This window comes from Acyrthosiphon pisum, chromosome A1 (assembly GCF_005508785.2).
Source record: "Acyrthosiphon pisum isolate AL4f chromosome A1, pea_aphid_22Mar2018_4r6ur, whole genome shotgun sequence".
NCBI classification, from domain to species: domain Eukaryota; kingdom Metazoa; phylum Arthropoda; class Insecta; order Hemiptera; family Aphididae; genus Acyrthosiphon; species Acyrthosiphon pisum.
This window is the reverse complement of record NC_042494.1, coordinates 72,223,796-72,295,884: the sequence shown is the minus strand read 5'-3', so window position 1 is coordinate 72,295,884 and position 72,089 is coordinate 72,223,796. Positions and strand designations below refer to the sequence as shown.

General features: G+C 37.1%; 1 protein-coding gene across 4 annotated transcripts; it reads right to left on the bottom strand.

The window, feature by feature from the left end:
* Nucleotides 1-24,702: 24,702 nt before the first annotated feature.
* On the bottom strand, nt 24,703-62,681 carry LOC100166941 (ecdysone-induced protein 75). 4 transcript variants are annotated; one of them, XM_016802193.2, is made up of 7 exons: nt 61,632-62,681; nt 37,731-37,819; nt 33,637-33,781; nt 29,640-29,881; nt 28,584-28,802; nt 28,275-28,449; nt 24,703-28,104 (listed from the first exon to the last, which is right to left on the bottom strand). In XM_016802193.2, exons 1-7 carry the CDS (start codon nt 62,191-62,193, stop codon nt 26,456-26,458), a joined length of 3,081 nt encoding a protein of 1,026 aa, XP_016657682.1. In that variant the 5' UTR covers nt 62,194-62,681; the 3' UTR covers nt 24,703-26,455. The 4 variants fall into 4 exon arrangements, with proteins under 4 accessions (XP_016657682.1, XP_008180288.1, XP_008180289.1 ...); XM_008182066.3 differs by lacking the exon at nt 61,632-62,681 and adding an exon at nt 45,388-46,094; XM_008182067.3 differs by lacking the exon at nt 61,632-62,681 and adding an exon at nt 40,907-41,073.
* Nucleotides 62,682-72,089: the final 9,408 nt, after the last annotated feature.

Sequence of the window (72,089 nt, the reverse complement as noted above, 5' to 3'; positions counted from 1 at the left end):
CATGGCGTAATCGTATATAAATATTTTTTGTAAATTAATTGGTAAATCTAATGTTAGAAAACCAATTAAAGTTTATTTGAAGGACACTTTTATAGTTTTATTTCTCGAATTGCTCGCTGCAATTATAAATGCGTACAATACTAAACGTTTGCTTGCACGATATGTAACGTTAAATCAACTGGATCTATAGGTGAAATCAATTTAATATTTAATTAAATTGCATTTGTAGATAGTTATAGAAATTAATTTCATCTAAGCTATTTAACAGCATTCATAATGTTTATATTATAATGTTATATAGGTCATAGGACCTTAAAAAGCTCGATATGTTTATTTCAAGGCTTTGCACCCAAACGATTTATTCGGGTTATGGTTTCGGGTGCTTCAAATAAAAATAGAGTTTGTGGTTTCAGGTTTTCTTCATTTTAAAGAATACCTATGGGTTTTGTTTAGCCAGTTTATTTATTCGGGTTATGGGTTATTTAAAATCGAGTAATATAATATCAATTTTGTTGTGCGTAAAGTGTTAATTTTGATTAAGCAAAGTATAAAGTTATACAAATATACAATCAACTTTTCAATACTAATGTCTAATACTGTAGTGACACACGTAATATAATTTAATTTATTATAATTTAAAATTGTATAATATTAAATATTAAATATTTTAACAACAATAAGTATTAAATATTAATAAAGAAAAAAACATACACAAGACAATTTTCACTACGGACATAATAATATTATATTAAAAATTTAAAAATAACACAATTAAAAACAATCAAAACAATTTATCAGTTGTATCACACTTGTCACATATAACCAGCGTTCCCAATTATGAAAAACTGAATTCTCCATGAAATATACATACAAATTCATGTCACTTGAAAATGTAATATTTTTTTTATACGAGTTATGGGTAAAACCCGAATTTAATTTCGGTTTTGGGTGTTTCGGGTTATACGTCATAAAAATCAATCGGATTATATGGGTTTACGGTTTCGATAATTTTTAAGGGTTTTGGCTATACGGGCTAAACGGGTGCAAAGCCTTGGTTTATTTTCTTCGATTTGTATTTTTACTTTTGTCAACGTTTGTCACGTATTTCATTTCAATAAGAATTGCTTACAAACAAATGTGAAATTAATTTGAAAATATAAGTGTATTTGTTTAAAGTACGTGGTCTACTCGTAACATTTTTACCGTCAGTTCGAAAATTAGTTTTTTTTTACAAAAGACCAGGCTTATCGTCGGGGGTGACGGCGTAGGCAGCTATTTCCCCAGCGAGATCTACGAACTGCAGCGTGCTATTAACTCTCGATTGGGTATGATATATGAAATTATAAAATATAGTTTATAGCAGGGATGGGCAACTCAAAGTAACTAGCGGGCCACTTTTAAGTACTTTAAAATCTAGCGGGCCGCAGTGCATAGGAGAAAGCAAAACAAAAAAAAAAAGGTCCTTCAAAATTTATTTTTTACGCTTTTTAGCGGACATTTTTAAAATAATTACTACAAAACACGAAAATAATAGTATAATACAATTATATGAAGTAATTTGAAAATGTAGCGCGGGCCAGATAAAAAAGGTACGGGGGCCGCATATGTTGCCTATCCCAGGTTTATAGGTACATTACGGCTACTATGCCCAAAATGGATCTTCTATGATATTGAACATGTAAAAGAGAGCTTATTAGAAAGCTTGAATTTAATTTTCTAGGTTTTTGACTTAGATACAAATAATGTATCAATATAAATAATATAAAAGATCTAAATAAATTAAAGCATTTTAAATGTTAACAGATAAATACATTATTTTTAAAAATACTGAACATTTTCGCCCTTTTTACCCATCAAAGAACCAACTATATTTAATTTGCTACTAGAAACCACCCTCTAAGTCGAAGATAGAGTATTCTGCATGCTCCAAAACGGTATGACAAACATAAAAAATCAGCAAAACAGTAAATTAATACTAATTTAATATGTAACTTCTAAAGCCACATGCGGCCCGCGGACTAATTTTATCTGGCCCTCAGACAAGAAAAAAAAAAGTAAAACCATATCATACGTTTTACTATTGTAATTTATCTTTTTTGTTCACCGGTTTTTACTGACGTCTGCAATTTTGATGGCCCACGAACAATTACCATATTCCTAATGTGGCCCTTCAGACATATTAATTGGTGACCCCTGTTCTATAAAGAATCTAATATTGCAGCTTATTATACATTGATATTTTGTGTTTGTTTTTAAATTATATTTTTGTCCACAGACCACAGTTACGATTGTTTGTATCTGTATACCTATATAACTACATATAGATATTTACAAAGGTTATAATAATATATTCATTCTAGCCAATATTAAACAAATAAGTACCAAGACACAAAGGTTACCAAATTTTATTTAAATTTAACATAATATAATATGGAATTGTATAGCTTGTTGGGCTGTATTTTAAATACGCGTTTAGAAACCGGTAATTTATAAGCACACTCAAGCTTATTCTTAACTTGCTTAATTTATCGGCATAATTTTCAAATTTGATTTTAATGATTATAATTAATGAACTATAATATTATGTATATTATTCTCGAGACGAAAGATTTAAAAATATTTATCGGGGCCGGAGAGGCGCAGTGGTCACGCAAATTTACACAGTCATCGGTTCGATTCATAGCAATGTGCAAAACAATTTGTGTAGATCTACGCGATCACAATTTTCCCGTGCTATCCTCCGATTGCGTTATCGGGTTTCCAACTAGATCCCACTCCACTGGGAATGAAGCATAGGCGCAATTTCAACTTTTGACTTGAGGGGGCTGAATATATTAAAGGCAAGCTGATACCATTGTAATATAGCATTTTAAAATTGTATGTCCTATGTTTTTTTTTTTGGGGGGGGGCTGCAGCTAAGTTTGGGGGCTTATCCCCCCAAGCCCCCCTCAATTTGCGCCTATGATCCTGACACCCTGGATAACGACGACTAAAAATCAACCAATCGATTTCGGACTGATTTCATTTCTTTTATATCACAATGGCACAATTAGCATTAATTTGCACCCTCCTTAAAAAAAAAAACCGTACCTCTTTGACGTGAAATCAAATCTTCGGCCCGGGTGCATTGAATAGTCAGGTACATGAATGCGACAGAAGACAAGTCTTTCAGTTGTCGTCATACGCGTGCACTGTGTATATGATATATAGATGAACACGTGTCGGGAACGTACAGAAATTAGATGAAAACGGGGAAAAAACTGCAAAATCATTTAATTTGCCCTTCGCAAGATTGACGTATAAAGATAACTTCGACCTCACACGGATCGCGATAACCACGTGACGGCAGATAACGTGATATATTGTGTAATACAGCGGATGTGCTCGTTTTCATAGAACTCACAGCCGCAATCGCGGATGACGAGTACGATATTTACACATATAATAATAATAATTATGTTAATACGATATAGCAGCGTAAATTAATGCAGTGTACGACTCTCGCAAACGCCTATTTATAAATTTCGCTTCGATCCCGGAGGTCCGACAATTTCCCGTCGATCGTTTTTTACCGCGCATGTAGGTTGTTCTCTTTGCCCGTCTCCCGTCCCGTTTTTTCGACTTCACTTTTGGATTCTGTTCAAAACCATTTGCGGCTTTTTGGAAGCGTTTGTATTATTACTTACCATTTTTTGCTCAATTTTCGCCATACGTCGATAGATAGATATATCACCACATATATTTTATTCGTTTTCGAAACGGACGAACTCGAAGTCAGCATCTGTTGCGCCAAACACCAAACTGCAACTATATAGCGAAAGCGATAGAGATCGATTCGTTTCGCGCTATCATTATTTTCAGCCGTCTCCGACACCGATGCCACTGAGACAATGTGACGAGCCTGACTTACGTGCCAATATCGGATATGCCCCCTGAAGATTTTTAACGTCATCGTCGTTAAGCCTTCATCTCTATCTCTCACTCCCTGCGCTCCTTCCAGGGACGATATTATACTATAATTCCGACGTTTCGGATGGTTCCCGGACCCAGCGACAGATGTATATAGGTAAATAGGTTATAAACTGTTTTAGTTATAGCCTGTAAGTTGGTTGTTACTCACTAATATTGTAACACTAAACAATAAATCTATTGTGCAATCTCCGAATCTAATCCGGTAGTTATCATATTGCTTTTTAAATAGGCAGTATTGGTTCGAGGAATATAATATTATAAGTACTTATTATACGATAGTCGTAAATATAGTTAACGTCGCAATAATAATTCCTTTGATTGACTCGTGTATATTGTGACATAAAAACAATAATCGCCGCACACTGTGAGAACTTAGAATATCGTTTACAAATAATTTATTGCTATATTGAACATCGTATTTCGCACGACATCGCACAATATCGTTTATTATCACCGTCGTTTTTAAAATGTATAATATGTATTATATAATTATTGTACATGACACATAATATAATAGCCTTAAGTATTGACTATAATAAGCACTAAATGTTGTGACATCGTAATCACGTATTCACCCGTCGGAAAATATTCTGAATAGTACAGCAATGTTTTGGACCATAAAGGTATTATGGTATACAGTATACACTATACACTATACACAATACGTCAATACACTTATATCATAGGTATTATACCTCGATTAAGACATTATGGCATGTAAATTATCGTTGTTTTTCTTTAGAGTTCATAAAGGCGGAAATGACCCGAGATTTCTCAATCAAACTTGTTTTTTTCACAACAAAAAATAATGTATTATAGACTATAGCGCTGATCGATAACATTCACAACGCTTGCGTTTATTTTTCTTTATAAATTGTGTGATTATACATACGATGCACAAGTTCAAATTGTTCTGTTACCCGCGCACAGTGGACTCATAAGCTATAATATTATAATGTATGTATAATGTATATTATACAAAAACAATTCGTACGGTGGACATAATAATATTATACATCCATATTAGCTACATGTCCTAACCTGCATGGTTGAGCGCTTATAGATATTATGCTATAGTTACTATAGTATAGTAAATAAATTTAATGTGTATACTTTCAGATGCAGTGACGAGTCAAAATTTCAAAAAAAGAAATACACAACATGACGAAATGGCATTGCATTTGATTGTTCAAGTCCCGTTCGAGTAAACGATCTGTAGAACAACATGTAATATACGTACACTAGTGTATAATATGAAAAAATAAGACGGTATATATTTAGCTAGGCTGGGGTCCCGAGCTGTGGCACGCGAATAAAAAATTCATCACAAGTTCAAGGTTGGCGCCATCGCCTTTACCGCGTCGTTATATTATTAAAACGTGCCGTGAAACGTTGCTGCTGCAGTACAACACATACCTACTCAATGATATAATTTACAATATAATATGATATCATAGTATATTATTATTAGTACCTATCGCAGACGGACGAAACGGTAAAGTAAAACGCATAATATTTTGATAATCGTCGGTAGGGCGAAAAGTCGACGAAACGGTATAGTTGTTGTGCAGTAATGTGCTATATAAGTGCCCACGACGTGCGTACAAAACGTGTCAAAAAAATAACAAAATATATCATTTTTATTATGCGTTATATGTTTATCGCAATTGTGCGGGGCCGCCGGGTGCGCACGGGCTTCAAAACACTTCATGTGTGTGTGTATAGGACAATATTATTATTACGACGATTATTATTTTAAACGCGAACGACCTTGCATGCACATTTCGCACATGAGAAAAATTGTTTTTGACGTGCAGGCACTCGGCGATGGTGGCGTCGGCGACAGTGTCCCCGTGCATGTAATGACACGAAATTATATTATTATTATTGTTATTATTATCGAGTCGGCCGGATGCGTTTTTAGTTCTGCGGCAGCACATTTGCCTTATGATATTATACAACACCACCGATAGCGACGATGATCGACTAAACGTGCAGTGTTTGAATAATATTATAATATATTTTATCTTACGCATAAGAAGGCACGAGTTACAACATCTTCGATTGTATCCATAAAATATATTAAAAATCAATTATTATAATAAAATTTATGAGGGTGATTTAATTTCACACGTGTTGCTAGAGATCTATGAAGAAAAACTTTACCTAGCGCAAATATAGGCGGTATGGGATTGCATATGGTGATCGGTGGTGGAGAGTTTATTTATTCGCGTTCGTAGATATATGTCCCTACGCCTGGGCCGTGCAGGAGGCTTTGGCTGAAAACAAGAGTTCGACCTTCCGGTGCTGGCATTTACGCAGTGAAATAGCCGTCAGTGGGGCGTATATTATATTAGCCAAAGTTTATTTTTTTTTGTCTTTCAAAATAAAATGGACCTCGCGAACTTGAATTATAAATAGGTATATAATGGTATTGTGTCGCCGTGCATAAATATCACACATACTTATACATACATACATATACATAACACACATATTATGCATAGGTAAGTATATGCTATACGTGTATAAATATAGTGAGAGACCTTGAAATAACGTTTATGATATTATTATTAAAATATTTCAGTGGCAGCTGAGGGAGGGACCTTCGGATGACCGATCGACGGGGCGCCGGCCATATACCTACCTATATAGGTACCGTATTTTCAAATTGACCATTCTAAGCGTGGTATATATATATAGGTACCTACGCAAAGTACCTGTATAATGCTGTGATATTGTGATATATATATAATATTGTACTTGCACGTATGCTGCAGTAGAAGAAATTGCTGTATAAATTAAAATATGTAAATATAATAACGATTTCACGTGGGGATATAAATCAAAAAACCGTGCAGTTCCTACAATATCTGTGCGAAATATAAAGGCGCCCGCCGATGAGTCGGTCCGCTAGCAATCCGTCGCCACGTGAAAACTCATATATAATTGCATGCACATTGCACACCCATAATTAAAATATTATAATATATATATATACGGGCGCACGCGAACACAGACATTATTTGTGGGCGTGATAAGGAAGTGCTCTTATGGCAAATTTTCCGACCTTCGTCAATCACTGCGTGCCAGCAGCACGTTATACTTCGTTTCAATAGACAACACACATACACCAGAAATCCAAATGTTTTCAATATTTAATATACATATATTATAATGTAATATATTGACAAATTGTGTACACACACAATTATATATATATATATATATATATATATATAGCACCGCCAACACCATTACACCCACCACCAACTCCGCCAAATCCACCAACACCTCCACCATATCCACCACCACCGTCACTTCACCACCACCTATACAGAGAAACATTCGGTGAAAATAATATTTTTAAAAACCGCACCGTCGATATATACCACACGCGCCCCGTTCGCAAACACCCACACGCACGCGTATTGTGTGCACACTCTTAGATAAGTACACGCGCGCCCTCATATACTTATAATATATAGGTATAATATTTTGTTGTGTATAGGATAAATGCCACGTGCTAGGAGTGAGAACACTGGGTACATTTTTACCTCGGCTCGTTTCTGTCCCAGACTTATTGTCCTATATACTACAGACGTTCATATTATGTGATATTCAAATAATCATTTTAAACGTAGAACGAAAGACTCCATAAGACAAATAACTCGTCGGTCGTTCCATAGTATTTATGGGCACACAATATATTTGCATAATATAATAATATATTGTGTGCAATAAATTGTTGAATTGTGCACACGTGAGGTCACGTCTCGATGTCACACACGCGTACACGAGGGCTTATCATAATATTATATTATTATATAATCGATAACTATAACATAATGATCTAACAAATTGACTCCAGCGTTACGTCTTCCTTATCAGTTATTATGTACGTTAATAATATTATATAGGTAGGTATGGCAATATTGCGCAATAATATGACGTTATAGTGTATTCCGAACGGGGTTGTGCAAATTTTGCGTTAAAAATATGTAAGGCTAAATGTGTCTGTCTATTACCGCCTGGTCTGCATATAACGTAAGTACCTATTGTTTGTTTGCACTGTCGCTGTTTGGCGCGCGATTTTAAATTAATCGTTTTCCGGTCGGCGAACGTCCCTTTAAGCGCCGCTGCAGCCGGAGACCTTCGGGGCGAATAAAAAACGTATCGCAGTAATCTACCTAAATAAATAAATGAAAAAATCGACGACGACGGCCATGAGATAACAAAAAATAAAACAATACAAATATAAACGTATACATTTTAAACGAAATAACAACGATGAAAAATATCATTTGCGCGCGCATAATGTACGTAATTCGCGTGTGCGAATATTGCGCGAATGTTAAGGTTAATTCAAGATCAAGGACTCGGCCCATTACCACTCTCCCATCCAACTACATGACACTCGGCACTCGCACATGCGCTAATCTCGCGTCGTGGAGGTGCTATATAGAATACGTTATCGTGTATCCATCACAATATTAATTTATTGTAAGTATAGTTTCGCACGTGCACAGCCGACGATCGTCGTCCGGCCGCCGCCGCCCGAGTGACCTCCAACCTATTAAACATATTGTGCAGTATTCTCGATGACCAGTCACACACACACACACACACACACACACACACACACACACACACACACACACGTATTATATACGACACGACGTAAGACCCTTTTGTTTCCAACGACCACCTGTGTATACAATATGCGTATAATAATAAAGTAATGTACCATATTATATGTGTTGTGAAACGAGTACATATAAGACGTATTATAATATTATATTATTATGTATATATAGGTAGGTAATAGGTATAGTCGTATAGGTGTTGGGTTTCGATTGTGTGATTTTTAGCTTTACAGTGTACACCCACTGAATTTTCAAATAAGGCACACGCGCGTAGAAAAAAATATTATATATATATATAGACGATAGGCCATGTTATAATATATAATACTGTTATTTTATTTTTATCTACACATAATATTGAATTTGATTTTTACATCTTAAGCTGCTGCACGTGTTTTGGCTTTTGTCCGCATTATCTTACACGCGTGCACGCGTCTTTTCCCCTCTTATAAGATACGCGTATATTGCATACGTAGGTGCACGTGAGGTGCGCGTATATATGAACGACGGACGCATTTCCGTTTGACCCGACAATCTCCAGACAGATAGAATGCAGACAGATGCTGAGACACCGTAAAACATATGACAAGGGCGTTTGTTAAATTAATATTATATGGACGCATTCCTTTAAATGCAAATTATATAATATTAAAAAGTAAAAACAACTATATCGCCCGTGACTACGCCCACGGGGGGACACGACTACAATGAAAAACCGCAGTTGGCGAAGCATCTAAATTTTTCAACTGGATTTACCTATAATCATAAGACAAAATGTAACTAAAATAACCATACATTTGGAATAAATTATGATGGTGTTGATTTCGGTCCTGGGCACAGTGATGCCGTGCATTTTGACGATCTGAGCCTTTTACGCGTTCTCACGACGCGTGTCAGTATGGCAGCTAGTCCCCCCCCCCCCCCCCCATAGATAATATATACATAGATGGGACATCTCTATAGCTAATATACACGGTATACTGAGAGCAAAGAGTCCATACTAGTTACCTTAATGGTATTATTTGCGGTTATAGAAACTATATTATAGTTAAGCCGGATTCGCAGCTACGTCGTGTGTCGTTTCGATCAAATCGTATTGTGCTTGGACATACTTTTTTGGTATCATTTAATAACCAAGTTGAAACCGAGTATACCAAGAATTGACTCCGGATCAACCAACTCCAAACCAATAGGGTTACTAGTTTTAACCATAACAACCAGGCCCTCGTACTACATGACACACGACGTAGCTGCGAATCCGGCTTTATACGATAAAGGAAATTTTTTATCAATCCGATATCTGCCAATTTTTGAATTCAATATCTTTCAATATAGTTTTTTTTACTGTTATTATTGAATAGTGTAATTAGGTACCCACTATTTTGTGGGTGTTTTAAAGTTATTATTTAAAAGTACAAACTAAAAAAAAAGGTGGGTAAGTGGATGTCGCTCTGCTGTACAGTATGTTACAAGTGGGTCACTGTATAATGGATAGTATTAAATTTGAATTCAATGATATAATATCACTGTATAAGAAAAACGATTCTGAGCGGAGACAGTTTGTCAGTCTAGATATTAGACATACATATTATTATAGGTATACTTATCTATAGTATTATTAATAATTTTAGGTGCATTTCCCTGGCACCCCCACTTCCGAATTTTGAATTCAAACCAAGGGCTTTCGTTTGTGCTACGTTTGTGCTGGATTGTGCTCGAATTTCATCGTTTGTGCTGCAACCCTTCTCAAGTTATAAGGGATAATGATTGGGGGTGCCAGGAAAACGACTGCACCCCCACCTCCGAATTTTCGAATTTAAATTATGCCATTCGTTTGTGCTACGTTTGTGCTGGATTGTGCTCGAGTTTCATCGTTTGTGCTGCTAACCCTAATGAGCTAGAATGGATCTATAGTGGGGGTGCCAGCGAAACGACTGCAGTACTCTACTGCTTCAGGAGTTATCTTTATACATTTAACTAGGGGGTTGTAAAGACGCGTGCTGACACCCCACATAGCGAATTGTTTGGTCCAAATCAGTCCCATTGGTTTTGACTAAGTTAGTTGGTTTGTAAAAGTGACCCATAGGTGTCCATTAATTATTTCTCGTAGTTTTTAGGTTCAAATAACTTACTTGCATGAGTTTGATTTTACAATTTACATAAGTAATCGTTATTATTGTGAAAATCAAAATTCTCAAATTTACGTTTTTATCTTGCAAAACTACTATAAATAACTAAATTACGTATATGGATCATTTTTACTTTTACCGAAAAAATATACGTATCCTTAACTGTTGAATCAAAGACCAAAACAAAAAACATTTTAAAAAAGTTAACCAAGGAAATACGTAATACTTGTGATTAAATATATATACTATATAAAATAATATACTATATACACATAATAGATATTATCATACCTTTATATAATAACATATCTATTATGAATCTTATTATAAATTCTTAGATAAATATTTATATTCCCAATGATTTCAATTAGGTTATCAAAAATCAAAATTACTTTTTTATTAGATTTTCATAAATTAATTAACTCTGTATTTAAAATGTAAAAAAAAAGTTTATATTGACGATATCATGTACAGCCTTAAGGAGCAATCGAAAGCCACATTAAATTATTAATACATTACATTTTAATATAAGAGTACATATTGGGGGGGGGCTTAGATGCATTAAGGGGGGGGGGGGGTATGCATGTATTGTTAATAGGTATATCAATATTACACTTAATATTATACTATTAACTATTAAGTAGGTTGATAATAAAATAAGAATTAAAGCAAATTGATTTTTCGAACACGGATGATTGATGAATTGAAATACTTAATGAAAAGGAATCAAAAGAAAAAGTATTTAAAAGAGACTAATGTACCACTTATAGAATTTCATTTATAGACAATAATTATGTTTTACCAATTGTCACTCTCTTATACGGGTAATATCACAAAGTGGTGCACCGTGCACTGGTGCCCAACATGGGGCTCGAATCCACGACCTCAAGATTAAGAGTCTCGTGATCTACAGACTGAGCTAGCTGTTTGAACAACTTGGATGTTGTTCTAGTATCTATAGAAAGGTGGTTAAATTACCTATCCACAGATGAAAAAACCAGACCTCTAAGTCTAAAAGGAGCCGCGCACTGGTCGACCAAAAACTGAAAGCAAACGAAAAAATAATAATAAAAAAAAAAACATGAACAATGAGCTTGTATTCAAAATTTTTACGCCTTAAAAACGACTTGGGGCTAAAAAATCAAACACACTCATACCTAAGGGTAAAACATTAAATAACTAAAAGGTGATGACAGACACAAAAAAAAAAACACACACACATCATGTGTTAAATATTTTACCAATACATTATTTGGATTTTGCGAACCTAGCTAAATACACCATACATACATGTAACGTAAGTACCTTTAATAAATTCTAATTAAACGTTATAAATAATTATAGACTTAAAGACTATAATAGAGGCATACTATATTCAGATGTTGTCGTGAAACTTACAAGGGACCAGTGAATAATAATGTAGGTATATTTATATAGTTATTAGTAACCATTTCCTGTGGTATCACAACTGAGGCAGGAACTACGATAGTATTACTTCCACTAAAGTGGTTAGAAATTAGAATCCAACCTAACCTTTACGAACCTCACGACCTACTAAAACTTTTACAAAGTTTTCACATATACCCCACGCTAGATTTCTCGTATAGATTACAATTCGATATGCGACTAAACGATTCGGAAATCCTCTCACAATCATTATCGTGATCGTTACCGGTGTTAGGTTTGCTAAGTGTCGATTTGTCCTTTTCAGCCCACTCGCACCAACCGGCGGCCATTGAGGAAATGCCGGCACTGATGCGCGTGCTGCCACCGCTATAATATACGACACCAACTAGCTGATGATGAGCGAGGTCGTACAAGTTACGCAAAAAGGTCCTATAGCCCTGCGCAGCGCCTGAGGCGTTGGCAACGACCGTCCTCAACTACCTCTATTAAAACCACCCCAAAATTCACCACAACCGCTGCACCGTCAACTCACGTCATCGTCGTCGTTGTCGAGCACGCTGGCCTAATCATTGCGTAAGATGCCAAAAATCACCGCGGAATAGATCAAACGTATCGAAAACTTCATAATGACCCGGCGTGTAGTGATTACCATAACAGCTCACTACAATATTAGCAGAACAGCTACAACCAGTGCTCGAATAGGGGGGGGGGGGGTGCGCAGGGGGACGGAGCTCCTCTACTATTTTAATTTTTTTTTTGCGTACCCTAACTATTTTTTTTTACTTGGACGGGGGGACGGACCAAACTAATGCCCAAAATAATTTTTATTAAAATTTGAAGTGGATTTAATTTGTTCTGTCAAAGATAAACCTAATGAATACCTATAGTAATTTTTAATTTTTTGATATAAAAATTTTTTTCATTCCTATCTATGGTTTTGACTAGCGATCCACTGTTTTTGTAACAATATTTTCACGACTTTGTCATCTTTGTGGCCATAAAAGAAAAAAGACTAAGCTGCTAGTTTTGCGTAATTTCCCGTGTATAAATATGCCCAAAACATTTCCAAAAAAGTTTCAATAAACATTTGTTTAAGTTTGGAATCACAAGTAAGCTCGATTTATTGATTTTAGTGGACATTTTAACTATCATTATATCCACTGTAAAATATGGTTCTTCAATTCATTTATAATACTTATTCGAATCCATAATTTATAATTTTATAATAAACTTTTTTTTTTTAAAACAAAAAGACTTGTCACGACCCATTTTTATAGATTACGCGACCCAAGATTTGGTAGCTACACCGGTTGAATACCACTGGCTTACATTTCCTAATACCTTGCCATTTTTTTTATTATTGTTTGTTTGTATTCATGCCTAGCTTAGTAGTTTGCAGATATTATGTATCTACAATAAACTATTGTATTATAAAATATCTGCAAAAAGAAAATAAGTTATAAATTATGAATTTGAATAAGTTATGAATGAATTGAACAATATGCACACTTATGCACGGGATATTACGCAAAGCTAAAGTTTTTTTTCTTTCATGGCTTACAAAGGTGACACAAGTCCTGAAAATATTGTTACAAAAACAGTGGATCGCGAGTCAAAAAGGTTGAACACTACTAGTCAAAACCATAAATAGAATGAAAAATATTTTTATATTAAAAAATGTAGAATTCATTAGGTTTATATTTGACAACAACTTAGATCCATTCTTAATTTTAATAAAATTTGATTTGGGCATTTGTTTGTAAATATCTGTGAACTAGTGTTCACAATTGACATAGGTATGCGTATGTAGCACAAATAATTATTAAGATATTATCACTGATAATTATAAATCTTTCATTTCCTACCGAAATATGTAGGTAGGTATTTTTTCTATCAATAAAAATTTTGAAAAATAAAATATAAATTCATATTCACTTACATGTTGCATAGGCACATCGCACATATAGTTAAATATGTTATATTTGGAAATTTGGATTAGAAAATTCTGTAACTAAAATGAAATGTTGTATTGAAAAACTAGGAATTGGTTAAGGGGGATGTGGAACGCAGTTTATAAATTGTTGGATTGAGCTCCTCTACTTAATAATTCCCAATTCGAGCACTGACTACAACAACACCACCACCACCATTTTACCACAGCCAAAACAAGTAGCAGTAGCAGCTGGTCACACCACAAAGTGCTTGAACGCACTCAATACTAACCAAGTCGTTGTATGACTGCGAGTATATAAGATTAAATGCATCGGTCGACTAGCACCAAGACAGTCGTCTAGGACACTCCACTAATAATAAACATGTCCTTTTGAATCATTTTCTATTTAACATTTTTCCATCTCATTGAACAGACCCTGACGTGCGGATTTGAGAAAAACCATTTTTATGCGATTTTGAATATTTTCCAATAGCTATAATTTCAATATAGCGTAATTCAAAATGTGGATCGTGGACATATGTGAAAAACCACGGTTGCACTAGTCTTGGTAACTACAGCTTTTTATAACAGCCTCAGGGTCGTCGATTTATAACGGATTTGGGTATATTATACAATTATACATATACATATACAATATATTAATATAATATAATATTTTATAGTACTCCATACTCTATAGACTATATACAGATTAGATAAAAAAATTAGTTAATTGAATTCCTATACTGTGATGTTATGTATTATTATTAATCATTCCAACAGCGCTTAATATGATTATTATTGTTTGTGCAAAATGATTTCCTGTAAAATCGAGAGGCAAAATAATAATTGTAATAGGTAAGCTTAAAAACATTGGTTTATAAAATGTGTACGTGATATAATGCACAAATATAATTTTGACATATCTAAATATTAATACATGTATATGGTGAACGCAATATAATATATTAATATGCAATAATATTATAACCGACACTCGGGCTGCAGCAGGTGCCGTTTTCTCAAGGCCATAATATTATGTGTTATTATGTATTTGTTTAATTAATTGATATTTTAAAACTCATTATAACAATACCGTTAAGCGTTTGCTATATTACCTATTATGTATAATATTATATATTATATAGGTACCTGTTATAAATATATTTTTATGGAATCCTTTGTCGTCGTCTAGACACTAGCGCAGACGATTATGTCGACTGTTACCGGACTTAGGTCTAACCTAACCTACTAAGTCATAATTCATATTATTATTATAATACATATAATACAAACTGCAGTCATATAATATTATATGGCAACTGAAAAATTGTTATACTAAATTATTATTGACCGCGTGTGTGTATACTGTGGCTACATATAATATACTCATGCCGGGAAATAATAATTAATTGCAACCGAAATGATAATTAATTTTGCCTTCAAAACGAATAATTTAAAAATAAATCACGTATCATATTATATTATAACAGATTTATTGTTGTAGGTATGTGAATAGTAAATACTGTGAATAACGTCAGTTATTTAATAGACGACGTTCGACGAAGCAGCTATGTATTATTATATAAAGGAGGACGAGCGAAAAGACGCTAAGTAGATATAATCGATTTTAAAATTTTAAAAAGTTGGGATGACAAGATACCAGCGCCATTATAATAATGTTACAGCAACCTCGTCGGATAATATAAACTATAATGAGAACTTTTTAAATACAACGTACCTACAATACGACGAGCCACAGAAAAAAAAAATTAAATCTCTATACAGTATTACAGTTTCTTTTCTTACTTGTTCAGTATTGTTGACGCTGATAACAATATTATATGTGCTGAAACCCTCATATCCATATAATAATATTCACTTAAATAAACGCGCTTTCTATAGTATTTGTATACCAACTTTAACAGCAGCCGCTTATAGAACGAGGAAATTAAATGGGATGACGAGCGACATATCGATCGACGCGTACACGTGAGGTTTAGATTCTGAGCGGGGCGGTAATTGCGTATTGGTCTTATGCAACGGTGTTTTTTTTCTGAAGTTTTGTTGGACTTGTTTTATATGGTATGAAAAATGCTTTAATCACTTTAACGCCTTGAGAGTGGTTTGCGGTAGCAAATTGGATTTGGTTGGTACCTTGGGGAGGGGGTGGCAAAAGTTTCCAAAAGTATTTCGGGACCGACGTGACGAAAACCGGTTGTGGAACCAATCGAAAATTTTTCACCGGAATCGATGTCGGGAAACGAAATCGAAATCGTCGTTTTTGTTTGAACCCGAACCCGAACCGATATTTTGTTGTTAAGGTTCCGGAGTAAACGACGTGTGCAGCTGCAGTCTCGCCTTGCCAATAACGCAAAAACTCGCGCGTGATATTCACACAAATACACAATATACTACCATTGTCTCCTACGTACCCAGACGAGTATCCGACTCTCATATTTATTTAATAACATTATAATAATAATATATGTGTTCAGCTGTCTGTACCTATTTAGTACGGTTATATGCGACCAATCGTAGACACGTGCGTTGTATATGTGGCGCGCACGCGCTCGTATATTATTATGCATGCACAGAAGTCTTGTAGGTCGAACGATAACTATATAATATATACTTATATATATATTATATACATCGCGGTGATTATGAGCGGTGAGACAGACGTATAGGTATATAGGTACATATATAATTATAATGATATAGCCGGGCCTGAATTTCTATAATTTGTAATTTTATTATTTGTATTTGCCGTAAGTTCGTTTTAACCTGCAGCACCTGCAACCCGTCATTGCGGCTTAAATTTTGAACACCTGTACGGCTATGAGATATATTATATATACGTCTTAGTATATTAAGTATACTTACGACCTAACTACTTTCAGACGGACGACACGAGACCGCTAATCGAGGATAGATATTTTAGATTACATTACATTTAACATAATAGTTATATTAACACGTTTACGAACAGTCACTATACACTATAGCAGTTATAATAAAATAAATCGTAATATGACGATGACTGATATAACAGTTATATTTTTATAAGTCGTAAAATGTCATAACTGCTAGAACAGTTGCGTTTCGTATGGCATCACCGCATTGGAAATTATCTAGTGTCTTATTATAACTTAGCATAACAATTCGGGGAAAAAAATGTCAATGGATCAGTTAATAACGTGCATGCTACGAGTATGATATGGAAGGTAATTCGAGTACATCCTTACAATGGTGCAATCTAAACGGTTCCCATCGAAAAAAAAATGCACAAATAGATAAATTTCCAAACGGCTCCGTGGTTCGACAAAAAAATTCTTTATAATTTATTACATCGCATATAAAATTTAGCAAATCTCCAACACATTTTCAATTCATGATTCATAATATACCTATGCTTTTTTATATAACGTCAATTTTTATAATTCACTTCCCATGTACAATTAAAAAAAAATACAATTTGTAATCACTTCTCTTTTGAGACAGTTCTATGTATGTATGTATGTATGTATGTATGTATGTATGTATGTATGTATGCATGTATGTATGTATGTATGTATGTATGAAGGGGAAAGGCATTTGTGAAGTCAAAGCGGGAGTTATTTGGGAAATAATGAGAATTGTGAAACGGAGATTTGTAAAATGGGAGCCAAATAGCCAAATAGTCCAATACAATATTATTGTACTATATGTATTCAATTCAGTGTTTATCTAAAGATGTCTACCTAAATCTTGAAGCCAATTCGTATGCGTCGATAATAATATGTACAACTGAATATGTTGCGACTATTAAATTCAATGGACATTTACGAATAAGTTAGTTAACCGTGGCGATATAGGCATATTTATTTTCAGTAACGACTGCTGTAACACATAATATCAAATGTAATAACTCGAGATGGGAATGAATCCTAGGAACATAATATTATGTGTTTATTAAAAAGTTCTGTGTAAAATTGCAGACTCAAACCACAAAATCGAGTTCTAAAATCAAATTTAAAGGAAGCTGTGGTGTGGATTAGATGGGAGTATAACATAGGAGCACGCTATACAAAATATACATTATTATATTATTAGGTACACATTATATACTATTAATAAATGAATCCCATAAAGAAACCAACGAAAAAAATATTGTATAACTAAATTAAAAATACTCCTATTACCAGAAGAATTAATTAAAGACAATAAAATATTAATTGATTATGTTATAAATATAGGTATTATTATTTATTATTTTAATGTTTTGAATAAAAAAATCAGAACTACAATATACTAGAATAAAATAAATACAATTAATATAGGTATTATTTTTATATTATATGATAAAAATAATTACTAGGATAATAATTATAATATAGTAAATTTAAATAGAGAAATATGGAACATTGTTCACCCAGGACAATATTAAGATAACGTTTTTTGTACATATCTATGTAGGTATAGTAGGTACTGTTTACAGACATTTTCAGTTTACATATTATACTAATTATACTACATAATTTTATCTCTACATATCCTTATTTGATTTTTAGATTTCCATATTTTAAAATGTTATCTATATACAATCTATACAGTTTTACAAGTAAAGTTCATATTCCAAAATAACATAATATCACAACAATGTAATCATGACTAAAACTTCAGAATGATTCCAGTTTATATACTAAAATATTATATGTTTATTACCATTATTACCGTTTTGGGTTTTTAACGATTGGTATTTTGTTTTTTTTTTGGTATTTTTTGTAAAGTTTTTTCTTTATATCTAGGTGTTTAATAATATGTTAGTTATACGCTACTTCAGTGGCACCGAAACGTGTAGGTATAATGCACATTCGTACAACAATACGACTCGGTAGGGGTCCTAACTCGGGAACGCACACTCGACCGTTGTCCACGTTATTTATACGACCGTTGGTCCGATAGTATCTAAGTATATATTATTATATTATTTTATTCGGCACACTCAGCAGTTAAACTCTGGCCCCTGTGTGAGGGCTGTTTCGAAGAAAAACGTACGTACAAAAACACTATGGCAGTAGCAAACTACATAATACAATATTATAAAAACGACGCCGTCTGCACAGCTATACAGGTAATATAATATGTATATATCGTATACCAAATATATAAGTAATGCTTTATAAAAACCCTTCGTCTGACCAATCTTATTGTGCACGTCATATATAATATAAGGGTGTTTTCCGTCGAAAAAACGAACAAGTCGCTCAGTGGCGTCATTTCAGTTTTCAATAGAGGAGGGCAAAGGTTTTGACCGGCCCGAATGAGTAAAAAAAAACTGCTCGCCTCGATCGCAACCACATAAAAACTGCTTACATTTTTTTATGGTACTCTTTTTATTAACTAGGTAACATCATTTTTAAATAAAAGGTAGCAGATATTTTAGAAAAACAATTGTATACCTATATCAGTTAAAAGTCTACAAACTATTATAATATGGCAATATTTATATTGATAAACAATAATATTAGTAATTTATTAGGATATCTTCTTTTTTTTATTTTTGAAAATATATATCAACTGCATTATCTATAAATCAATTTTACCTGATTCATCACTTATAGCATATACTCTATTACTCTTATATAGGTATACAATATATTTACAAATTTATATTATAATATATAAATAAATACAAAATTAATACAATTAATACAAATTAATATAATAATATATATTTTTTTTTATTGCTTGCTTTTTGGCTCAGCCGCTCAAGTTTTGTCTGTTTATTAAACATACCAGAAATTATTTTCGATTCTTGAGCAGTTTGCGGTAATTTTATATTTTTAGCCACACCACCTATTTATTTTTTTTAAGTCATATTTTGCCCAAATTAAAAGATTAATGTAAATACGCGTCAAAAAAAAAAATAAATTTCAGCTAAATTGACACAATACACAGAATAGTTGAATCATACACGACCGTCGCAAGTTAACTGAAGTCTGTGATCAATGATAATTATTAATAAGAGTGCCAATCAGTTTTTGTTTTTAGAATTTGTAATAGTTTAAGATTTTAGAAATTTAACTATACTAGATTATGATACTAATTATTATTATTGTTGTCCATACAACACAAACAAACATACATAAATACATACCCAAACATACAATGTGTAGGTACGTCACCGCATACGTCTAAAATCTAAATATAAATATATTCCAACTATCAATTAGTAAAAATGTATCAATGTGACAATAATTTCTTAGTATATATAGTATAATATTTTTTGAAAATATTATAAAATAGGCATGTTTTTGCGCTTATAAAATATAATAATGGTAAAACTGCAACAACTGGGAACCGGCCCATCGGGCCGCTTTTAAAATAAGACAGGGGCAAATGTCTACCTTGCCCCCCTCAAATGACGCCACTGAAGTCGCTACATTATCAGATCATTGTACCATGTTAGGTATACTCATACAATTATAACAATATTAAGTATATCGTTTGTCGAAAGACTACCCTAGCCCTATATAGAAAAATAGGGCCGTCATAAATTATATATAATAGTTATTGATATTATATTATTATTGATTATTTATTGACGATGAAAGTATAACGCATTTTCACAAAATGCAGATCCTGCAATGAAGAAACAAGACTCAAACATGAAATCAATCCAAACTTATACGAATCCATAAGGGACAAGGTACATCAAGAGACCTTATCTCCTTCCTCAAACCTGGTTGGACGTGCAAATGTAGAAATAATATTTTGATATTATATATTTGAAAAAATAAAATAAAATCTGTACAAAATTTGGAAAAACTAATGGCCTTAACTGCTAAAGTTACAGACCAATAAAAAAAAATACTTATTATCTGTAAATCTGTATACGATGTACAATGTATAATTTATTTTGTTATATTTATAGCTTTTGAGTTAACTTTGCAGCAGGATTGTTCGTTGTACGTAGTTCCGTAGTCCATTGAGTTCCAACTTGGTCTTCGAGGACGGTCTCCGGGAAAATCACTATATAGAACAAAATAGGTTTTCAGCAAAATCTAAAAATTAAAATCCTAATCTGTCAATAGCCTCCGATAATGCATTGATGCGTAATATAGTAGAACATTATCATACAAAAATATGTTCGGAAAATAATCCCGATCACGGGCGATATCATATGCGATGACAAAAATATAAGTATATATAGGTTGTATATTTGATCGTTCCTCCCCATGTCTTTTTATCTCCGGTTTTTTAGCGGTGCCGAGCGTTTCCCCCTCCAGTCTTGTAAAGTACTTCTGTAAAAGTTTTAAAATATTTTTAAAGTACTCAAGTCTCAAATACGTATTTTAAATACTTTTCAATATAAGTATCTGTATCTGTACTTAAACGATTTTAAAAAGTATCTTTTAGAAAACTGTGCCCCCTGAACTGAGACATTTCCCCACTGAATCAATATATGATATATATATTTTATTAGGGCCTACCTAATTGTTTTTATTACTACAACTGGTATAAGTAAAACAAATAATATTTTGAAATGGCGGAATAATAAATTTACAACATGAGTCTGTATCAATCATCCAAATATATTATGACTTTTCATTGAAGCCCCACGGATGAGCTACTTAGCATGTGTTAACATTTTGGATTATAGAATATAATATATGATCTTTTCGTAATAATTTATAATTTGGGTAATGATGACATGCAGTTAAAGTTTTTCAAATTAAAATATTTTTGAATTTTTAAGTTTTGTGAACTCTTCCAAAAATAAAAAAATATTAGTAAGGTTTTATTATTTTTTTAATTTAATTTTGTATTTTTAATGACGTTCGAGATATTATTTGAATCATATTTATCTAATAGTTTAACCATTTGTACATTTACACATTGTGCGTATTATTGTATTATATTTTTACTTTTAATTTTTTGTACTGGAGGAAATTGTTCTGTTTGGGGTGGAAGGTCCAATGAATCGGGGAGCAGGGGGAATATTTAGTCCATAACCGTATACACACGTCTGCTACTTCTCCAATCGACCGAGCACCTGCAGCAGCAGCAATATATTATAATACTACTAGACTGTATTAGTATAACGATGCATCTGTATATCGATGTATATAATACAACCCAAACAAAATAACCGATCGGCTACAAGTTACAGCTCTTCTCCGTCGAGCAACCGTAGTCTGACTATACGGCCAATCGTTTATATCGGATTGCCGCCATAAAATAACTTTCTTCCATTGAACTCTAACATGCGATTATAATAATTATTATAATAATTGCATTAACGCTGATATAGTTCGATGATTTCTTCGCGTTCACCGATATACATACTGCTATCATTGTGAACAGGGTGCCTCCCCCACCACGCTTTCCGGTTTTTAAGTTCAGCCAACACTGACCACGGGTAAATCGTAAACGATTGATGGCGGTGGGCCACTATCTGTACACCGACCACCGACGATTTATATCACTCGCACAATCCCGAGCCCACCCCTACCTCATACCCACCTTCGTGAGAGCATAGTGCGGTAATATATTAATATAATATATAATAATAATTAATAACGATTAATGATAATCTGATAGCAAATCCGTTCGTCGCGCAAACGGCAAACGGTTTTCATTTATATAATCGCGCGCCCGCCATATATCGTACACTGGTAATATGGGTATTATCGCAAACGAGTTCAAAACGTTCACTTTTCACGTCGCACGCCGGAGACGGTTTTTATAATCTTATCACGCGTTTACGGTCTATTATACCGCGTGGTCGCCGCAGCACACATCACGTTATTATCATCAATTGTGTATGATAATAATAATAATATGGATTATTGATAAATCATAAAATATGTGTGTGCGTGTTATCGACAGTCGTATTGTTGTAATCTCGTCGTCTCAAGGTCAATGCCGTCGACCGCGCACCGCACCCGCACGGTGACCATTCTGCCACTTCTACAGACTATACTAATACCTACTATCGTTGATATTTATCATACACTTGTTTTTATGCTACCATTGTACACGTATTAGGTAATATTTATACGGTTAATCAATTTATGTAAATAATAATATTATACTGTTTATAACCGGCATCGATCTCGAGCTATAGTGAATTACGAGTACGTGTCACATTGTTGGTATTGCACTCGGACTCAGCTGCAGCTGTTGCAGTCGAGTCACCACTTTCGTCGCCTGCAGCTCGTCCTGCTGCAGACGATCGAATAATATCATAACGTCCACCGTGTTCCTACCCCGTAGCGCATTATTATTAATTTTTGTCTTCAACCTGTCGTAAAGTCGCTTGGACAATATTCATACTAGAACATTAAAACGCCCTACGCAGTGGTCGTCTGACGCGAGGCACGTCTCATTGAAATATATTAAAAATAATGATAATAACGGCAGCTGCCGATGTCATAGCACGGTCGCCGTGTAGCGTTTCACGGGAAAGTGAGCTAATTTATATAGCGCACCGGACAAGTAGGTCATCAGACGGCTGCTGCGGCGCGGCGGCGGCGGCTGCGCTATGGCATTGAAAAACCGTATCCTGCTCGCCGCCGCAGGATCAAATCGTCCTGTCGTCGATTCAAACATACAGAGCGTTCGTATCGACTTCCACCGCCGCCACCGAGGGTGACTGCTACTACAGTTGTACGTCATCGGCACGTAACGATCTATCACGGCGTTAGGGTCGCAGAACGAGTGAGGGTATATACAATATATCTACATACGCGGGATAAGAGACACAGGGCAGATCGCCGGAGAAGGGGAAATGTACGAACCGCGTGTTATCATATATAAATCACATATATTTTTTTTAAATAAAAACGACAGTAATTTTATTTTCATTACAATAATCAGACAGTTTTTATTTTTTTTTTCTCTTTTTTTCGATTCTCATATACATATACAATGATAAAATCATACACACACATACACATATATATATATATAAATATATATATTATATACTATACATGTACACGCAAAGACCTTGGAAAAGGATAAAAACAAAAAAAATACAATTAATAATCCCAAGCTTAAAAAGGAAAAACAAAAAAAAATATTACACAATGCTAACAGTCATAAGCACACGAGAAAAAAATATTTTAAACTTAAAAAATAAACATTGGTACATTTTTTTTAACACGATAATTGTTTTCTTCATATTTTCAAAACATTATGATAATATAATAATTAATAATAATAATAATAATAATAATAATAATAATAATATATAATTATATATAGTATGTTTATAACAGAATACTAATTTAATATGTAATGTATCAATATTAATATTAATATTGATGTTGGTTTTTTCGTATATAGTTTTTGATTGTATGATTATAAATATTTATATACATTTACATGTATATATTATAATGTTATATTTTATATATGGGGGTTGCAATGCACGTGAAAAAAACTGTATATAGTAGTTAATTACGATATGCCTACCGGAATCGATGAGTAAAAAAAGTGGGGGAAAACACAAAATTATTACTGTCTAGTATATAGTTATACATAATATTATATGCATATTTACACACGCGCGCACAACACACAACACCACACACACATATTATTATTTAGATATTATATTATATTGTACTCGACCTATTTTTTTTTTTTTTGTATTTTATATTATACCATATTTTATTCATTTCTATCGCAGTACATAGTAAATTAAATAAATATATCACGAGATGAGCGGCGGCATCAATGTCCGAACATGCGATAATCGTGTATTTCACTCGTTGACGACGAACTTATGTCTCATTATGGTATCAAACACACACTCACACACATTGGTATTACGTATCGTTACCATATTATATCGTCGTCCTTCACGGACATTCGGCTGATCATTCGTGTTTTTAATTTTAATTTTTATTATTTTCTCATTAATGTCATGTGAAACTTTATAATATTATTATATACGACCGGTAAAGGAAATCGAAATATAGTCCATCGAACACTCCTCATTTTATTTTTGTGCAAAAAATATATAATATAATATAGTGTCTCACTTCAGCTGCAGCAGTGGGAACAATAATACGATTGGTACACCAGTCTTATGGAAGTATTGGTGGTGGTGGTGGTGGTAGTGTTGTAGGGCAGGGAGAATGGGAATTAGTTTTTGGCTTATGTACAAAAAAAATAAAATAAATAAAAAACAATATTGTGGGTCTGAAAATTTGTACTGGCCAACTCGATTTTTTATATCGCAAATAAAAACACAAATATGAAATATAATATATATATAGGGATTGCTGTAGAAATATTTTTTTTTTTACAGGCTACATGCCCAGAAACGAAAAAACCAAACCGCGCGAGGCGTCATAAAATAAAATTAAAAATGGCTTGACACTTCCCTCAGTCTCAAAAATTTATCTCGAAAACATTCAAAATGTATATATTATGATATATATATATATACATACTGGGTTTTTGCTTCGTAAATTTAAAATCGTATTTACAACAAAAAGAAAGAAAAAAAAGAGGTCACTATTTAACCATTCTAATATAATATATAACTATCAAACATTATATATAAATGTAGTGTATACACATATATATTATATAGGTAATGTTCAAAAAGGAAAACGTCAAATCGGTTTGAACCGTTAATAACTATATACCAGGATGAATATCATAGAGTCTCTAACTACGATGGGCAAAAAACCAAATTATTTTGTAACTTACACGGTAAAATGTAATATGTACAGAATAAAACCAAATGCGATCCTTAAAATGTATATCACATTTAAAAATAAAAATAAAAAGAAATAAATGTTTTCATAATAAATGTATTATATATAATTATACTTCTACATAAACATAAATATTTTATAATTTGATATATATATCACGCGGGGTGTCGTCGGAAAAAATCGGTCGATTTGTAAATTTGTACATTTTTGTTTTAATATTTTTCTCGTAAATCCAAAAAAATAGTTATGTGGAAAACGTTTGTATAATAATTATTAAATAGAATAAAGATAGTTAAATATATATATATATGTATATATATAGAGAAAAATAAGAGCATGAGATATATATATATATGTATTATGATATTATATAATTAAACTTAAACTCGTAAGGCCTAATATTTTATAGTAATATGTACACAGTTGTATGTATTGCCACAAAAAAAAAAATTAAAATTAAAACAAAAAAAAATTATTAAAATAGGAAAACGATCACCGCACCTGTTTTGGTTTGCGTATAGAAACCCCATTTGTTTCCAATTGTTGATTTTTTTCGTGTTTTGGTCTAGAGATTGACTCTCGTGAGATCGAGTCGATGCGGTTACGTACGGCAACGGGGAGTGTGGTGGGCGGGGTGAGGGTGGATTACGCTTCCATGGCCACCTGAGCGGGAGCAGGAGATGGTGGCGTGGTGGTACCACTGCCGACGGCGGACGTCGGCGACGGGGACAGCTTTTTGGACAGGTTGAGCGGCTGCTGGTGAGCGGCCGCCGCTTCGGCCGCGGCTGCGTTGGTAATGCCCACCTGGAGGTTGACAACGTTCGGCGACGGTGTGCGGCGCATGACCATTGACAGCGCCGACGGCGGTGGAGACGCACACGACGAAGACGACGGCGACAGGACCCGCGCCAAAACGCCACCACTGCTCACGGTCGACGACGCATACCTGCTGGAAGGCGGCGTCGGTGATAATCTGCAACTGTTCTGGGCCAAGGCAGATGTAATGACAGGCGTGTGTTGCCACCTGGTCGGAGGTTGTTGTTGGTGTAGATGGTGGTTGTTGTTGTTGTGGTGGTGGTGGTGGTGGTGTTGTTGCGTTAGTTGTTGTTGGTAACCGCTGCACGCCGTATCCTCGCGCATTATAAAGTTGTGAATGTCTTCGGTGCGTTTGATCTGTTCCGCGGTCATCTTTGGTGTCTCGCGCAGCGACTTGGCCAGCGTCGAGTGAGTGCTCGACAACGACGACGACGTGAGGTGATGGTGCAGTTGCGGCGAATTGTGGTGGTGGCTTTGTTGGAGGTGGTTGAGGAGGGTACTGTTGTTGTGGACGGTAGTCGCCACCGACGGTCGGACAGCCTCAGCCTCGGCAGAGTCTTTGGCGCTGCGTAGGGCTCGGAACTTTTTGTGCGGCTTGTACGCCTCGTCCATCAGTGAGTTGGTATCGTACAGTGGCGGCGCCTGGAGCACGCGCTTCAGCACCGGCATGTCTTCAATGGCCGGATGATGCGAGTCGGCCGACATGACGGCGTCCTCGACGGTGGATCGCGGGCTGGAGCACACTGAAGTGGGCGCGCTGTGTGGCATCGGTCTGTCCAGCTTCTCCGTGCCCGACTCGATTCCAGAGTCAGTGGGCGAGTCCTGCTTCCGCTGGTACCGGCGGCAAGACATCGGCCGGACGATCACCTGGTGATGTAGTTCGTCCGACGGCGCGGCTGCATGCCGCCTGATCGGGCACACGGCCCCAGCCAGCGAGGCCGCCAACAGAGGAGCACTCGCAGCGTGTTTGCTTGGTCCATGATGGTATTCGTCCGAGCACACAGACTCGGTGCTGGACACCGATCCCAGCGGGCTCTTGACTTCGTCCAACATGGCCAGACTCTTCATGTCCTCCACGGAAGTGGTCTCATCCGACCATGACGACGAGCCTGCCTCCTCCGGGCTCTTGCGGTTAAAATCGTCGGTTCCGTTCATCATCAGGCTCCACATGCCACCGATGTTCTGATGGTGTTGGACAGCGGCGGATGCGATGCTGGTCGTGGTGGTGGTGTCTTGATGCTGTTGCTGCTGATGCTGTTGCTGTTGGTCCAGTTGGTTTTGCTGTTCGGTCATCTTGAACGCCAGCAGTTTCTCTGAGTGCAACGTGTTGAGCGTCCTTAAGTCCGGGATTTTCTTCAACAGTTCTTGGCACAAGCTAGGACGGTCCGGATGGTTTTGCATGAGCACCGACTGCAACGCGCATTTTAACTGTTTGTGCATGCGTTCGATGAATTCGACATTGCGCAAGCCTGGGCGATCTGTTTTTGAAAAACAAAAATAATACCGAACGTTTTAAAACTTAACTCTCCGTAAATACTAAAATGTATGTAACATATAAAAGTAATGTTATGATTCGTTATTTTAGTGCGTAAATAAAATAAATATGAATAATAATTATTAATTAGTAATCTCGTAAATCGACACTTACCGGCAGCGATCACGATGACGGCGTTGAATAGACCAATTTCCGAATCGTTTAGTCGCATTGCGTTCAACCTTTCGGCAAACTCGAACATGGAATCAGTGAGGAATCTAGCGTTGGAGTATGCGCAAACCGATTCTCTGCGCAACACTTGACCGTTGAGCGTCACCATGCTATTACACTGCGCGAAACAAAAAGAGGAAAAATCGAGGTCAATACACGTCGAAAAAACCATGACACGCAGATATGCATTATACGTGTATATAGGTATATAAGTATTGATACTCGTTGGTACACAATTACTTAGACACTTACCTCAGAGTCGAACATGCAGGCCAAGCGAACAAGTAGCACCTCGAAAACACCGGCTTTGAGCAAGGTCACCTGGTCGTCTTGGGCGAGTAGCCCGAAACCAGGTATGCGCTTGGCGAACTCGACCACGCCGCGTATAGCCGGCGAGAATCGCTTCGAAAAGTCGTTCAATAGTTCTTGTTGTCCGGTGACGGGTCGTGGACTCGGGTTCAACGGGCAAGCCTGCACATGGAAGAGAAAAAAACGGTGTCGGATGAGTAAAGGTGCGAAGATTAATTGTTATTATTTAATTTATCGCGACCTTGATAGTGGAGGCGACGCGTCAAGGGCGACAACGTTATTAAAAATGACAATTCATAATATGGACAAGACGATAATAAGAGATACGTATCGGGTTTTAAACGGGTTGCACCATCGCGCTCGGACAGAATACAACGGCGTTTGAACTACGGCGATCGGTGGCGATCGCCGCGACGCACATTTACGGGAAAACGTTTTGGTGGAGGGGCGGAGAGAGGTGCGTGAGAGGCGTGCGTCACCCGCGCCGCGGCAGGTAATAAAATAATAATTATTATAAAGTCGTTTAGGAAATTCGGTGGCAACAAGGCCAAGGACGAGTCGCGGAGAAATTGGTACTACTTCGCTGTGCCGTATTACCTGCGGCGGCTGCGAGAAAACAGCAAAGAACAACGAAATTTCCAAAAATAATTAATGCGCACAGTAAAAGCAAAAAATTAAAAATCGAATGAAATGGATCCAAAACGCGCACCGCGAAACGATGCAATAAACGTTTGCACGTATGCACGATAATATATAATATTATAAAATGTATAGTTTTGTAAACACCGAGCTGTGTACACAAATATTTGCATACCAGCAGACCTTGTTGATTAACGTACAAAACATGTCGTCAAGGTTCTTCCTGGACGATATGATCATAGGTACACGCACGAATAACGTAACAAAATAAGCACACGTAAAATCGAATTTTAATAACGTTGCACTACTATATTTTAGAGGGCGAAAACTATTGTAATAATGATTGTGTGTTAAACTCACCAGTGTCGGATGGCACAAGGTGTAATTTGGCTGTTCGCGGGCACGGGCCAAAGTGGGCGCGACCTTGTCAGACGTGAAGTCGCAAGTCTCCAGATGTGCCCTAACCACGCTGGCGACGAGTCTCTGGTCGTCTTCAAGCTCCGCCACGGCGGCCTTCTCCTGGCTTTTGGAGTTACTGCTGTGCTGCATGGCGGCCATTATACGAGCCTTTTCCCGTTTGGGCACACGACCGAATCGTACAGCTGTAAAAGATAAAAACACGGTCCGTTTAGAAAAAAAAAATATTTAACAAAACGGGACGCACAAAAACAGATTTTAAATTTATTTTTTTTTAGTCGGTATGTAATAATAAGTAATTTAGTGAGGCGAGAATTGAAGGGGCGAAGGGAAGAAAAAAAACCAGGTCAGTCGTCCGTACGTTTTGTTGTGGAATCGCATTTGGCCAACATGATGATGCGACCGTCGTGAACGCGCGCGGATGTTACACTGCGACTGCTCTCAGCTACGGACGCCGCGGCGCAGCACACACGAAACGAACAACGGTGGCGACGGCGGCGGCGGTAGTGGTAGCAGCAGGTGCCGGGCAAATATCCTGCGCACTGTCCCTTTCGAGGCGGCGGCAATCACACACACTCACAAACAACACACTCACGGGGGCGCGCGCGCATATTTAGACGTACCACCCGCGGGGGGGGGGGTAGATATTTGCCCTTGACTCGTAATGCCCTTGAAACGAACCAAGCGAATCGATCCGGACTGCCGTCGAAACGCGTGATGTATACGTGAGTGTGTGTTTGTGTGGGCGCGCGTTAACGAAAACCAAGTAGAGGAGAAAAATCGCGACGGTGAAAGTCAAACAATAATAATAATATAGAATAATATATTATATTATGGTGAATATTATTTGTGTTGGTTTTTTCTATTATTTTTTTCCACGCGGCTTTCCCGAGATGTGATTTGGGTCGACGTAGTCGCCGTTGTTCGTGGGGGCGCGAATGAGAGAGAAATTGGTACACAATTTCACTTTTACCGAGGTCGACTAGAAAGTAAGCGTACGACAACACGCACGAACGCGCGCGCGCCCGCGCAACTATAACGCTGCGCGCGGAGAGGGAACCGCCGACGCGCGGTTCTGCGGCGTGCGCGCTCAAAGACGAGGACGACGAAAGCGCGCTGTGGCCCCAAAAAAACAAATACACACAAGTGTGTGCATCTTTGGCATATTATTATGATACCGCGAAATTCGCGTGTTTCAAGACCGAAACGACGCATGGCCGTTAAAAGGTCGCAGCAAGAAGAAAAATAATCCAAATAATTAATAAATACGTACGGGCATTGGAGTAACGTACGACTCCGTTGCAGAGTATGTCCTTTAGGATGGATTTTTTACTCATTTTGGTATAGTTTTAAATAATAATTATATCGACAGCGATAGTAATAATAAATAAACAGACGGGAAAAAACCACGAACACACGATATTTTGTTATTTGTAACTCAAACGGCGAACAAACAGAAATGGCACTACGAAAAATCGCAATTATCCCGAGTTTGCAGACGACGGTAGTAAACAATTATTGTCATTGTCGTAGACGAGAGATATCCAAAAACAGCGATCGGCAACGACGTTTGGAAAAAATTCGCACGTACGTAATATCACGCGTTAACAACACTGCCGGTGCGCGATGCAACCAAGTTTCGGCGTACGACGGACGACATTTCCCGGACGAGACCGGACGAGCGTACGCGGTTCACGATCACAATGAGCCCGTTTCACGGCCACACGCCAACGTCCGCCACTGCGTTCGATTCGGCGGCGCTCGTTGGTGGGGACCCGGCGGCGGCAATGGTACACGTCGAGAAGAGTAGGGTCGGCGGCGGGTACGAGATGGCACGGCTCCCCCCACCCACTCACCCAACAAACGACGACGACAACGACGCCGCCGCCGCCCGGTGAAATACACGCTTCGGTCGATCGCGTACCCTTGAACTTGGGCACGGCGCGTGCGGCAGCGAGCGCGAATCGCGCGGCACGCTCAAAGGCACTCACCCCCCCCCCCCCATCGGTACCCCATCGTCGAGCACCTTTCTCGGCCGGACCAAAGCGAATCGCCGACGAGACGCATTTGGGTCGCGGCCGTTTTGTACACAACGATGCAGTAGTATTTATCATTATTCATAGCGATATTGTTATAATAATTATCATTATTATAACACACGGTGTGAGGTGGAGGCCACACACACTAATATTATGCAGTGTCCACCAGGAACGACGTTTCGGTCAGTGTCGTTTCTATGTCGATCGTTCAACGATATTATAATATCGTTATTATTATATTGTTAATGTAGTTGTCGCGCACAAAGGCCGTCTCAAACGCGCGCGCTGTGAAAAAAAACCGACGCGTTTATCTCGCTATAATATATCATTGCTTCGAGGTCGACCGATAGCGCGCGGAGTACACTTGTTGTAGGCGCGCGCGCACAAGGTCGATAACTCGGAATAATAATACTGATATTGTAAATTATTAAAACGTCGGTTACAGTAAAATCAGAGTTATAAATCGTTATTATAAATCGTTAAGAGTGTTGCAGTCGACGGTCGTCTGCCGTACGGTTTTTGCAGCTGTCGTCGTATTTTTCGAACACTCCGAGTTACACGCCTCCGCAGATCGTATCGCGAATTTTTTTTTGTCGTCGGTCGAGCACACCGGCACTGCCATCTGGCGGCGGGGCCGCGACAACCATTGTCGCGCTGCCTGGCCGCTAGAGGTCGCCACCATTCACCGCGAAACGACCATGACAATATTTTTTATTATTATTATAATTAAATAATTATTGTTTGCGCACAAGCGGTTTTATATATTTTTTATTTGATTAGTCACCGAAAGAGAAAAATGTCAAACGTCAATTCGAAATTATTTTATTTTATTCTATAAATTCTTCGATAAAAACCGAATTACCTACATATTGTTATATAATGTTTCTCATGATGGGGCTTAGGAATCTGTTCAATCAAAAACCGTATTGCAATTTTTATCGACATAATATTTTAATAATTGTCCGGTATTGTTTTGCAAAAAATATGTTGTTATCTAATAGACTAGGCGGTCTAGGGAACGGTGTATCAGCGGCGGCGGTTGTTGTGCAGTTGTTGGCGAAAGAGCAATCGGGGCGGCCATCGACATCGAGAGTTGAACGAACTGCTAAAAAACAGGTCATTGCGACTGTTCTTTGTGTATGCGCATAATAAACCACTCAGCGGCGGCGGCGGCGTTACGTCATTGACCGATTACACACACACATATTATATTATACACATTGGACAGCAGATAGGCCAGTCACATATATTATATATGTATATGTATTGTACACATATATAATATATGTATGTGTGTGTTATATGGCATACATATATAATATATAGGACAATATAGGTATATGACGTTATTCTGTACAACCGATATATGACATCGTTGAGTGTGCCGAAATTGTCGAAAATAAAACGTAGCAAAAAAATGTGTGCACATAATATTATTATCATAATAACATAATTTGTACATGAAATAATATGCAATAATAATAATTATTCCATTATTGTCTGCGGGATAACGACGACACCAAATAAATAATATGATTTAATCAATAATAGGTAATGTGAGACACACCACGGTGACGGTTAAAAATCGCGTTTGACGAATTAATCACAACTCGGTCGCTGTTAGGTATAGGTCATGGAAAACTATATAAAGGTGCCACACATTATTATATTTCTGCAGCTAGCCGCACTGTTTATGAGTGTATTTAAATAGCCGAAGGTTAGGTTAGTTATATTGTATAATATGTATATAGTCGGGCAGACGGGTTTTCGTATGTGTATATGGTAATATTTTTATATTAATATAATAAGATATCATACATGACATTGTAATAGGTAAGTAATAACGATAAAATGGTATATTAAACTATTATTATAATAAGAAATAATAAAACTATGCTCACCGTCTCGACTCATGCCGACGCTGATGCACTTGCGGAGCCGGCAATATTGACACCTGTTCCTGTTGATTCGCAAGATGTTGCATTGTTGATTCTTGGTGCATGGCCGGTACTGGATCTTCTGCTGGATGCTTCGGCGGAAAAAGCCCTGTAACCGATCGGTAGACGACGTATAGTTATTGGACGAACTGGTCGTGCTACAGTCGGAGTCGTCCGTGTCCGCCGCGCTGGACTCGGCGCCGGAATCGCCGGTGCACCGCCAGCACGCAGACAACGTTTTTTCCGTACAAATTGGCGGCATTTCGGCGAGTGTATAATATTATAGATTACGACGTGCGAGTATGTTATAATATTATTATCTTTAACCAATAATAGAGCGAAACCGATCAGGCAGATTTTTTTTTTCCACTATTATAAAATTATATGAGCAAAAATTTTTTTTTTTACAGTTTTCACATTGATGTCGTATAATATCAGGTGTATAATTCATATATTAATATATATTATCGTGACGGAAAGGAAAAAAACGCTTTTTCGCACACACTTAAACACACACAGACACTGAGGCTAACAGCTCGCGACTGCAGGCGCGTCTACAATATTGTAATATACGCGCCACACTACTCCGGTTGGCTTGCACGACGGTTCTGCCGGTCGGCGGCGGCGACGATGACCCAATTGCGGTGCGTTAAACTCGTCGCTGCCGCCGTCACCACCACCACGGTAAAAATATATATTTTTATTTTTATTATTATTATTATTATTATATTACGCGGCTCAGCTCTGTTATAATAACGTCTAGAAAACAACGCGGCGGCGGGAGGAATGACTCCCACCGGGCGCGGGTGCAAAAAACTGCACGCACACGTATCTATGTATATATATATATATATATAATAGAATCTACCTGACTGACTGCCTTATATATATATATATTATGTATACCTGCAAGTCGACGGGGCCCGTTATATGACGCACCGAAGATGCAGCGAGACCGCGGTTGCGGTATATTATAATATTATGTACTAGAGGAGGGGAGAAGAGAGCTAGTGGTGGCGGTGCACAATATTATTATTATGATTATATATATATATATATACATATTCGTGTGTGTATAGCTACATATACAAGTAAAAGTACATAACGGTGAGCGCTATAATACAAATATAATATAGGTAACCATTTCACAGCTTCCCCACCTAATCGCACCTGCGACCATAGCAGTGCGGAGTCAACAACACTATGTGTTCGAGTTTTTATAGCAAAAAAACGGGGAGGGGGTGGCTCTACATATTTATCTCGTTATGAATTATATTGTTATTGCGATGACCACCAACCCACGACAAAATACATTTTTTTCAAGAAATTCAATTCGGCTACACTATAGTATTAGACTGATACATATTATTGAAAGAATGACGCGAGCCCCTTTCCGCCCTTATAATATAATACATGATGATATATGCTTAAATTAATATATTATTCTGTGTATACCTTAACATTTTCTGTTTTGCCAGCAGTTTGTTCAGCCGCACACTTAACACTACGCCACTTTATGGGCATTATAACTTGAGTACTACGTATAGGTGCGATAAATGCGATATTCGATCATTGAACTCAGTGACACACGTATATACCAAGTAACCTCACATTTATCACTGTGTATATAAGGTAGGTATATACGATAATATTGTTTTATGATATTTGCACGCGTATAAACTGCGTGCGTGTTCAAAAATCGCTGCGAAACTAGAGCGTTAAAAAATTTAGATTGCGCGAATTGTATATCATATAATATATTGTTTGCGTACATATGTGCAGGCATAACATGATAATGTTTTATGACAGGTCAAACGACACTCGAATATTTAGTTAGTCGAGGGGATAATATCTGTGTCATAAAAAAAAAAATATGCGAAGGACAAAGCCCGATGATAAATTCATATAACATTATATTATTATATATAGGTATGTGTATGCACATGTATATAACTTTTTTTATGTTGCGCGGGGAACGACGACGAGCAAGTAGTTTTATTTTTTTTTACAATTTAATTGACAATTGACCTAAAACCAAAATAGTAAAAATTAAATATTAAACTGTCCAACAACCGGATTACCAGAGTATAATAGGCAAGAACGATTCAGAGTGAAAAAAATAGCCATCGTCGTCATCAACGATTTGGGACGGAAAAAAAAACTGATTTTGCAAACGTTTTACACAGATCCGTTTTGATAAATAATATGCAAATAGAACACCATACACACATACATACAGCACATTTGTAATATAATATATTATAATATAAAACGTGCTAGTGTGTGCGGTTTGTTGGCCTGGCGAAAAGTCATTGGCCTATGACGTCATATCGGCCTAATTTCATCACGAATACCCGGTCCGCCCTGGTTGTGGCGGCGACGGCGCGCTGAGCGGTGTCAACGCACTCGACGACGGTGGTGGCCGGGTCATAACTCCCGGGGATTTCCGAATCACGCGAGAGAACGTCGCAATAAACAAGTGAGTACATCGCATATTATGATATTAATACTATGATGACGAGTATATGTCATAAGTGAACAAAATATGGTAGATAATAAAAACGGACCGTACTTGACTACGATGAGCAGGAGGAGGATATAAAATCCACGGTCGTCCGGCCGCAGTATGCGATAAATCTCTATACCTACTCGAATTTTTACAGTTATAGGATGGAACACAAAAACCTAAACAACATAACAACAACAACAACAACAGCGTGTGTGTGTTATAATATAACATACATATATATACCTATACGTATAAGAATAAAAAAGGCTAACGGGATTCACTGCAACAACCCTTGGACCTCCGACGAGGTCAGCGTCAACAAGTAGTTGTGATATTATAATACATATTATAATAATATTATAATATATACAAACAGCTAGACGTATTGTAAGCATGCGTGGTTTATACCATGATATAATATAGTAGCCCTGAACCGACCGCCCGCCGTTTGCGGTACGCGCACATTTTTCTGTATACGTCAACCCTTATTTTTTTTGTTCCCGACCCGGTAATGTACGAGCGACGTGACAGGACGATAATGTAACGGCCACGTGTCCTTCGAAAATGCCACCGCGTGCGGCGCCGCTTGGATAACGGTACAAAATAGTAGGTATAAGTCTTAGAGAAGATACGTATATACACGTGTATAATATATATACCGTATACTTTATAGATGTATATTATGTATGTGTGAGTAAAATGAATGCGAACAAAAGACAATGGGTCGCCAAGCGCGTAACAAAAAGCCGCCGGCGAGATAAAACCGTGGCACGCACGGTGTGCAATCGTTATATTGTTTTATTATTGGTTTCGTACGTCATATTGTTTTTTGAACTAGGAGCTTGCAACAGAACGGCTCGGAGACCCGGGGGCTTAACTGAATCGTCATAAATAAATTTTTCGATAAAATTAAATAATTTTTTCCTCGGCCAGGAAGTCACGGCGGCGTACAGTATAATAAAATCATATATTTATATACATAAAAAATATAATAGGCGGAAACGAGCGGTTTTTATATTATATTTGTATTATTATAATATATATTTTATATAACTGCAGTTTGTTGCACCGCGAAGTACATATTATATAGGTATTATAACGGTGAACACCGACGCTGCGACCGCAACGGAGGTGGCTGCGCCGGAAGAAAGTGAAGAAGAAAGTGGACCGGTCCGAGTGAGGACTTTCGCTGACGTCAAAGACGCGGCGGCACGCGCTATCCGTTACGTCACGTCCTCCTCTTCCTGTCATAAGACTATATATTATGAGCGCATACTCCTCTCCTACTATTAACGTATAATATATATATATATATATATACTTTCCCCTCGGGTTTGGCGAACCGCAGAGTTCAAAAAACCTATCCGCCTATTGTGTTTGTGTGTGTATTATTATTATTGTTAGTGTATATTTATACTCGCACGTGCAAAAATATAATATAACATGATACACGCAACGTGTTATGCGCACTTCGGTCTAATTATATTATGTATAATTATATTTAATAGGTATAGGTATAACTACGTTTTACGCATGAACGTGTACTCACTTTGCATCCCTCACAAGAGTGTACGCCGTAATGGAACCCGGATGCTCTGTCACCGCATACTCGGCACAGTACTGTATCACCATCAAATTCTGAAACCATAACAAAAAAAATTATAAAATGGCTGCATTTATATAATACAATATATTGATATAATTATTATATGGTAATATTATATTTTGTAATTGTTGAGCTGTATTTATTGCTCAAAACGGACAGCTCTATAAAAATATAATAAAACATCATCATTGCTATGATCGTATATAGGTAAATTTAATACATTAAAGTATAATAAAAATGCTGATCTAACCGGAAATTTCATTCGAATCCCATCGGATAATTATCGTGTCTGGCATCGCGCAACGCGTATCGATTATTTTGTGTATATATTATAAAAGCGCGGGCGTCTGAATAATAATATTAGTCCGGAAATCGCTGACCCGTCGTCGTCGCACACCACACGATCTAACACTGAGGGTGTTTCGATGACCGAGGGTGGTAGAGTGCCGAGGTGCGTGAGGGATGCCGCCACCGCCGCCGCGTTCCGATTGGTGCTGGCAGACGGGGCCGTTTACGCCCACTACGTACGGACGGGGCGGTGCACGGGTTCATCGACCTTGACTTAGTTACCCGGTGGCCCGAAGGTCGGAGGATATTTCACCGCTGATGCGGTCGCTGGGCGTTCAAGTCTTTGTGCGCGTATAACACAACAAACTATCATAATATAATAATATTGTCAATCTCAATTTTTCGTCCCGTATACCTATTATATTATTTAATGTATAATACCTATTATAATAACATGAATGTCGATTGTGCGTCTGTGTCGGGGATAATATATGCGTATTTGTTTTTTTCAGAAACGGGTCGTCGTCCGGGTTAACGTCCGGTGGCAACGATGACGACTGCAGTGCCAAATGAATTCACAAATGCGGAACATTATAATATACTACATTAGGTACATTATACTGTTTAACGTGCAGTATAGTGATGACTAGCGTGTCGCGTGTAGTATATGTGTAGAGTGTGTGTGTGTATGTGTCGTGTGCATTATGCGTGTGTGCCTATACAATGCCGTTGACCCATTATAATATTAATTATTGTATTATATATTATAATTGCGTTTGGCGAATAATACAAAACACTATATAATACATATTATGCGTACACACATAACGGACCGAAAAACTAGCGGCGGCGGAGTTAGCTGGTGTAGTGGTGTTCGATGTGACCGAAAATCTTTAGGGGTTGTCCTTCGAACGCCTGATGAAATGTGTGTCACGTTATTATTATTATGAAAAAAAAAAATAATAATAATAATAATAATAATAATAGTAATAATGTATAAATAAAATTACACATACGGCGGTGGCGGCGGTTCGATAACCTGAGATTGCCGTAACCTATTAGCATTGTGTTACGCGAGGAGAGGCCGTTGCACTTTCTCCGGTCCCCTCGCGCCGACCGTCGCCGTTTTTTTTACCACTGTGCGTTGGCCAACTAGTCCTAGAATTCCAGCGAACTCCCCTCCACATTCGCACCGCCCACCACCCACCAATCCGTCAATCAATTGGCCAGTTTGTTTATTGTTATACAACGATGTTTTTTCCTCAGAACCATAACAACACATAGCGTACTAAGCGTATACCATCACCAAACCACTTAAGTGTGTTTAATATTAATATAGGTAGGTACAGCAAAATTTTGCGCTGAAAAAATAATTCGACGACGATACGATAAAAAAGCACTATACTTGTACAAATTCATGAAAAATAGTTTTTGATTTGTAGTGAAAATAAAGGAACAAAAAAAATTTATTTGAAGGTGGGAGGGGGGTAGCTCCCACCATGATGTAGAAAAATAAATAATATTATTATGATTGTCATCACATTAACTGTATGGCAACTGATGAGTTTAGAAAAGAGGCGGCAAACTGCGCCAGTACAGGTTGTGCAAACAATTTTAAAAAAAACCAGAGCGCCACCAATAGCACGGCGGGCGAGCGAAACGCGTGCTCCGCTAATATTACTGCACGCCGTCACCGCCGCCGTTGAGGCCGTTACGTAAGTAGCGACACGGTTACAGTCATGACCCAATTCTGGGCCGTTGAACTAATCCCGGCGGCCGGGCGCTCGGGTCAAGCAACTCTCAAGCGGCGCGCACCGCTCGCTCAAACGCTCAAACGCTCAATTCACCGCTCGTATCACGCGTATGCGAGAGGCGCGCGCGCAAAAGCATTATATATTATATTTTAATTGGCCCGCAGCCCAGTTATACGCCGCTACCGTCAGACAATACGCGCATGCACGCACAATAATAATAATAATTCACAATATAATATTATAATAAAATATATAATATATTATGTGTACACTGTAACCAGCACATAATAAAATGTAACTATATGCAGTGTAAACGTATAATATATATAAAATCAAATTAACGGTGTCGCGTTATTATTAAATTATTACACATCATCCGCCCTTGTATTACTTATATATTATAATTGTTATATATAATATAAGTATGTCGGGAATTAACGTAAAACCGAAAACGAGGTGTAAAAATGGATAAGTGATCGGGGCTAAGGTTGGCGTCAAAAGAAAAACACGAATTTCGCACGCTGACTTTGGTCATAATCAAGTGACTTTTTTATTCTACCACCGACGATGGTGGGGGCGGTGGCCTCCCGAGCGGGCGGTGCAACGGGAAACGGCCCAAGGATCGGTCGTTGACCGAGCGCCCGATTGTGGGTCAACGCGGCCTTGAGTGAGTCTGTGTCTGGTCGCTCAATACTGTTGCGCATGTGCCCGCCGGCCCATTTTCGCGCGCGCTCACACACACGCACTATTTACACGGTACAATTTATTCGCCGTCGCGGTCGTTCGTAACATTCGAACGTACACACTCACGCGCGTGCACACACACACGCACACACACACATGCTACGCTTATTATGTATATCATATACTCATACAAAAACAGTGAGCGTGCACGCACTCTAATAATATATACGCAACAAATAGGAAAAAAAAACCAAATTTAGAAACGCGAAATACACTTTGAAATTACATATATTATATTTTATAATTAATTTTCACCCACTAATCTTACATGGGCTACGTAGTTTTATTTTAATGTTATTGTACACGTTGTTTTTGTTTTTTTTACTCCCTTACCTTGCTTCACCGCTACGTCGTCCGTGGTATCGACTTCGTTTTGACTAATCATCGGAATGAATGCGAAAAACGATAATTAAATATTAAGATAGGCACCTATACTTAATGTAAATTTATGTTGTTGACGATAAATTATGGCACATTCACGTGGTAAACACCTTTACATATTATTATATTATTATTATCTAATGAAATCTCGTTGTATATTAAATATTGTAATTAATCGCTAATCCAGTAGGATATACACTGTTGTTATTATTGTTACGGTACATAAAATTGTAAATAGTGTAGGTACAATATGTGAATAGATAAATAAAAGCACGTCGCGCCCGTGGTGCGTCCCGAAACGTTCTGCGTGTGTATTGTGATGGCGCGCGGGGACCACCGAGGCGGCGGCGTGCCGGGCGCGCTCGGCGGCAGGGTCAATGTCCTTCACGAACGTTCCAGGGTTACGCCGCGGAGGGGGCAGAAACGGTCGTCCCGAAGGGTTTGCCGATCGCCGCCACGGGCGGCAGAGCAGCGGTTGACGTCATGTACACACCACACGCGCGCACTCGGTGTATACGCACACCCACATATATATTTGTTTGCGAATATATACACCGCGCCCGCTCCACCCACCCCACCACTATAAGCTCACGACCCTTCGGGTATTTCATTCGCGGATTCCCTTTCAAGAAGGATTCGCACCCCACGTGTATCGCCGCGTAATGAATAAAATTCGAGGGAGGCCTGACGCGAACGTGCTGCAGCGCGGCGGACTTTTAACACAACAGAAGAGCAAAACTAGTGTTTACTCATATTACAGTAAAATAGTAATGTATTATACAGGGCGCGAGGATGTTATATTATCATTATTTTTATTATACCGACAGTCTTCAAATATATGGTACATGTATAATACGTTACATCACTCTGTATACAATGACAGTTGTAGACAAACACACGCACACGAGCTATAGTCTAAAACGAGATTGGCAAACCGTGCACATAAAATAAAATATATCTTTGTTATTATTATTTCTTTATAGCCATTTTTTGAACTCTGTTTAGATTATAATATCGGTGCGTGTGTTATCTACGAGTAAATTAAAATATATTATAATATGCATAAGTATATACAGTATACACACAAACACAGATTACATGCAATGTTGACCCCAAAACGTAAATTTCACGGATTGATATTATGTATATATTTATACTACACCAACACTAATGCAGCTCGTTACGATATTAAAATAAATTCGCAAAAAAAAAAATTCGTGATAAAAAAAATAAATTATAACAAGCATTGCCGGAGGCGAAGCAAGTAAAATAAAAATACCTCGCGAACAGTACTACACTAGATGGGCAGTGCACGCGGGTTTTTGGAAAAAAAAAAAAAACAAAAAATAATAATAAAAAAATCCGTCCAATTTAATAATGCGAAAATATTTAATAAAAATCATATCGAGGTCAGTGTACTCTTCTCAAAGTTCACAAACACCGGGTCGTACACACGCACTGTAAGATATGCGAGGGGGTGGCGGTGGAGACCATACAGCGATAGCCTGTTGTGTGCGTATAAACAATTTATGTACACATGGGTATATATGTGTTTTTGTATACAGAGTGTGCGTTTGTATAAGACTATAAAACACAATATGTATGTATGTATGTATGTATGTATATATTAGGTATATTAATTTATATACATACATACACAAACATGTAACGCGAATCACCGTCGGCGGTAGCGGCGCCCGGTGGCGTTAAACCGAAACAGAATGCACGTGACTCGGAAAAGGGTTGATGACCTTTATGTGTGGCACGACGACCGGGGAACAGGTCGGCGGCTGCGTTACCACGGTTACCACGGTAGATACGGCTATGGGAGGTAAGCGGCGACGTGCAAACTTTTGAATAAGAAGCCCCTCGTTGCGACGGGTGTACACTGTATACGCACTTCCATTAACTATATAATATACATTAATAATTATATTATTATCTTAAGGCCCAGTTCTCGTGCGATTCACAAATCATTATTGTTATTAATAGCCCTGGGTGCACCTTGTCAAGTTTATAGTGCAGTAGTTACATAATGTCAAACTATTATACCAAAGTATAATAATATGATATATTATTATGTATATTATAATCCAATGATTTTTCCGATGCACAACAATAATAATAATCACTGTGTCGGAAAGTCACGCGGTGTGAAAAATATTTTACTGCCTATACCTACTAATATGATAAAATTTCTCGCGTGGGCCCCAATATGTTACGTACAGAGCAGTGTGATAAAGGAAAAAAATACGAATGGCTCTCACCTTGCCAAATCCGGGTCACCGGGTATTATATATTATATTTATTTATAATTTATTTACATCGTTATATAAAGTATGCGCGAGCGCTTGCCCGTCATCGACGTCGTCGTGGGGATTTTTCCGCCGATATTCGGGTCAAGTCGGGCGGGGATCGGGGCGGACGGGACAGGGCATTGCTCTCGGTCACAAGGGCGCGCGTTATTCGGGTATCCCGTGGCAACGGACATCGTCGAGCGACAAGAAGAACGGTGGACGGCCCAAAATATACACACACACACACACACATGATACACATATAGAAAATAAAAACATATCAAGGCCACCGCCGATGGTTTATATTTAAAATTGGACACGAATCCCATAATGCATATTATAATTTACGCGTGGTTAACGTCGCCTACTGAGTGGAATATAATATGAAAAATATAATCTTTGGTGAGTATAATTAAAATCGACATAATATTCGGCATCATTCTCTTTATTATTATTATTATATATAAGTACTAGGTATACGTCTGCATACATAATATCTACACATACCTCGAAGATCCTTAAATACACTATAATATGTCTGTGTCTTATTATTGTATATTTTTATTTAGTCACACATAACGGTTTTAGGTTTAGCCGAGTTTTCACTTTGGTCGATGACCTCTTGCGCATTGCACACACGAAAGTGAAACTGGTTCGGAGTAACCGTACATAAAAAAAATGATACTTATAATAATAATAATAATAATAAATAATATAATACTTTCACCGGCATCATGGAGAACTCTCACTTTTTTTAACGCGTTCCACCGGATCTCGCATAGGACTTCCTCTCACCCCACCCACCCACCATACACAAACACGTCTAAATCGCGACACACGTCCCGTAACGAATCGTCCGGTCGTATTAATACACGTTTCCCTTTTACGCCAAAAAATTATCAGCCATCATCGTTATCACTCCCCGGCCCTCGCTAATTCGTGAACCGCATCACATATATTATAGTATAAAGTCCTATCGGCGGTAATGGCTTTTAATAATAAAAACACACATATTATATGAGTATAATTAGACGAAATAGTAAGTAGGATGATGATGATGATAATGATGATAATAATAATAATAATAATAAATGTGTGTGTGTGTGTGTGTCGACGGACGATGTCGAAGTTGCGCAACGTAGTTACGATTACGCGAAGGTGACAATGAAACAAATATGTATAATATTATAATGGAATTATATTATACCTATTTATTGTAATTTAAAAAGAATATAATACGATAATGACGTGTGCACGCGCAGCAGAAGAGCGAGAGAGAACGACGCTGCATAATCATTGCCAAGAGATATACAATATACACACAAATATAATATGCAATATGTGTGCGTATTTTGTTCATTGTACACACTCGTGTATAAGCACATTTCGTATTGAAAAACACCTTGACGGCTTATAATATACCAGAGCGCCATGAGCCGAGAACGTGCCATGGCGGCGGCGGCGGCGGTGCCAATGAACTCGTGTCCTAGAACGGCGTGCCTGTGTGTGCGAACGCGGACGGCGTACGCGGTGCGGCGGCGCGCGGCCCGTGAGCGTTATCGCGAAACCCACACGGACCGCGGAGAGTCCGCGGTGGCTGGCGGGCGGGCGTAGGGTTCGGACGCGCGGCACCGGGCCGTTCGCCACTAACATCTTGCCCCAGTTTCGGTCGAGTTGAATAACCTACGGGGTCCCTGTTGTGATTGCTGACCTCCTTCGGGCGGGCAAGCGAACGATCTCGTGCACGCATGCGCAATCGCTGGCACATAATACAACGCGTATGAAAACGGGCGCGTGCACGCACATAGAGGCGAAATAACGCTCTCCCGAAAAAACCCACGGCCAAATGCCGCCGCGGCGCGGGAGTCGGTTCACGGGGAGAGAGCAACGACCTGACCCAGATCGCGGGACTCGCGGTCACCCCCGGTCGCCCCCGTCGCGCGGACGACCCTCGGCGATCGTTTATTATGAGTTATGACACACTGCAGAACAACACGAACCAAACCGCCCACGACATCCCACCCTTCTTTATTCACTTTTTTAATTTATTTTTCGATTCTTTATATTTTATTATTTCGACAGAACAATAATAATTAATGTATAAATAATAATAATATATGTGTGCTTGTAATATACCTGCTAACACCCTTCCCAATAGTAAGTGTTCGCCCGCCGTCTGTGGCGACCGATGTTGTTCGATGACGGCGTCCGCGGTGGGTTTGAAATTTATAACGGTCATGATGGTCTTCGACTTTGATGAAAAAACGTTTTGAAATCGGTTTAGTTCTCCGGGAACCCGACCGTGGTTCAGACAATCATGTCCATTTATCGGCACTTTTTTTCGCGGGACGAGACGACGCACACCTGCTGCAGTGAAGAGTGACGGACTCTGCACGTGTGTAAAGCTCGAAAAGTTTACGTCGCGCGTTATTGCTAAACTGCCGTGTACGACGGCGACGACGACGTTTCGCGCCTTAAATCACTGTTGCACTGGCATGCGCGCGTCGTAGACGTTGTGACAGCGAAATTTAAACGTAACAAACTCAGAATCGCACTCTGCCGATATGTGTACCTATAAAGTGTTATACCTGCAGGTGTAGTTAGGTAGCCGAAACACACGTTGGAATAACGACAACACAAAGCCCGTGTGATATAATAATATTGTTATAAGTTATAAAAAAAAACGCAAGCGCACTGCGAGAAAACTGAGCCAAAATACGATAAGACTGTAGGTAGGCACTACGTGTATATTATAATATAGAATATTGTTTATCGTTACAAAATGCTATAGACGTATCGCGGTTCTGACGAGGGAACCGATTTGTGTAGCTGTCGAGATGACACTGAAAGTGAAAACCGTACCGGTACACGAGGAGCCAGTCCGTCCGTCGTCGTGTGACCGTCTCTCTCTCTCTCTCTCTCTCTCTCTCTCTCTCTCTCTCTCTCCCCGACCGATAGCTGTTCGCTCTCTACTCGCGCGAGAGACGACGTTGCTGTGGAGTACGAGACCCGTTGCGATGGCGGTGGTAGTCGCGGCGGCGACGGTCAAGTGTAATATTATAGACGCGCGGAGCTCGAAACGAGAAATTTCTCCTACACGCGGCTCTTCGGTATAAAATGCAGAATAATAAAACCACCGCTCCGCTTTCCCACGAGAGTTCAATGACGTGGTGCACTTTCACTCTCCCGAGGACCGCGTCTTAACGGTTTATAACGGTCACCGTTTATTGCTACTAGTATTATTATATTTATTATTATAAGTGTTTTATCCGTTTTTTCGTATTCCAATTCGTTAACAGTCGTTTTACTTTCACTGACTTCCATCGTTCGCGCGCACCCCCTTCCCGTCGACGTAACGGGTCAACAATTCGAAAACACGCGAGTCCGTTAACCCTATCCACTCTCTTTCATTATTATAATTTTTTTTTCTTTTAGAAAATCGGCACCTGACCGATATCAAGATCATCGTCATCGTCATCATTGTGGCCGTATCTAATGTGTATATATATTTTAATAAATCCGTTACTTCGACTTTCACGAAATGAGTTTTGCAAGACAACCGTCATCGGGTTTACCGTATTTTTGTTTAAGGTACCTATATATGCACAAAATAATGGTCATATTATTGCAAATGAGTACGAAAATAATAAGTAATATATTTAAATACCATAATACGCGATAAATAATACAAATCATTTTTTTTTTATATAAACAAAGGGTCGACGAATTATGCTAATTTTCTATACATAATTATATGATATACTGATAATAAAATAAATTTATGAAACACTTTGCCAAACTCGGTCAGGATGTTACACACATTATATTATATATTATATCAATTTAACTCCACTCGATAATTTTAAATAATTAAACAATTTACGATTAAAATATTATACAATTATACATTATATTATATTCGAGTAATACAATTTGTCCTAGACAAATAATAAAATTAGAGTATAGGTACTGTGTTTGAAGATTTATTATGGGTTTTGCTGATATGAATGTAATTAAGACATTGTTTTGTCGAAATGCTTTTGTAAACAATATGCAAAAAAAAGTACTTGGCATACTAAATTTGATTTTGACGGTAAAGTATAGCGGTGTCATTGACTCTTTAAATGTATACTACAATTTTGTTACAGATAAGCCTATTTTTCAAGTGTCTAATTTAAAAAATGGCATAACAACAAAAGTCAATTCACAATGGTGTCATTGCTAAATCACGAATTAACTGATAAACGTTTATATACTAATATATACATATTGAGCAATGGCACAAAACATTTTTCTAAGAAGTTAACCGAATACATGTTTTGTTCAGCCATAACTATAAAATTATATTCTATGAGTAATTGAGTTTGATACATTTTTTAATCGATGTATAAAAAATGGTTTGTACATTGAACAGTGTATCACATATACTTCTGTGTGTGTATTGTACGTATATATATATATATATATATATATGGATTAGGTTCCCTTGAACTCTTTGAACGACAGCTATTAGCCACCTGTCGTATACTAATTTCAATTACCAAATAGTCCTATAAGTATAAATTAGTGTTTCAAAAATATTAAATTCCAAGGACAGTTATAACGATACACTATAATACCTATATTCGTATATATTATGAAGTATGTACAAACATCCATAGGGATGTATTATAAATTAGAATACATATTTTATATCTATAATATGTATATTTAGTATAGATTATGTATAGATAAATAATAATTCACAGTTACAGATAGCTTATATAAAGCGGCGGATTCAGTGGGGGGGGGGGGGGGGTGGCAAAGGGGTCATTTTTAAATATCTAACTATTTTGAACTGAGTAGAAATTATTTTAATTCAACTTTAAGACCTCAGCGTACCGGAGTAGAAGAATCTTGACAAATAACTAATAAGCTAAATGTGATAAATTTTAAGCGCAGTCAGTTGTAGTACAGGAGCCAGGAGGATTAATTTACGTTTCCCCACATTTTAACATCTGTACATTTAGGGTCACTGATTTGTCGCGGAGATAATTAGGTTGATACGGGACGGACTTTTGGAACATACTATACTATGTATATGAACCAAATGCTCATCATTACAATTAATGACAGTGATGAATCATGAATGTGTTTAATATGTTTATAATAGTTTGCGACGAGATCATGTAATACACAAATATATTATAGGTATATGAGTGTAATTATTGTGGATAATCGTTTACAGGTGCATGGCCTCTAAGTAGGATGTATGAAAAATAAACAGTTGCCAAATATATTTGAACCATTACAAGCGGATGTTGACTTTCGATACGCAAGTTTATATAACCATATACACATAATACGTGTTCATATACATTATAAACTCGGGCATTGTTATAACAATTTTTTTTTTTTTCCATTACATATGTGCCGTCGTCCAAGGTAACATGATTAGTTTTATTATTATTATATACTTAAATACGTTTACACAGCGCATACACAAAATATAGTCATATATCTATGTACATAGAACATAAAATAAATAGTAAATATTATTTACCCAATTGATAAGACCATGCAGTGTCAATGTGGGTCAACCGCGGTATTAACGGGGACGTTGGCCCCTCGAACGGCACGTTATGTGTTATAGTTTGTCCAACCAATAACGATAACATAAAAAAATCAGTAAAAGTATCAAAACCGGGGATGCTATACTATATGATGACGCGGTAACAAGAGAGAAGGGGGAGCGGGGAGTGCTGAGAAACAGTAAAATGCATTTCATGCCCCAATGGGAATATATAGGCAAACGAGAGCAAGTGCCATGTCCTGCAATACTCTTGTAGAGATAGAGAGAGGAGAGAGAAAAAGCGGTCACTGATCCGACGAAAGCGAAATTTCCTTTTCGCCGGCCGATATCGCGCGCCGTCGACCGGAATGACGCGGATGAGATTTCTCCGTTACTTTCGTTTCGAAAACGAAGGTGAAAAAAATAATTGTACCTATAACTGTACGACTTCGGCGGCGGTGGCGGCGGCTATCTTCTAACGGGATTCCGGTCGTAGACACTCACTCATACGCCGTATATAGAGGTATATTTAAGTATAGGCAGGACGCGGCGCCGCGGCGGGGTTAATGGAGATCGTCGTACGAGAAAACTGGTTGAGTATTTTTTTCGTCTCGGGAAACGACGACAACAACAACAACAACAACAAAAACAACCGTTGTCTTCCGAGGAAACGAGTCTCGTCCAAGCGAGAGAAAAATCAATGCGTAAACAGAGCGGTGAAAATAATAAGAATAAAACAACAACATCATTATATAGGTATATAGATACATAGCTATTTTAGAGCTATTATATTATACACTTGCCTATCTTATCCGTAATAATAATATTATAACGGTACACGCGACAATAACAACAACGATGACGATGATGACGGAGGTGATGAATTCTCCCGAATACTTATATGATATGATATATCGCCCACTCTCTTGGCGTTTTAATTTTGTCCGGGATGCGTTAAGTGTAGGTAACGGTGGTATCGCTGCAGGAGATGAGAATGCAGATAATCTTATAATTCTTTAGTACGTAAATAATAAATTATTATTTAGTTTTTTTCCACCAAGATTTTATTACACTTTTAAGTGTATAATTTCCATAAGTTTACGCGTTGTAGCTGTAGGCGCACGCATTTAGTTACACCACTCCGTATACCTACATTGATATGTAATGGTCGGCTGTCATTGAATTTCGCCCTATTAAAATCGCGGTTATCGCATACACTATATAATATACCTATCACCTAATGCCTACGAACAGCATGTGGGGGGATAGCTACATCATATTAGTGTATTCCATGTACATACGAGTATAATAATATGCGTATTAAGTATTAAATATTAATAATATATATCCGACTGCTAAACATTTAATTCGAAGTTTTCACAAATGTAATTTATAACAAACTTGAGGTACCTACGTTGTTATAATATGACTCCAGATAATAATTTTCAAATATTTGAATCTCTACATATTATGACAATCATGGTACATATTATACACAATGACGCGTTTTTGAATAGACGACCGATGAGATATTTTAAGCGCGCAAAACACACATGCCTACACATAAACAACGGTGCAACACACACACATTCATACACACGTGTATTGAAAAAACCCGCCAAGGTTTTACTTTATATTGAAAGCATTCAAAGGTCATATATTCATGAAATTATACATCTGTCTCTTTTAAATATAGACATGGCGTTTCGCGCCGAACACTGCAACAGACGTGAACTGAATTCAAAACTTTTATGTTATATATATATATATATAATATACATATGTATGTTTTAGTGTTTTACAAATTCTTATAAGTGGACCACAACACGTATTTCAGTTAAATTATATAAGAGCTTTAAGAAAAAAAAGCCAGTCTCAACTAAATACATATGTAGTATCCATATCCCATACATACTATTAACCTATTTACCTACATAAAAGTTTATACGTCATCTATCGGAGTAAAACATTTGACCTACTATGCGAGAATAAACCGACAAACAATGTAATATTGTATTATAGCAAATTGATAATATCATGTCAATTTACTAAATTTCAATATGGTGAAATTTAAATGTTGGGCTCAAATATTTTGTCCGATATCCAACGGTTTAGAATGACTAAGTTTGGGTAACCTGCAATTTTATTCGACGTTTTTATGGGTTAATTAAATTTATTATAGATGGGTATTTTCTAACAAATCGTAATCAAAAAATATTATAAATTATTATTTTGGAACGAGTTAAAAGAATAAATTATCGACTGCGTGACGTATAACAATAATTACTTGACAGATGATCAGTATAATATTATACTATTATATTATTTTATTACTCAAACATATACACACACAATAAAATTGTATTCAAATTGGTTTTAAACATAATGATCGCCGATGGCCGACTGCAGTTAAGGACCATATACATAATAATGATCACTATAGGTACCATGTACCATGTACAATATATTATATATTTTATTATATGGATGGACGTCAAACAAAGTTGTTCGATTTCCCTTTTCTGACGATGGTCCTTTCGATTTTCTTAAAAAACTAACCGCCCATAACTCCTGACCTGACAACAACATAATAATATATCCATTTGCCGGTGACCTTCTGGACCGAGACGTCGGCGACCGACAAAGGCCCGAGACTGGCCAGCCGGCCGACTGGCACACGCATACAATGGAAATATTATTACCTTACATATAAGACTCGGCGGCGTGGCGGTCGACGACAAAACGAAGATAATCGTTTTATTTTCAATCAACCCTTCCGTCCTACATAATATTATATAGTACATACGTGCCGCCGCCGACATGACCTTGTTACGGAGGGCACACGCTATACGTGTTATATTATTATTACACATCTTATTATTATGCTTAAGTACGCGCCGTTTATATACCTTAATACCTATAACGTACATACATGCATAATAATAATAATAATAATAATACAATATAACATTATCATAAAGAGATAATAACGCCGCGCGAGAGGGTGAAACGAAGACCGGTCGTCCTTCACGCGTAATTTCGGGTCAATCACATCTGACCCCGTACAGGCTGTGGAAGACCCTTTAAAAAAAATAATAAAATTATTTGTACACACACTTGCGTTCTGAAACGAACCCACTGACGCCGCCGCCGCCGTCACTGTATAGAGTATACTTATCCCATTCTAGTTACATATTACATGCCTACCTAAATGTATGCGATGAGGTATTTTTTATTTTTTTAATGTTGTTTTTACAACGCTCCTCCACCGGGTCAAAGACTCGCGCCGCCTCGGTGTATTGACCTATATAAATTATACTGCTGCCGGACAAAGGCATTTAATACCACCGCGGGCCGTATGTGACTTTATTGAATGCGATTATGGAGACCGTATAATATTGTATTCGTATATCATCATGATACCTGCACATAGCACACTGCACAGCGTTAATAAATAATAGTATGGCGTTAGGCATCCCGCGTTGCGTTGAATATAATAATAATAATAATTATTATTGTTACGAATTCAATGGCCGGGTTGTCGACCTCGCTGCCGTCGTGCGTCGCAAAAATGTTTAAGTGGGACAAAAAACAAAAAAACGGCTGCAAATTAAAATGTGAGCAACCGAATTGCGCGTTACAATAATTATTATATTTCGTTAACGTGTTCAAAACGGAAAAAAACAAAAACATCCGACGAACAACATTTGCGATGAATGACGATAATAATATTATTACGTATGTGGTACCATGTCGATTACAACGACGTGTATGAAACCGTTTCGCGTGCGCCTGAACCGGTGCAGGGTAGGCAACGCATTTCGCACGTGTACACCAGGAACAAGGTACAAGTAAGTATTCGGGCGGCGATTAGATGCCATTTCGGTGAAATAGATTCTAAACTATTATTGTCTTGTCACCCGGAGATGACCACGACGGTAGAAAATTAAAATCGTTCGAATTAAAATATTATTTTTTGATCAAAGACGTCAACAAAACTATCGAGACGCTTATAGTGGCCTACACCGTCGTCGTACCTCTCTATTCGACGTTTAGTCGCATGCTACTATGGTTGCGTATTGACACCTAGAGCGCGCCACCGCACATGCGTCCGCCTCCGTTTACAAGCTATCGTCAGAAACAAAACCACAAACTCGTAGACGGCAATGAACAGGAATAATATTATTATATCATTATTAATTTTTATATTAATTTCAGACGCATAATATTATGTTCTTTCCTGTGATGATCGTATTTAAACAATAATATTATGGGGTAAATACCTATAATTAAAATTTAATTTTTACGAATTCACGACGAGAAAAATAATCGAATCTATTTGCAATATTTAATTTACAGTAGGTTAAAGAATATCATCGAACATCGATCATAGACAGCAGTAGATTTTCCGGAGATCAGAGCTACAGGAAAAAGAAAAACGATAGAAATCAATATAATAACTTCAACGAAACCTGCGGCAGTGCGATCGATTTTTATCACCCGTGCCAGGGGTGGTCTTTAATCAGCGGCCCACCCTGTCTTTGCAGACCCGCGAACACAATTCAAGCGAAATATCTAATTTTTAATACGTTTTTCATCATTTAATACAATATAATGTTATTATAGTACATGCGGGATTTTTGAAAAATAATAAGTGGCCCGTTGCCTAAAAATGTTGAATACCCCTGCTGTCCTATGCAGACAACGATACCTTCAAAGCGACGACCCTTCGCGTCGGCGGTGGACTTTTATTATTACGAGCGGCGTTCGGTTGCGCATCCGTTCCCCACGGACTGCTCAGGGCGACTACCACAACCACGGTCACGGCGGCCGCGCCCTTGAGATACAAGTTCAAGGGCTACCCCTATATTATTATGTAAAATCGTAACCGAACGTCGTCAATTATTCAAACGCAACACCGAGCAAACCGAACGTCTGTCTCCGAGATAATAATATCGTACCTATCGTCGGCTATGCGGGCAGTGGCGCAGAGCGTTTATTACGACGCCCCATCGAATCGTATTAGTTTCGAATAACCATTCGAGTTTGAGCACTAATAACACTATTGTCTTACAACAACAAATACGTTTGAAATCCGCTTTGGAACATTTATCACAACAATATTATTGCGTACCAAATAATAACGTCGCTAAGCGTAAAAAAGGGTCATTGGTGCTAATCAGGAGGGTTTGGCCCCTTTGGGCCTTTGAGTCCCCCTGGCTATTAGAACCACCAAAACTATGCCACGTTACATTGAATATCGACCTCATCAAGCTTATAAGTATATATAATTTATTTTCTACAATTTTGAAATTAAACCCAACACAAATTATTGAAAAGAATGATTGTTTAAAATTTTGTTTTCGATGTTTTTGTCTAAGGTAATATTTGTTTCTAAAGCCCAGTCCAGACCAAGAAACATTTGTAGGAAACATATGACATTGTCGTCGACAAATATTTATGTTACCGCTTATGACGGGAAATCAGAAACATTGTCGATGACAATGTTGGAAACACGTGTTTCCGACAAATTTTTCTTTGGTCTGGACGGGGCTTAAGAGGTTATATAAATACAGACGATAATAATTGTATTTTATTTTGTTAGGATAAAAATATCTAACGAACGACTCAACCATGAAATATTTTACCGCAGAATACCTATGTGTATTTGTCAGCTACTCCGTTTCCTTAGTAGATATAAAATGTAAATTATGTAATTCATGTAAAAATGTAAAATAATAATCGATATTTGTATGTCGATAACTGTAGATACGGATCTAAAGCTATGCCGCGCGGTGTTTTAATCAATACTATAGGGGGACTCGAGTTCGTCCAAAAGAATTTGATCTATTTTCGCCTATGGTAAGGATGATATAATAACAATAACAATATTAAATTCGTCTTTAGCGTAGACGGTACATATTAATATCATAACAATATAATATTATAATAGTGTTGCATAGTGGAAAACGCCCACTGCTGCAGCGACTCGTACCAACTACAACAACTACTGCTATATTATACACCACCACTGCCGCCGCCGGACGTAGATGATGGTGGTGAGGCATCGGTGAGGCGCGGTCAACAACCGCGCGCGCGAAACGTGACCGCATAAAAAAATTCATGCGGTCCGCCGCTGAGTGGGCGAGCAGAAGGACTTGTGGGAGGGGGGGGCGAGTAGGAGAACGCGTTTATATCGCGGGAAATTTGAGTACGGGCGTCTCCTCTAAAACAGTGCGCGTTTGACGAGCGTTTATAAATTTTATTTTTACTACGGGTTTCTCGCGCGACAACGGAAGCCGTTGGAAAACGATATAATATTATTTTTCCAACATAGAACGGCGCGAGGGTGGAGGCCTACGAAATACATATACAATATATATATATAAACAACAATAACAACGCTGCATCGGAATGACTGCAAAGGTCTGCGTGCGTACACATAACGCGGGGGAGTGTACGCGCGCGAGCAGGCTGGGGCGTTGCTATGGACACGAGACGGTTGTTTACTGCGCGGCGACGGGGGACTTGCTGGTGCAGACGAAACCGCCGCGGTCGCCCGCTATAAGCTTATACTTAGCCGGTTGCATCGCGCTTCCGACAACGACGGCGGCCCGGCCCGCGCTTTTATATATACGCACTCACGCACCCACACCCCTTTTATCGTCTCGCCATTTCTCTACCCCTATTTTTATTTTATCCCTCATCTCTCTCTGTCTGTCTCACTCCCGTCGCCCTCCCTAAATGCGCGCACTAAACTTATTTTTAAGGGTTCCCAGACGCGCCTTGCTATGTATATACACATATACACACAAACACCCATAGTACGCTGACGCACCCCAAGCGTAGACTATATACGCGTATAAGAAGCAATCGATACGTCGCCGGTGCGAAGACTGCATTTACGACGACGCCTACATGGCGGGACAGGATTACTAAATAATACTACGAAACCATTTTATTACTACTACTACAACTGGTAGTATTAGTGGTAGTATACTACAACTGGTAGTAGTAGTATAGTATACTACAAGTGATTCTTCGCAGACAAAAATTATTCAAGTCGAATGCCCATGCACGTATTCCAATCGAACATTTTTGTAATAGAATATAATGTTGGACATAATAATATTATACGTCGCGTGACGCGAATTATATTTAATGAAATTACAACGATACTGTATAATATACACGCGTAATACCAAACTATAGACGAGTAAATTTATTATGGTTGCTGTACAGCAGATAGGGACCATTGCAGTCGTCCAAGGAAGTATTAAACATAAACAGTGAACACGTATTATTATGGAAACCAGGGTGTGTCATCTCGGTGTGTCTACGGCCATGTCTCGGGGTGTACCCACTCGAGCGTTGACTCGCACGCTGCGGCGCCGAACCGTGTCAGTCGAAAACACCAAAAATATATATTATAACGTAATGAAATATTATACAAAGACCGTTTATCTATGTGACGTATAATATTATATTTGTCCATACCAAGGTTGCGTATACGTTTTTTTTTAAATTCTAATTCTTATAATCGAATCACACTCCACGCGGCAAGTAAATAATATCGAGTGCCCCTTCTCCAGATCTATTCCATTAGATTGCCAATGATGGTGTTCAATTGATTTGGCCGTGAATTTTATATATACGTTGCGGTTTCAAAGTCACTCGATGGCGGCGCGTATACGATAAAATACAATATATATATAATGTATACGAGGCTAGACTCTTGCAAGGCGTTCACCGGTCGATCGACCGAATTAAATAATAATATACCTACATATATGATATATAGATATAGCACATGTATAGCGTATAACGACGAAGACCGACGAGGAGTATCGATTTACTTCCACCCTCGGCGAACGGCCTAAAATCCAAACTCTTTACGCTCTAGGAATGCGCTATACACACACGCATAATAAAATAATATATTATAATATACAACACGTACACGGCGGAATAGGTTGCGGGGGAAGGCTATGAGCATAATATATTATAATAATTCTGACGGATACACTACGTTAAACATGCACGCGGGTTGTTTTTGGAGACATGTGCGAAATATTTCGTCGAGTAAAGATATAATATTATATAGACCACGTTGTGGGAGATAAAAGAAAAAAATAATGTAGGCGCGCGCGCGCGTGTGTGTGTGTATTATTGTTGTTGCCGACGTATTGCACAACAGCTGCCGGATGGAGAAATAAATAACAATTGGGACGTCCCCGACACCACAGTCACCGTCTACAACCCTATCGCGGATTTTTACCCTTTCTCGCCATTATCGTCTGCGGTGCAAAAGAAAAATACGATATAACATGTGTTCTACGCGACCTTCGTTTTTCAGGTATAGAGAATAATGAAATAATTATTATTGTTGTTGATTGTTCGTGTTCTACTCTTTCACACACAAAAAAAATCGTACTATGGGTACCAATATTGCGTTCACCCTCCGCACCCGCTGCAGACGTCGTCATCGTCATCATCATCATCATCGTCGTCATCGTCGGAGAGGTCGACCTTCTGCCGGGGCAACAATACCGGCGTGAGATGACCGTGAAACTATACGATACTTACCTGTTTAGGTGCTCGCCCGGTTAAGAGGTTAATAAAAAAAACAAAGCCATATATTATTATATTTATATGTGTAACAGCCTTGGACCCGAAATATCCCCAGACGTTTCCCTTTCTTGGACCCTTAACGAAGGTCACTGACCATTTTTTTCACTCGAAAAATTTCAATGTCGACCCCCGTGGTTTTATGACCGCGGAAAACGTTTTCGTTTTCTACATGCTCACTATTATTATACTTGAAAATTGTTATTATTATATTATATTATCATATTATGTACACGCGATAATACGCCCGTCGTCACAGTGATGTATGTATGTGGTACCGGCTGCGACGCAACGACTGCGCGGTACGCACAATAATAAATAATAATAATATAAAGAAGAGTCGCTTCCCGAATGAAAGACAGAGGGAAAAAAAGTGAAACCTCGCGGAGACGCCCTTCGGGACAAAAACGCACCCGCAGGGTGTTTATAAACGAGCGCACGCACACGCACACAACCCCATTTTTGGAGGTCGAAAGGGTTGCGGGTGTGCACACTCGCGTATATAAATGCAACACACATAATATATATATATTATATAACATACTAGTATAAATACTAGGTCCTTTCGCACCTGATGTTTTTTGCGCGCGACCCTCTCCCCCCTTTCACTCCCAGCAGATGGAAATCGGGTGTATAACGCAACGAGCGAATGTATATAATAATAATATAATGTAACATATTATTATTATTATACATAATAATATATTATATTATTATATTCACTATAATGTAAAACATTATACAATATACGCTATTGTGCCCGCAGTAGCCGCGGCGCGTCGGCGGCACACCTGAACGAAATAATAAAATATCGAGGAGAATGGAAGAGAGAAAACATCCCTCGCGCCATTTCGTCGTCATCGTCGACGGCGGGGGCGGGTGACGCAACCACCCGGCCGGCCCGCATTAATATGTGTACCGTGTGACTACCGTCGTGGCCAAGTTCGGCGGCGCACGCAACGCGCAAACATTGACCTTATATTATATTATTATTATACCGCAGCCGTCGCCGCCTGCACCGCTGCAGCCGGCGGCGGGTGGTTCACTGTCCTTCGTAGATCATTGGACTTCCCTCTCCACGTGCTTACCTATACTCTGTAATAATATTTTTACCCTTGCCTATTGCACACTTACACACACACACAATAATATATACATTATACAACCTAACAACCAACTCCGATCCACGCGAATGACGTACCCGACGTACCATTGCGCGATAAACATTGCGTTTTTATGTATATAGTACGACGCAAAAAAAAAACATTCCTGTTGCGCCGGGTTAGTAGAAGTGTATCTAAAACGAATGATGTTTGTTGTTTTTTTTTGTGGTAACGACCAACTCGTTCTATACCACCGGAAACTATATATATATAGACGGTGAGACCGATGCGATTCGTCAGGGTTTTACTATACGTTTATATCTATAAATATACATAATAATATAATATAGGAGACGAGCGTCAAACGTGTGATGTACGTACGTATTATTGACCCGAAAGTCTGACTAAAATTAAAAACGATTTCCAGTACATTTCTATATTTACTCGAGCGCCCGGGAAAAATAAAAAAATATAGTCAATGATCGTCGTCTTTCCTGTTCCGCCAACGCCACCGCGCCGCCGAAATTCCATCGCACATAATATATAATATATATATTATAGATAGTGCGCGTTCGCTTTATCTCGTGTCAATATTAAGGTCGAACAAATTAAATCATATTATCTTAGAGTAATAATACACCGAGTATAAACAACATTAAATATGAAACGTAAAGACTAAAGACTATACAACAGATAGGTATGAATACACATGTTACGTTTTGATAGGAGCAATATTTCAAATTTAAACCGATTAAATATTAATCAGATAAGTTATGATTGTAAACACGCACGATGGTTTTGTCCAGATGTTATATAAATTCGACGATTATATTGTATTATCTTGAAATTTGTAGAAATAGAATTTTAACAATAATAATTACAATATTATTACAATAGATGGCACACTTTAAACACGTTGTAATAAACAAACATTGGGCTAAAATTATTAATTAATATTGGCTATTCTGATTTACTGCAGCAAACAAAATATATCAACGAATTAATATGGCTTCTCATACGTGAGGAAAACGGCCACTGGCTAAACACGCGATTATAAATATTCATAAAATATACAAAACGAATATCGAAGAAGCTACTGAAGTGAAAGTGGTACTGACATCTGTAGGCGCACGCGGCTCTTGTAGAATTTAGGATCCTTTCATTTTTATTTTTTGAAAATGTATTTTAATTTTTTTCTTATAGTACGAGGTCACCACTCATTACTTTCTCGACTAATAGTCTGAATAATTCTCATAGTACATCAAATTATAACTATAATATAGTATACAATAAATTAAATTAATTTATAGCTTCATAAGTTGTAGATTATTTACAATAAATTATCGTCTACACATATATTGCTATCAAATTATTATTTTTATTGAACATATTTTGTAAAATCAAATTTAATAAGAAATTATTGATAATTATATATTAAACATTTTATAAAACTCGTAATTCGTATTCACGGATCAGAATTAATATACTAAATTAATAAATACCTAATAATATATATTAACCTGCAGACTGCAGTTACCGCGCTGCTGGACCATGATAGGTGCAGCGTTTAAGTTACAACACGAACGTTTCAATTAAATGTTTAACGGTCTTCCGGTCCAAGATTTTGATGTCAGTACTTAATTATATAATAATAATTGTTAATTAGGTACCTACATCGTCGGAAGGTCAGAAGCGATAATATTACTAGCGACAAATACAATAATATAATCAAATTCACGAGAGAAGTGAATTATTATAGATGCCTAATAATATTTTTAAAAGAAATTCAAAAACACGATTTCTAAATGGAAAAATTGAGAGACAGTGTTTGACGGAGAAAAAAAATTACCGTCATAACAATAACAAACGAAAAGTTAATAATAATCATTGCAAGCCGAGCAGAGTGGCAATATTCTCACGACGTTGCGAATAATACCGCCGCCGCGCGCAGTGCGGTGGTTCCCCACCCACCAACACCACGGTTAAGGTCGCGACGAAAGTGTGTGCAATTTTTGCCGGTCTAGACGCGATCGCGACACTTTTCATCAGTGGGTTTCAAAACACACGTTGTCGTTGTTATTTTAATTACAAAAACATGACATAATTTTATCTGTTATACACGTGGACCCGCGCGTTATTGAAAATACATATATAATATTTTATCGTACGAATTATTATTCGATATAGATTCTCGGGAATGTTCTTTCGGGCGGCCGGACATTCACGTGATATTATTATAATGGGTACGCATTAATGTATTATTATGTAGGACACGCGTATTTTTCCGGGCCACAATAAATAATTAAAATATACCGGTGTAATCGTATAAAAATAGATGTTTAGTGCCAAGCCGCAATCGCGCGCGACCTCGATGAACGGCTATGCGCCGATAAAATATAGGGAAAAAAACAAACAGTAGTTGTCGAAGTTCAAGTTTAAATTAACGTATGGCCCTGACGAAATAAATCGTAATAGCACTTGAAACGCAACGTAGGTAATGAGTTATTACGTACTATAATAACCGTGGGCCAGAATAAAAAAAAGGGTTTCCCAAAACGTTTTCGATTTTCGATCAGGCAAATCGCACTACAACAAACACACTCTTAACAGACGTTATACATGTTTGGAAAAAGTGCATAACAATATAAATTACGACTGAAACCGAGGAAAACAATAGGTAGAGAGAAAAGCCTACTGGGTATAAGGACATAAGGTACATCCATAATAATATGGTTTGAAGATATCTTGGGAGTATTTTCGGCGCGCGTGAAAACGAAAGCAAAACCTTCACCTGTCCACCGAAAACCGTCGTTTCCCTTTCGGATCTTTCACCGGCGCGGCGCCACTTTCACTCTAAATACCTCTCCGCGACAGGACGACGACCGCGGTAACGATAGCATAAAACACAATAATTTCGAATAGCACGCACCTGCCCATAGTACACACGGGGAGGAGGATATTGCACCGAAATGCATTTTTCACATAATAAAAATGATACTTGGATTAAGACTAACACGCGTATTGTATAAGATGACTGAACCAGATTTTAATATACCTAAGTAATAATAAGTGAAATAACAATAAATGACGGTATTTACCCAAGTCCGGTATAGAGCTGGTTGGTTCCTCGGAGAGCATCGGAGGGCTTCGGCTGTACTCCGTCTTGATCGTCAGCGTGGCTGCCGACGGGACCGGCTTGCACCGGGGACCCGGGGCGGCAGGTGGGCGCATTGTAGCTGCTGAAGACGACGGCGGAGCCGGTGGCAACGAACAGCGTTGCTGTTGCTGTTGCTGCTGTTGCTGCTGTTGTTGTTGTTGTTGTTGTTGTTGTTGTTGTTGTTGTTGTTGTTGTTGTTGTTGTTGTTGTTGTTGTTGCTGCTGCTGATGTTGTTGTTGTTGCTGCTGCTGATGTTGATGCTGTTGCTGCAGTTGAAGATGATGGTGCTGCGCGGGCGGAGACGGTACTCCGCCACTACCCGTCGAAGACGACACGACGCCCGGCGATTGCGGTACGCGAAAGTCACCCCCGTGTTGCTGCTGCTGTTGCAACGGCTGTTGCTGTTGCTGTTGCTGCTGCTGCTGTTGCTGCTGTTGATGTCTTTCGGCGCTGTACACATGCATCAGTACGCCAGAGCTGGTTACGACTTGAGACAACTGCATTTCGGCGGTTCCGGCGGGGGAGGTGTATGACGCGCGTGAAAAAAATACGAGACCGAAAAATTCGACCGAACAAAAACAAGAACGCAAATCAAAAAACCCAAACTCGCACTCGACGGTATGATAATATAATAATATATTATCAGAATACGGAAAGATTATTGCCACGATAATCGTATAATTGTATCATCGCGATTCGCACTGCACGACGCACTTGTGGACGGTGTTCGACGGACGACGGCATGCGTGTACGTACTCACTGCGGTGGACGACAGAGGAAAACAGACAGACGGACGGATGATTGTGGGCAAAAGACCCGGGAACGGTGAGATGAACGTAAAAAAAAAATTCGAAAAACGAAAACGAAAAACAAAACAACACACTTCGCGCGCGCACACTGCACCGTGTGTACTCTCGTACAGTCGTCGTAAGTAAATTTGTCGTCGGAACGCACGCGGCGTGCTGCTACCGCTGGCGGACCGGGAATGAAAGTGAGCGCGTGTTGCGGCGGTGGTGTCTCCCCGATGTGCGCGGCGGCGGCGCGCTCTCGCTACACGGCGTGCGTGCGTGCGTGCGTGCGTTCGACGACGTGTGCGTGCGTGCGTCAACGTGTGCGTGCGTGCGAGCCGGTCGGGCGGCGCGCTTGTGTGTGTGCGTGTATAAGTGTGTGCGTGTGGTCGGGGGCCGCGCCGTGTTGGTTAGTAGGCCCCGCCGCCGGTTGCCATTCTACGTGTGCGTGTGTTCCGTGTACGAACGTGGTAGTGTGTGTGTGCGCCCGCGCTGTGCTAGACCCCGACCCGCGCTAGACCACGACCCGCCAGCCATGGCCACCGCCGCCTCCGCCTTACCAGGCCGGCTGTGTGCTCCGCGCACCGGCCGCCGCCGCCGCCGTGGCCTTGTCCTTGAAAAGGCTTCTGAACCCTGACCGACGGCCGAGCGGGTCGTGCGGGGGCGCGAGGGGAACGGCGTGGCACTGGCCGCCGCCACCGATGCGCGCTTGCGCTCTACGCGCCGATACACACTTTTTCCCTCCGTCACCAACGCTGCTGCCGCCGCCGCATCCGCTACGTCGGTGCTCGCGAGCGTTTACCCACACGGCCGTCCGACCCCCTCCCCTAAAAAAAAAATACAGGACGATAAAGCACGATCATAATAATAAAAATATACTCCACACACACACACACACACACTCATGGTGCACTCGTGAACTTGGCAATCGGTTTACATCCTCCACCGACACCTCCAACGCCACCCACTCCTACCGCCGCTTCCACCTCCTCGACGAACTTCGTCCTCCAAAGTGGTAATTTAATCGCCTTCCTCCTCCCCTCACCCCCAGCGGTCTTGGCTTATTAGGGCTCTCGAGTCTCGTAATAATAATAATAATATGATACGTTTCCCCCCACGTCATCTTTTTTTCCGGAACGGCGTGTAAATATTACAATAATTCATAATTTTTATATTATATTGTCCGGGAAATTTCAAATACGACATAATTAATAATAATTTTTATGAATATACGTCTTGTGTATCACACACATCGATGAGTGACGATGGCCGACCCGCGTTCGCGTTTCCGATTGGGCGTGTTGCCACTGGCCGAGGCGGTTTTTAGGATTTCCTTTCGATTTTCTTCTCCCGCAGACGTAATATGGCGTTTGGTATGCTATTACTTACCCACACTATGCTTGTTTATGTTACTATCTATCGGGACGATTTGCAACATCATCATTATGTACACATACTAAAATTATTATCATGACAATATGACCGACCTACGAGTGTGTTTACACGTCGGAAAAAAAATTGAAATATCAGAATACGGTTTTTTACCGATCACAAGACACAGTCGCGCTACCGGTGAAAAACGGTTCGAAAATAGACATCTTCGTATCTGACGTGTATAATTTATTATTATCGATAAGAACAAGATTAGTTTAGGGTAAATTAAACGATTTTCACTCGTCACTTTACTCGTCGCCACATAATATGTCTCGTTATAATAATAATATAATATTGTTATGAGAATTTTATGAAAACCCATAATTAGTCTAAACTCAATATCCCAATATTAACTTGAAAATAATATTATTATATTATCATAAAATAGTAAATACGGTAAAGAATATTCTCCGAAACGATTATTAATATAAATATTTCTAATTATACATCACTGTAACATATATTCGACTAAAATAGTCAAATAATTCTTGGAAGCCGGCTCGCGGCAGCACTCGTACTTTCCGCGCTGTTGGGGTGACTCGGGGGTGTACACTATAATCATTCGGAAAAGTTCTTAAAATAAATTTTATATAAATAGCAAAATTATATATTCAGTATTTTAATGTACGTTCTAGTCCTAATCAGCCCATACATTTGTAGTCGCGCAGGTTCAGAGACTGGAAACATCATAATAATATTACATAATAAACATCGGTACACTGCGATGAGTGTGATGGGTTTTAGTTTTTACTTTTACTGCGAACAACGAGTTGAAAAAATAATCAAAAACAGAAAGCATAATTTTCGATTTTTGAACGTTGTGTCATTGTTCGAGGGTTACACGTCAGGTGCCAAAGACGTATATCAGTCCACATCAATATAATACACCGTAAGTTCCTTTTAGGATAGATAGTTTCATACTCGACACATTTACGATCGTTATTTTGAATTCGTATATATTATATAAACCTTGTTTTTATAATAATCAGTCCGCGGCATCTATGGCCGTTGGACGTGACATTACATTATTATTATTTACTAATATACTTATGAAAGGGCGAGTAGGATATTTACAGATTACACTATAGTATTTACATAGTTAATAATAGAAACATTGGTCAAAAATAAATTACAGAAGAGGATATAAGTTATAATTAAATAACATACCTACGCGTAATAATATTATAATAGAGTTTTTGTATTGTGTTGATAAGGTGTGCTTCCGATAAGATTTGCGGGAATTGGAAAATATATTGTTCGGCACCGGGGTCAATGTTTCAGCTAGACTTTCAGAGATACTGAAATATCTCCTATCTAATAGAAATTCATTCTGTTTTAACCTGACTGCGTGAAAGACACCTACACCATGCGATGAGCAAACGGAGGGTCTTCTCTCTTAAAAAAAAATAATATATAGGTGAGTGAGGCGTTTATATTCTAACCTTGTTAAAATATATCCGGTTAACCGTAACGTAATATTCTACTCCGTATTATAAGTATATCATAATGATTTTTAGATTAATTAATTATATAATATTAAGAGTAGGTATTATCATTGATTTCATTACAAAGTTATTACTGGTATTGTACATTATCGCATAGTTTAATTTATTGTATTTTTATAATATAATGCGGATATAAGAATATATAGGTTTGTATAATTCAAGTCAACCTTCGTAAAAAATCACGTCTAAATTATACAGATTATATTGCACATAAACTCCCACATGCTATGATGGCGTTTTAAAATGTCAGCGTCAGGGGAGCTATTCTGATTGGTAAATTTATTATCATTTATCACTATTATATTATTATTTATCATATAATATTATATTATAATAGTGGTTATTACATTTTAATTTATTATACGCGGCCGTTTTCTTGATTTTAGTGATAATGATTTTATCGACCTGCAATAACCTACAATATAAATTAGCCACGATGAAAAAAAATCAGAGGATTTTAAGGACAACTTACTGTACAAGTATAATATTAAATTATAAATATTACACAAAATACATGATGGTACCTATAACAATATTATTGTATATTTTCCTCAACGGCACTACAGATCAGCAGCGGTATAATATATTGCTGCCGAAACTTGCAGTATAAATGGATATAAGTGGGCAAATTCGACAGGGCGAAAGAAAAACGGAAATTTCATCTCCTCGTCTATAACGTGGACACTATAACCATGGACCACGGTAGGTGGTAGCTTTAACCACGCATAGATTATATTGTAAAAACTAAAAATATACCCTAGGGCCTGTCTAATACTATCTATAATAGTACACCACGATATGTCATGATGAATGAATAGCTGTTTATCCTTTTTACGTACTATGCTGTCTACAACGGTCTACGGACGGTTAGGAATGTATTCGTAGTTGTGGACTGTGGTAACTGGTAATAGCTCATTAAATAATTATTAAATGTCAAAAATATAAGATCGGAGTTTAATTAATAAATGTTGAAAAGAGTCTTCCACACACAGAATATATTATGATATTCCGTGACGATTTGAACAGAAACTCTATTGTTGTATACCTATGGTGTGTCCAAAAATCAAATCTTTTGTCGTTATAATATAATATATTAATATGTGAGCTTATAGGAAATTCTTCGTGAGGGTGAGACGTGAGATATGCATTAAATTTATTAAAATATACGTTTCGACATCACTAACCGTATTCCCCGTGACACGAGTAGGCTCAGGTTATGTTTTGTATATTATAAATAGCCATATGTAGAACATGGGACATGGGTACCTACATATATTATGTATTATAAATATAATAATATTAATAATATTATGTGCCGGGTGTAGTCAATGGCCTTGAGTGGTCGGCATTTTGAAAAGTAAAAAGAAAATGTATTTATAGTTTGTCGAAATTTAAAACTGAAGGCTGATGAGTCCTGGAAGACAATAAATGTTTGTACCACTTTCACTCGAGCACTCTTCAACGACTCCGGTTTTAATCACATTCACGAGAGTGTTTCGATCATTTTTCCTTCAATGAACTCACTCGCTCCCTCTCTCTATATCCGTCTCTCACATACACTCCACAACACTCTCTCTCTCTCTCTCTCTCTCTCTCTCTCTCTCTCTCTCTCTCACTCTCTCTCTCTCTCTCACTCTCTCTCTCTCTCCTTTCCGTTATATTTACACCGAATAACAGCCGCATGTATTTTAACTTAGTTGTTTACTATAAGACATAAATATTGTTGTTATTGAATTGTTTATGACGTATTTAGTATTAGTTATTACATATTATTACATTTGGTTGTTAAATACTTCAATCATACCGTATTAATTTAAACATAAAAATACACAAATACATCATATACGCATGCTTGATCAAATTTAAGTATAATCTATGCATGTATGTCGTATGATATATCTCAACAATTTATAAATGCGTACTCATAGTTATTGATTTAATTAAAAACAATTTCATTATATTACTATATTGTCATTCAAGTATAATTATAAATATTATATAGTTATAATATATAGTTATATATATATTATAGAAATATATTACAATATAGGAAGTTCATATGAGAGATATGAAAAAAAACTATTTAATTAAGTTATAGTTTATAACTATAGAGTAAAATAACGGTTATTACTTATGATAAACATAAGCTGGATAAAATCATTTTTAATAATTCAAAATTCTGTAATAAATTGAAGTTAACACTGGGTTATTTAACCATACAGTAGGGTAACTTTAGTTGCAATTAAACGTTTCGACGAAACGTATAAATATATAATATATTATATATTTATACATATAGATAGTTGAAGAAATATAGTTATAACTTATAGATATATAAATATTATATGAATATAGTACGTTATAATATAGTGTTTTACTATAGTAAAATCCAAATATGAAGTAATTATAATAACGAATAGAAAAAGTGTTTATTGGGACAAAAACATTTTAATATTATTGAATTTTACTTCTACGGAATGCATAAGGTACCACTCTGTTAATAAAACTAGTAAGCAAGTACTATATTTTACTTGGTGTGAAATTTATTTTTATAATCTTAATTGTTAGTAACACTTCTTTCCGGGCTAGTTCATTAAGTATTTCGAATGCGTTCTTTTTTCGGTCACCGGCTATGGCCGTATGGTAAAATGTCCCCACACCCTCGTGTCTGCATCAATACCAGAGTTATTTAAAGACTAAACAATTTCAGCCCCCCAAATAAATATATGTGACAGCCAATCGGTTCGTTTGGAACTATTCCTAGGTCATCACGTGCCAAGACACAGAGTAATTTGTTTAAAAATAAAAGGAACGAACCTCAACAGACCCTCTGTTAAAAAGGGACATGGGGGCACAATGATAATTTTGTCCTGTGAAACACCTATTAGGTTACATGATGTACTTTAACATACGTCGGATACGTGTGTGAAAAGTAGGGGTTATACTGACCGGAAAACTAGACCTTAGTGGCTTAGTGTAATACGACTGAAATACGAATTTCCTTTAATTTTAATAAGAATACCTATGCACCAATAATATAACGCATTGCATGCTTGAACATATAAGTACGTATAACGACGAAAAATCAAAAGAATAATTATAGAAATAAATATAATTATGGATTAAAAAAAAAAATAAAATGTATGTTTTCAAAAATAGGTTAAAGACAAATAACTGATAACCGATCACTTGGTGACTGCAGGTGTCAATATTTAATGACTCAAGTCTATACTCTATAGTGATAATTATTGGGGTAATAATTAAGTATATCAAATAATAAATAAACACTAACTTCTAATTAAATACCCACAATATTATGAAAGTCACTAACTACTCGCAGTAATAAATTTATAATCGCTTTTTGATGAATTTAAAACAGCATATTTAAATTAGTAAGTACTTATTAATTATTGATTTTTTTAGCATGTACCTACTGATATGTTAAAATAAACTGTAGGTTTACACACTGAATACAATAATAATTAAACAAACAATTTATTTTTACACATTTTTGCATAATATTTTAACGTGAATTCATATATTAAAAATATAATTTACCAATAATACATTTTTCATATTTTACATTCTGAGTTGATTGATGAATAATATATTAGTTTTAAAATGATGTCATTTTTTTTACTTTTTATCTTCTATTTTGAGGGTGGTTACTTTGGTTGTAGTTGGTACTTACTAGAGAGTTATAAGTAGAAATTTCCGATTTATTTTGCTGTACTTTAAAAACATACTCAGATATTTATATTAGTATGTATTATCAATGGTTAATGGTATATAATTTTCAAAATATTTTGTCTCGTTATTTTAGCTATTTACTCGTATATATATTTTTAAATTTCTATTAATATTCGATAAAAAGTTGAAAAATTGCATACAAAGTTCCTCATAATTTGTATTGTATATACAATTCGGTCTAAATAAAAATAGGAAATTAAAAGTTGAATAGGGAAATTAACCACAGCTAGAGGGGAAAAATAGGTACAATAATGTTTTCCTATACGAAGGCCAATTTATTACGTTTAGACGACTTTGAAGACTGTATGTAGTTAAGTAGTTTTAACCTCGGTGAAGTATAATAATATATGTTATAAAAAATTATTATTAATCACCTTCTTGGAGTTAAACTAGAAATGGATAATTATCATATTGTCTCACTTAAAGTAGTTAGTAGGTAGTAATAATTGTAACTGTGTATGAATTAATGCAGGAGGTTAAACTTAGCAATATTAATTGACCGATGGCGTTGTCCCCTGCGACTGTGTTCGAAGAAAAACTTAGAATTTCATGCTATTTAAGTTTCAGGGTCTACGTGTCGCATGCTTTTTTTTAGTTTTCGCATTGCTGTTTTGGCGGCCGGTGCCATTATTTAAATATTTAACGTCAGTTGAAAGAAAAAACAAAGAAACGTTTTCTCGACATTTGTTCGATAATAAATCAAATGATTTTGGGTGTGGGAGACATAACAAATAGATAAATCTTTATTATTAATTATAGGGAATTTTTCATAAAATAACTTACACGTGTATTTTAGTTTGATATAAAGTTAAATACATATAGGTTTTTAGAATGAGGTGGATATATTCATATTTAATAAGTGTTTATTATAGGTGTTACCTATATATCTAGAATTCATTATTCATCTTAAAATTATTTTATAAATATCAAAACAATATTGTATACGGCGATCGTAATAGCCTTTGGATATCAAAACTGTTATAATTTACTCCATACGTTAAATTATTACGAAGTAAATACATTTGATTGAGACGGATGAATGCGGCTTTTGACGTGTGAGGAATTATTATAACCGAAATGACATTGACCACAGTTCACTTGCTATTTAAAATCAATTCATAATTTGTTTTGAATTTTATTTTAATTATACAATGTAAATTTGAGAAATGCATAATATATTTTATATGTTAATAAAAAATTATGTAAATTGTAATTTAAAAACATGTGGCAAGTACCTACAAATGTATGTATGTACATCATAAAATTCATAAATACATCATTATATTATATACTAAACGATACAAATTATAAATATGAATACATATATCTAAATAGTAAATATCATTATATAATAATTTTATGTTCGGCCATGTCCCTAATTCTCTATATGGACATTTATTTGAAATTACAAATTGAGTAATATTATTAATTTAAATTTTAAAATTTAAATACAGAATTTCAATGCAGGTATATACCATAACTATATTTGTAAATTTAACAAAAAATTACTTAAATTAAGTTATATCTAAACAAGTTATTAATTATTGTATTTTCATAAAAATGTAGATTATGTCTTAAATAAATATTTAGTAAGTCAATAGTATAATAATAATATTATCTCTATAATTTTCGAGTTATTATAAATCATAAGATTTACTAATTTATTTTAATCCAGTGTCACAAGAAAAATGTATTTGAAGGGTTTCACTCTAAATTGAACTTTTGCCAGTTTAAACTTTAAATGCTGAGTAGTAAAATGACAACATTGAAAATAATACAATATAGGAAGCAGCACTTTATGAAAATATCTTAAACGTCTGATGTAATTTTTTTTAATCAAGCAAATATTAAGGAGTATGTTATGATTGCTCATTTCAAGGTACATGTCTGAAGTACTTTGTTGCCTAAGCGCGCATGAACTCTGAAGTTGCTGCCAAGGTTGGCTAGAGACCGTCGAGTCGTTTATCTGGATTATGATTTCGGAATATCTCTCAATGCAACCTTAAATAATAAAACCTCGAGGCGTTATCGATGCTATTCCTAGAGCCAATTACTAGAGATCAACATATTAATGACAATCGTTTTACACATGGTCAATAAATACCAAGTTACAAATTTTCGCTGACTGAAATGAATTATGGGTTCAGGGTTTTGAGTAACTTGTACATATAGATTTCCTAACTTCATAGATAATGGATAAACTAATGTTAATTAGTTAAATATTATGGCCCAAAATTATACATTGAGTGTACTATAGTATTACATAAACCCTCATATCGCCCAAATGCTTAACCTTACTAAGTTGATGTAATTATAATAAAATAGACGTATCGGATACTTATTGAATAAAATTAACGTTAGCCAGTTGTATAAATATTTATAAATATTAATTATTGAAGGTACAATTCAATTTGATTATTACTTGGACAGTTAAAAAATATAATATGATTGAAAAGATTGTTGGCCACACGTTACAATAGGATACGTTGTATAAATTGTATTTATTATAGAAACATGTATTTTTATATTAAAAGAATTTAGAAATGAGTATAGGTACCTGTATAACAGATAAAATCGTTTTCATATTTAACAGCCAGTAAAAAATACCTTTATTAGCGCAAATTATGGCTTTAAATATATTTTATAATTCATTTGAATATTGCCTTTTCAAATAAAAATAAAAATATAAAATATAGGTAGGTACTTTTATAATCAATGCGATGTATTCAATTGTACGTTATTAACATAGTTCAACTACACTTTTTGCATTTCCTACACTACACGTCTACACAATTTGTGTTCAACTGCAGTCTAGAATGATGCCATTATAATTTTTAACTATGCATGCATACTAATTTATGTAATAATGATAAATGAAATTTTCTTAAAATGTATAATAATGATAAGAGTTGCGTAGTATTA

Bases quoted from the DNA above. Each gene is read 5' to 3' on its own strand.
- LOC100166941 (XM_016802193.2), bottom strand. From the start codon at position 62,193: ATGCAGTTGTCTCAAGTCGTAACCAGCTCTGGCGTACTGATGCATGTG. The intron at 37,820-61,631 runs GTAAATACCGTC...TTATGGTTTCAG, and splicing joins CAGCTCTATACCGGACTTGG to AATTTGATGGTGATACAGTA. The intron at 33,782-37,730 runs GTGAGTACACGT...GATCGGTTACAG, and splicing joins ACTCTTGTGAGGGATGCAAA to GGCTTTTTCCGCCGAAGCAT.